Source organism: Vigna unguiculata, chromosome 7, assembly GCF_004118075.2.
Source record: "Vigna unguiculata cultivar IT97K-499-35 chromosome 7, ASM411807v1, whole genome shotgun sequence".
NCBI classification, from domain to species: Eukaryota; Viridiplantae; Streptophyta; class Magnoliopsida; order Fabales; family Fabaceae; genus Vigna; species Vigna unguiculata.
The window spans coordinates 3252315-3306079 of NC_040285.1; the positions used below are offsets into that span (position 1 = coordinate 3252315).

At 29.0% G+C, this 53765-nt stretch overlaps 3 protein-coding genes and 1 pseudogene across 3 annotated transcripts; 2 read left to right on the forward strand and 2 right to left on the reverse strand.

Moving 5' to 3' along the window:
* Window positions 1–206: 206 nt before the first annotated feature.
* On the reverse strand, window positions 207–4220 carry LOC114190580 (agamous-like MADS-box protein AGL18). The gene is made up of 8 exons (XM_028079526.1): window positions 3663–4220; window positions 2584–2665; window positions 2393–2460; window positions 2099–2198; window positions 1842–1883; window positions 1572–1613; window positions 1319–1461; window positions 207–580 (listed from the first exon to the last, which is right to left on the reverse strand). The coding sequence occupies exons 1-8, from the start codon at window positions 3842–3844 to the stop codon at window positions 493–495; spliced, it is 747 nt and encodes a 248-aa protein (XP_027935327.1). The 5' UTR covers window positions 3845–4220; the 3' UTR covers window positions 207–492.
* Window positions 4221–8941: 4721 nt separating this feature from the next.
* On the reverse strand, window positions 8942–9629 carry LOC114189917 (50S ribosomal protein L11). Its single transcript, XM_028078645.1, has one exon. The coding sequence runs from the start codon at window positions 9569–9571 to the stop codon at window positions 9122–9124; it is 450 nt and encodes a 149-aa protein (XP_027934446.1). The 5' UTR covers window positions 9572–9629; the 3' UTR covers window positions 8942–9121.
* Window positions 9630–22616: 12987 nt separating this feature from the next.
* Window positions 22617–26945, forward strand: LOC114191719 (transcription initiation factor IIB). The gene is made up of 7 exons (XM_028081078.1): window positions 22617–23096; window positions 23410–23434; window positions 25207–25336; window positions 25429–25559; window positions 25682–25770; window positions 26381–26457; window positions 26676–26945. The coding sequence occupies exons 1-7, from the start codon at window positions 22744–22746 to the stop codon at window positions 26807–26809; spliced, it is 939 nt and encodes a 312-aa protein (XP_027936879.1). The 5' UTR covers window positions 22617–22743; the 3' UTR covers window positions 26810–26945.
* Window positions 26946–40847: 13902 nt separating this feature from the next.
* LOC114192403 lies at window positions 40848–43192 on the forward strand (annotated as a pseudogene).
* The last annotated feature ends 10573 nt before the right edge of the window (window positions 43193–53765 follow it).

Consider the following 53765-nt stretch of genomic DNA (forward strand, 5'->3'; position numbering starts at 1 on the left):
AAATATAACTTTCTTATAGTAATTTGATTCTTTTATATATTTGTTTCCACAACACTTTTAGTAAACGTTTGTACAGTGAAAAAAATCCCTCCCTACAACTCTTAAGTTTAGAATTCTCAAAACAAATTCACAAGAATATGCAACAAATAATCCTAAATATTCATTATATATATATAAAGAGAGAGAGAGAGAGAGAGAGAGATGGAGACCTCAAAGACCACCTTTTTTTATCTAATGAACCATCTTAATACCTGAAAACTGTTTTGGTTGAACTAAATGACTAAAGTATTTCAACAAGGTGAGTCATTTAGCATGAAACTTGAACCTAATTCAGCAATCAAATGCTGGTGAAAGCCAAAAATTTATGAACTAAACATAAAACTTATTCAATTTAGCCTAAAACTATCTCTATATTCTAAAACTTAAAGGTGGCAGATACAGAACTGGGCAATGTTTCCCAGGTTCCAAACGTAAGCTTTCAGAACAAAAATGTCACTGTGAAGCCACTTGACTCCCTGAGTCGTTGCAAGGTTCTATTTTCCATCCTTTACTCTGACGACCATAATCTGGTGGTGACAACCTGAAACAAGAAAATTCACAACCATTAAATCCTTAGAGAACATCATAATCATTCATTAGGTGATGTCAAAAGTTATATTCAACTCAATTACAATGTTAAAACTCAACACCAACACAATTTATGGCAATAGAAGCACAACTACTATTCATAGTGAGGTAGTTAAGTTTGTTATGCTTTTTGTAGGGGCTGCAATATGAAGTTCATACATGCCTCTTAAATGGTTTGTCCCTGATATGTATCAGACACCAACATGCGTACCACACATAGACATGTCTCTTAAACGGTTTGTCCCTGATAGTATCAGACACCAACATGCGTACTACCACACATAACAGTGAAGTGTCCAACTCGTGAACTTATTGTATAAGTTTCTATTCAAATTATAGAACTAAGGAATTAATCCTATATAATTAGGAATATTTAGATTATATATGCAGTATTGAGAATGTTTTTATTTAATCTCTCATTTTGTATCAGGTGACAATATGTTTGTATTGTTATATTTTACTAACCTTATTTGTAGATGATTTTGAATACATAATTATTGATTGTCAATTTAAATAATTCATAATAATGTAATATATAGATTAGTGTTCCCACTTTTAGAGATTACACATGTCAAAGTGTCCATATCCGTGTCGTGTCTGGCGTCCGTATCAATATTAGTGCAACATATTGTAGTTTCTAAATAGGTCTCAATGAAAACATGACTGGTAAAAAGGAGTCATGATCACATACCCTAACTGCAAAGAAGTATCTGAATGGTTATTTTCCTCTGAAGCACAATTGAAAAGAGATTTTGAACTGTTCTTGGAAAATGTCCTATCCAAACAACTGAATTCAAGGAACTGTGTATTTGCTTTATTTTGTATCTCCTCAAGCTGTTTACAGTTAAAATTAAAGATGAGTAAGAAGATTGCCTGTTTGAGATTTCAAAGGTTAATTTGAGATAGTTCATAATTTTGACTCTTAAGTCAGGTTTGGTTCTCACCTGTTTGCGCAGAACTTCATTCTCCAGCACAGCTTTTTGCTCCTGCAGATACATTTGGAGAACTTGTTAAAAACCAACTTATGAAAAAAATAAAAACTGTATTTGAAATTCTCTTCCATTAGAGTATAATCCATTATTATTCTACAAAGATAAAAAAAATAATAAATTTGAAAAACTGAACATGTGAAAAAACTATTAATGCATTTTGCATCAAATCTAGTTCTGTTGTGGAATGAAAATGAGATGAAAAGTGCAAGGAGAACCATTTACCTGTATCCTGGACCTTGTAAGCTGTTCTACAAGTACTTGTTCCTGAAACAATATATTGTGAGGAATAAGATTAATCACAGTATATCCATATATTAGCAAGTCTTGACCTGAAGAACTGAATAAGTGGTTGAATTTAGCAACTGATAAACATGTCAGAAATAAAATATAATAATTAGAGAAAATCTTGTAAGGTTAAGGAAATTACAAATAAAAATAATACAGTCAATTACACCACTGTTGGTATTTGATCTCAGTACCTTCTTGTCTTTGACAGCTAATATCCCTTCACTCAGTTGCTTTTCTAGGTGCTGCAGTTCTTTGAGGCTCAATCCATCAAGCTCCTTACCCTTCATATTTCTACACAATTTGAGAATGTTATCAGAAAAAATCTGGAATCAGATTCTGATGAAAAATCAGCACACAAGAGAGAAAGAAAATACAGTGAGGTAGTTCCACTATTGGGTCATTTCATTGAGGCATTCACTAATGATTGTATCAGTTAGTTGCAATAGCATTGCTGATTAGTTATATAAAGTGTCAGTGAAACTTACGAGTATGCAGATCGAAGCTTTGTTATTTCATCCTTCAAAAGGTTTGTATCAGGCTCCATAACCGTAACCTATTGAAAAGTATGAACAATAACACTTCAAACTACATACTGAGAAAAATGAACTTAAAAGGGTTAGGAGTTTATGAAAAAAATTGTGATGCTTTAAGATATTAGAGGGAAAGTCTTAAATACATCTTTTGGGGGCACATCAATAGGTTGCTCTGCAGAATCCAATTCTGAGCCTTTCCTATACCTTGATAGGGTACGCTCCATGCTTCATAAATGAAACAAAATTCATTTAATCATAACAAAACATAAGCCTCAGATGGATCATGTAAACAGTTGCAAGAAGAGTAAGAGCATTTGAAAGTTGCTAAAAAGCCAGAATGAGCTTGGACTTGCAAATTGACATGAAGTTTGATGGAACAAGTTTTTCTATCACAATCCTGTTCTTGCTTTTAAAAAAATGGCATTTAAGTTTTAAAAGAAAACTAAAAGATATGTTTTATTGTTCCCATATTTAGTTCAGCTAAATTTTGGAGAAATAATCACTTATTTTTAGAATACTCTCAGGAAGCTCTCTAAATAAGTTAGTCTAAATATGGCTAATTGTCAATAACTGATTAAGGCAGAATTTGGACTAGAAAAGAAAGAAATAGAAAATTGTAGACCCTAATGTTATGGTTACTACCATAGATTTTTTTTTGGCATTAGGAATCTAGAATAGCACAAAATGGGATTCTTCAACTCATCAAACCAGATACATCATACATGAACACAACTCAGTTTCAGTACTTGCTTCTTCATTGATCCCATAGCCAAAAAATGCATGTAAGAGTATAATTCTATCTCTACCCCCAAAAATCTCTCTCTATCATTGCAGAGTTAGTTTTCTTTTATCCAATCTCATCACTCACATCTTCCACAAAAGATAAATTCATCAGAACCACACCTCTATCTTAAACCTTAACAAAAATCCAAATTCAAACATTTATCTGATAAAAACCCTCCACTTTTTTTTTCCTGTAACAAAACCATTGTTCTCCTCTATAAACATTTCAATGGTTATCCAATATAAAGAACATTAAACCTGTTTACTTGGTCCACAAGTATCACCACCCCAAACAACTTTCATGAAAAAAAAAAAAAAAAAAAAACTAATTATCTAGCAAGACAACCTCATATCCTTAAAACAAACAAAATCCTCAAAAGGGTTCAAAGGTTTAAAATTTGAAGAAAAGGGTTGAAAGGGGGGTGAAGCAAGCAAGTACCTTGTGTTTGAAAACTCATAAAGCTTGCCAGTGCTAGAGAATATGATGACAGCAACCTCAGCATCACATAGAACAGACAATTCTCTGGCCTTCTTGAGCAACCCGTTTCTCCTCTTGGAAAAGGTAACCTGTCTGCTGTTCAAATTCTCAATTTTCTTAATCTCAATCTTCCCCCTCCCCATGTCTTTTCCTCTTCCCTCTCTCACAAAGCTTCCACCTTTATTATCCTTCCTCACCAAACACTGAACCCACCAGCATTGAGAATAAGAGGGGAAAGATGGGCATGAAAAGAAGGACCCCAAAAGAGGTTCTTTATTTATATACAAGAAGACACACAGCACACACAAAATAAAAAAGCACAACTATTTTGTTGTTGGAGGGGATTGGGATTCTGCAGAGACCACCAAAGATGGAAAGAGTGACCAAAATTAGAGTCTTGAGAGAAAAGTGACAGATGGATTACTATGTGTGGCAATGATCCTAATACGGGATACTATTTGCTTGGGGAGTAGGTAATCGCCACTTCTAGGACGTTTTTTCTCATACAATCTTACTTTTTCTTTGGATGGTACTAGGAATTCCATCATGTTTCTCTTCATCTAAATAGATCATCTTTTTTGTTTTATCAGTAATATTTTTTTTTTCTGAAAAATAGGGGTTTGGTAAAATCTATTCTGAGATGGGGATCCAAAGATTTGATCTTTGAATGTTGTTTTGATTTAAATTTCTAATTTTGATGAACTCATGGTGAGAGAATATGACAGTATTTAGTATTTTTTTTAAGAGATTTTAAAAAAAAGGTGATTTAATTGAGTGAATTATTATTTTTTTTTAAAAAAGTATTGCTCATTTTCAAGTATTGAAACAAAATTAGAAAGGAGTGTTGGAAATGTTTAGAATAGTAGTGATTAAAACAAACTTTCCTTTATTTATTGTTAAGGTATTTATGGTTTCATCTTGAGTTATAGATTTTGTTCAACTATTAAAATATATCTAATTGCCATATTTAAATTTACTTATATTGGTAATTCAAGCAATTATGATTTCTTTTTTAAAGTTAAAAGTAGTGTAACAGATAGAAAACATGATCATATTTGACAATGACAGTGCTTTTATTGTTCTATTAGTGGTAATAAGACATCACAACTTTATTTTTTTGTCGTTGTTAATTAAGGAAATTTTCTGTTTGAAGAGTGTTTTTTCCTGGAAGAAGGATATGTGTGGTTCGTAAACATATTCTTTTAGATTTTAAAATTGATTATTAAAAACAGTATATTTCCAATACTCAGCATCTTCTTATTTAGATTATTATTTAGTATTAGTTCAATAAGTTTTTAAGGTGTTAAAGGTGAATTGAATTTTTATGGCAATTCATATATTTTTGGATATTTTGTATTTTAGATAGTATTTGTAATAATTATATCAACAAAAGGGAAGGGTTACCTACATTTTAGTTTTATAAACCCAACAAATTTTAAGTTTTACAATTAATTTATTTTTAAAAATTATGAAATTATTCTTTATCTTATTTTTATGATTACACCTAATTAATTTTTCTTGTATAGAACCTAGCTAATTACTTGTTTTTAACAGAAAAAAAAAGTGATAATCTTAGTTCAATTAGTTTAATTTCCTGTTATGATATTTTTAAGAATAATATATATATATATATATATATATATATATATATATATATATATATATAAACCATAATAAAATATCACAAAATTAAACAAAATGTAGAATTGTACATATTTATATAATGCTAATGTGTCATCCTTTTAAATCAAATTATTTATGTAGTCAATAGAGGTCATTGAGTTATAATTGATTAATATTTGATAGTTAAAATTGAGTTGACAATATTGGGATTATACCACTGTTGTATGCTAAACAATGTCTTAGGATGGATTTTTTGTTACTTATTTACATAACTTTACTGAAAAAAAATCATAATAAATAAAATATAATTTCTTACCTACATTAAGTCAAGTTTTAAAACAATAATTTTGTAAAAAGTATTGTGTTTTAAATTTTGATTTTTTTTTAAGTTGTAGAAGTTATAGTTTTTAATTCATAAATAATATATATTTTTAAACAAGATGAGTTATTTATTCATAAAATTACTTTATATATATACACTCATTTATAAAAAATTAATTTTTTTATAACTTTTAGATGCACAATTTACTTTTAAGTTAGGTTAATTATCTTTCAAAAAAATTGTGCTAAATATGTAATTTTTTGAAATAATAACTCTGTTAATAAATCTTTCAATTGCATAGTAAGTTATTATTTTATTTTAATTTATAATTTTTATAAGTAACATAAGAAAAAAGATTAGAAAACAATATATTCATAGCGAATGTAAAATTTTAGAAAATGATAAACGAGGAAACGAGAAATGGAGTCGTTCATAGTTTTCATTTGGAGTTGGGTTTTGATTCTTACTTGTTTGTACTTAACTTTGTTTTCTAAACTCATTTTCTAATAATTTACATGCATTTGAAAAACATGTTTGAAATATCATGTTTAAATATATTCTTTTTCAGCAAATATATCTGTATGTTTTTTATTTATTGAGAAATATTTGTTAAATTTACATTTTTTTATATTTTTAACGATGTTTTAGTTGTTATATTTAATCATAATTAGTTTGTTACTGAAAATAAAATATTAATTAATACGATTAAAATAAATTAAAATTAAAATAGTTATATGTTTAAGGACCTAACCAATTTAAATAATATGTTTTTCTTTAATATAAATGAAATAATTATTTATTAATTTTATTTTTCAATCAATAATTTACTTGAAACATTGTATTTATGTTAAAAAGTTATTATTGTTTACTTAAATTATAAATTATTTTCTATATATTGATTTTGATATTATAATTTTAATATATTATAAATAGGTATTTTATTTCTAAAGATAAAAGCAATATATTTCCATATTTTTTAAAACTTATAGTTATAATATATTCAAATTATATTTAACATTAAAAATATATTATTAATTTTTTTGTTTACGCAATTTAAAACTAATATAAAAAATGTTCATAACAAAATTATAACCTTAAAAATCTTAGTTGTTTTAATTAATACTTCTTGTTTTCTTAATTAATTATAGTTAATAATAGGAATTAAAAAATGTCACAAATTTAGTAACAAAACCTTGACGGAAACAAATTTAGTAACAAAACCAGGTCTTAAAGCACGTTCAAAGCTAATTATTTTATATTAGTTTTAAAGTTTGATTATGCTACAAATCTTTCTAATATATCAATTTTATTATTTTTCTTTTTAGATTTTTTTAATCATTTTTATTTTTTAAATTTTAATTTTTAACTAATGAAACTAAAATAATAAAGTTTAAAATTTGAAGAATTAAAATAACAAAAATCAAAATGATGGTCCAAAAAGATAGTAATTATTTTCATTAAATAACCCAAACACTGGATAAGACACCTATATTGATCTCAGAAATTGAAATTTGATTAGTAAGTGTACATATTTTGTATTCTTACCTCATTTTTTATTCATATGGAGAAAAAGTTTAATAAATTTATTCTCATTTTACCTTTGTCAATCAAGAACATTTTAAACGTTTTTTCTAGAGCTTTCATTTCCTTCACTTTAGTCAGCCTTCTCCATTTTCAGTGAACAAATAATACATTTTTGCATTTACCTTTACATATCCACAGTCTAATCATTCTTTTATTTTTAAAGATACGTGTGGTGTCTTTACTCTTGCTTGCACAGTGTTTGCATATTTTGTATTTTGAAGAGGCAATAACTTCATCTTGGTTCGAAGACATGATGATGCAAGAAAAAACATATAAAAATATGAATTATAGTATTTAGAATTAAATATAGTTTGGTTCATCATCATATGACACTTTTACACCAATGTCCAGTTCCTGATAAGGACTAGTATGGTTTGGTTCATCGTAGAAACTCAACTTCAAAAGTGAGCTGTGAATCAATAATAGAATTTTTCACTTGCAAGACAGAACCGCTCAGATTATTGGAACTTCAGATTGAATAAAAGAACAAAACAATATAAAAAAAAGAAGTAAAAGCTCGATCGAATGCTAAATGTTCGGAACAATAATTTGGTTTCCTAAGTTCAAATGTATGATTGCATATATAACAAGGGTCATCATCAGAACAATCCCCTGTTATCAAATAACTTCAGAAACCTGTTAAGTGTTGAAGCTAATAGAGAACTACCACATATGACATATGTTTATTTGATAACAAAATTAAAAGATAAACAACTCTTACCCCAGATTTTGAAATCGGAGTAGTTCGGAAATGGAGGCCTGCACAGTTAGGGAAGACAGACAGCAATGGATGAACGATCTGCATCTGCAAAATGCATATAGAGCTCAGAGTTTCTTCAGCTTCTTCCAGACTTTGACTTTCATGCATCTAGAATTCAGATTTTAGATATGCATAATTGCAGATTATTACAAAACTCATTCAATTTCTTTTCTTTTTCTTGCTTTTCTCTGTGTTTAAAAATAAATTCGCCAGATCATTCCCCAAATCCCTTTTATCATTTTTATCTTCTTTTTCCCTTTCCAACTGTAGCATATGAACAGAAAACTTGCCCAGTCACCATTTTATTTTCAAAATCCAGCCAAAACACACCAAATGGAACTGGTTCTTGTTCTTCAACAATCTACCATGCCTACTCTACTCAAACCAGTTACTTGACCAGTTCAACATCTAAATTAGCTAGCCTCTGGTCGCAGTTTTATAACAATGCACATGTGTATATTCTAGCAAATGAATGAGTTGCTCCAATTTCAACAGCGAACAACTCATATCATATACATAAAGGTCGGTAACTTGTAATTTCATAAATTAAAATTGTTCATCGACCAATCTAAGCAAGACTATAGAAAGGACAAGAACAACTAGAAACTCATCAGACAATCTAAAAGACTAAAACCTAAATTAATTTCTGCATCGACTATAGAGATAGATTGAGCAAGATTCAAGTACATTAAACAGATTAGAAAACTGAAAGTACCACTCATTCCTTGGTTGCCGAGAACAAACCTTCACCAAATCCTTTGAGACACAGTTGATCAATACTAAAATGATGTCCCGAAGAAGACAAAATCTGACCTTATGCAGATCCCAGACCTCATTGTCACTGATAAAATAATCAAAGGAGAGATTAACATAATCTTTTACCAAAAGATTGGATCATATAACTGATATTCCCAACAAGAGCCTCCAAAATAGCATTTTTAGCTGTCGACATGATCAATAAAATTAAAACTTCCATTAGCAATATAATTATTATAACAAAAAGCTTATGTGCAAGTGCTAGCATCTCTTTCACTATTGAACTCAAAAAGAGCACAATAACAACACCGCATAAAAACCCTAACACTAGTCCTAATCGCACAACACAATAAAGCAGTTGAAATCAATAAAGGCTCAATCGAGGTCCTTGACAATCTTAATTCCCATGCTGTTCGCGGTTCCGATGATGGACTTGGAAATGGATTCCAGCGGCATGTTCTGGAGGTACGGGTCTGATTGCTTCGCCTTCGCGATCTCGTACACGTGCCGAATCGACAGCGTGGACGCGGTCACGTGACCGGGGCGGCCGCTGCCGGATTCCACCCCGGCGGCCTTCTTCAGATACCATGACACCGACGGCGACTTCACGGTGAACTCGAACGTGTTGTCCTTATACGCCGTTATCGTCACCGCCATGGGAGTTTCAGGCTTATACTTCTGTGTGCGCGCGTTGAAGTCCTTGCAGAACGCCATCAGGTTCAGCCGGTACTGACCCAGCGCCGGCCCCACCGGAGGCGCCGGCCGAGCCCCGCCGGCTGGGACTCTGAGCCGGATCGTCGCCGCTACTACCTTCGCAGCGCTCATCGTGGTCTGTGGTGGTGGTCGGGATTTTTGGGGAAACGTGGGGGGCAGCGGCTGAAGTGAGGGTTTAAACTTTGTCATGTGGGCCGGGCCCAACTTCTATACATGGGCACGGTCCAGAAAGAAAATGTCCTAATATTTGTTGGATATTTCTTTCTAACACCTCCATACATTCTTCTTGTTTTCATGCTGTCAGAAAAAATCTAAATTATCCATGGATGTGGAAAGATTTTGAATTGTATAATCTAATAATCTATTACGAAATACATAATATTATGAATTTTATAATCATAAATATATAAATGTATTTTTAAATGTAAGAATGTATTATGAGTTAAAGAATGTAGAACATATTATGTTTTTATTTTTGTTTATTTTATATTTTATTGTTATTTTAATTTTGAATTTTTTGATATTTCAGGTTCTATTTAATAAAAAGTAAAAAAGATAAATATTTGGTTTATAATTTACAAATAAGTGAAAATCTCATAGATTTGGGAAGATTACCAACAAAATCATTGAAATACTAAATATTTAAAAATTATAGACAACACCAGTTATCCACAAAGTTGGTTATTCCAATTACAAAATATGAGATTTGAAGAATATATCAAAGATATGGAATCTTCAAAGATTAAAAAATATATATTAATGATTATTTATTACAATTTAATCAAGTACAAAATCAAGTCCAAATTTTAGGTCTAGTCCAATTATGAAAGTCTATAGATTGAGAGTTTGACAAAGGTCAAAAGGACACACTTCTTGGAGAGAAAGAAACTCGATATTTATACACTTTAAGGTAGAAGGGCATTCTCGATCCTCGGGCATTCAATTCCATCATTAATATAGTGTTCAGTATGTTTAAGACTAATTAACTCCCACATAGACATTCAATTCCATCATCCATATAATGTTCAATATGTTTAGGAATAACTAACCCCTTATTCACAAGAGCTGGGTGTAATTGTTAGATTTTTTTTAATAAATTTGAATGTATCAGTCGTTGTGGGTAATTAGTCGTTGTAGGTAATTAGTCATTGTAGGTAATTAGTCGTTGTAGGTAATTAGTCGTTGTAGGTAATTAGTTGTTGCAGGTAATTAGTCGTTGTGAGTAGTTAATGTACTACTCATTAGAGTCTAGATAGTTAATGAGTTAGTCGTTTTGAGTACAACAGTAAAATATGAGTCTATAAATTGCATTGTGAATTCTTTGAATGAACAAAAAAAAAATGTGAATCAAGTTTTTTTCCAAGTGAGGTTTGTTGTCTACAAAGTGGTATCAAGAGCCAATTAGCTCAAATGTTTTAGTGAAAAAGTGAAAAAAAGAAAGCTTTAGTTGAGTGTTTAAAAAATGAGAGAGATGGTCGGTCTTACAAACAATGTGTCTCTGGCCAAGTTGACAAAGGCGGTCAACTATGACAATTGGAGTCTTAAGATGAAGGCTTTTCTTGGTTCCCAAGAAAATTGGGAAGTGGTTTCCATGAACCAGCCAACACCACAAATTGGTCAAATACCTAGTTGAAAGGGTTGAAAGAAACGTGTGTGAAGAACAAAACAGCTTTGTACATTCTATACCAAGTTGTGGACGAGTCTGACTTTGACAAGATTGCAAGTGCCAAATCTTCAAAAGAATCGTGGGATATATTGGGTAATGCGTATAAAGGGGATGAATGGGTGAAGCAAGTGTGACTTCAAACACTTAGGGACGAATTAGAGAGTACAAAGATGAAAGAGACAAAATGAGTAGACAAGTACATAACTTGGGTTGAAACTTTGGCAAATCAACTTAGTAGAAACGAAGAGACGTTGCCCGCTAGCCAAGTTGTGGAGAAGATCTTGAAGTCGTTGACAGAAGACTTTGAGAATGTGGTGTGTGTGATTGAGGAGTCCAAGGACCTATCAATGCTTACGGTTGAAGAAGCTTGTCAGATCCCTTGAGACACATGAACAACGAAAAAAAAAAGAAGACGGAGCCATTTGATCAACTACTCCGAATGAAGGGAGAGACTCAGAACACTCAAGGCAAAGAAAGATACCGATGGGGTATAGGAAGTGGTTCTTGTGGTAAAAGTCAAGGACAAGAAGAAGAGAAAGAGCAGTCCGATAAAGAAAATTGGCACGGAAGAGGACAAGGTCCTTGGAGAGGAGGTCGGTCGAGCAACTCAAATGTTGAGTGTTTTAAGTGTGGCAAGTATGTACATTATGCAAAGGATTGTTACTCAACAAGTGTATGAGTTGTGGTATGATCGAACATTTTTCTAAAAATTGTCCATCTAAAGGAAAAGAAAAGACGATCAACCTCACAAAAGAAGTTAAAAAAGAAGCGACGTTGTTGATGGACACATAGCTCGGGGGTCGAGCACAAACAAGTGGAGAGCTTGACAAGAAAACTAAGTAGCATAAAGAATTTAGAAAAAAGGTTTAGTATAGTTGATCACTCGATAAGACAGTTTAGTAGCATGGATAGGTCGGCAAGACAATCGAGTAGGTTGCATAGGCTGGTGAGATATGCAGATAGCTTAAACGAGGTGGTGGAGCGTGTAGATATCCCATACAACATGGTAGAGCATGAAACTAGATCGATTATCTTGGTGGACGCCTGCATAACTTGATTAAGTCGATGAAGCAAGTGGAGTACTCAAATAGCTCATTAAAGCATGTGAAAAGCTCGAGTATCTTGAAATTTGAAGAAGAGCTTATAATCCAAAGGTTAAAGATTGCAAAAAGTGATTTGCAACAAGGATTTAAGAAGGAGGTTAGAGGTAATGTTCCATCATCCATCATAGACATTCAATTCCATCATCCATATAATGTTCAATATGTTTAGGAATAACTAACCCCTTATTCACAAGAGTTGGGTGTAATTGTTAGATTTTTTTAATAAATTTGAATGTATCAATCGTTGTGGGTAATTAGTCGTTGTAGGTAATTAGTTATTGCAGGTAATTAGTCGTTGTGAGTAGTTAATGTACTACTCATTGGAGTCTAGATAATTAATGAGTTAGTCGTTTTGAGTACAACAATAAAATATGAGTCTATAAATTGCATTGTGAATTCTTTGAATGAACAAAACAAAAATGTGAATCAAGTTTTTTTCCAAGTGAGGTTTATTGTCTACAAAGTGGTATCAAGAGCCAATTAGCTCAAATGTTTTAGTGAAAAAGTGAAAAAAAGAAAGCTTTAGTTGAGTGTTTAAAAAATGAGAGAGATGGTCGGTCTTACAAACAATGTGTCTCTGGCCAAGTTGACAAAGGCGGTCAACTATGACAATTGGAGTCTTAAGATGAAGGCTTTTCTTGGTTCCCAAGAAAATTGGGAAGTGGTTTCCATGAACCAGCCAACACCACAAATTGGTCAAATAACTAGTTGAAAGGGTTGAAAGAAACGTGTGTCAAGAACAAAACAGCTTTGTACATTCTATACCAAGTTGTGGACGAGTCTGACTTTGACAAGATTGCAAGTGTCAAATCTTCAAAAGAATCGTGGGATATATTGGGTAATGCGTATAAAGGGGATGAATGGGTGAAGCAAGTGTGACTTCAAACACTTAGGGACGAATTAGAGAGTACAAAGATGAAAGAGACAAAATGAGTAGACAAGTACATAACTTGGGTTGAAACTGTGGCAAATCAACTTAGTAGAAACGAAGACGTTACCCGCTAGCCAAGTTGTGGAGAAGATCTTGAAGTCGTTGACAGAAGACTTTGAGAATGTGGTGTGTGTGATTGAGGAGTCCAAGGACCTATCAATGCTTACGGTTGAAGAAGCTTGTCAGATCTCTTGAGACACATGAACAACGAAAAAAAAAAGAAGGCGGAGCCATTTGATCAACTACTCCAAATGAAGGGAGAGACTCAGAACACTCAAGGCAAAGAAAGATACCGATGGGGTGTAGGAAGTGGTTCTTGTGGTAAAAGTCAAGGACAAGAAGAAGAGAAAGAGCAGTCCGATAAAGAAAATTGGCACGGAAGAGGACAAGGTCCTTGGAGAGGAGGTCGGTCGAGCAACTCAAATGTTGAGTGTTTTAAGTGTGGCAAGTATGTACATTATGCAAAGGATTGTTACTCAACAGGTGTATGAGTTGTGGTATGATCGAACATTTTTCTAAAAATTGTCCATCTAAAGGAAAAGAAAAGACGATCAACCTCACAAAAGAAGTTAAAAAAGAAGCGACGTTGTTGATGGACACATAGCTCGGGGGTCGAGCACAAACAAGTGGAGAACTTGACAAGAAAACTAAGTAGCATAAAGAATTTAGAAAAAAGGTTTAGTATAGTTGATCACTCGATAAGACAGTTTAGTAGCATGGATAGGTCGGCAAGACAACTGAGTAGGTTGTATAGGCTGGTAAGATATGCAGATAGCTTAAACGAGGTGGTGGAGCGTGTAGATATCCCATACAACATGGTAGAGCATGAAACTAGATCGATTATCTTGGTGGACGCCTGCATAACTTGATTAAGTCGATGAAGCAAGTGGAGTACTCAAATAGCTCATTAAAGCATGTGAAAAGCTCGAGTATCTTGAAATTTGAAGAAGAGCTTATAATCAAAAGGTTAAAGATTGCAAAAAGTGATTTGCAACAAGGATTTAAAAAGGAGGTTAGAGGTAATGTTCCATCATCCATCATAGACATTCAATTCCATCATCCATATAATGTTCAATATGTTTAGGAATAACTAACCCCTTATTCACAAGAGTTAGGTGTAATTGTTAGATTTTTTTAATAAATTTGAATGTATCAATCGTTGTGGGTAATTAGTCGTTGTAGGTAATTAGTCGTTGTAGGTAATTAGTCGTTGTAGGTAATTAGTTGTTGCAGGTAATTAGTCGTTGTGAGTAGTTAATGTACTACTCATTGGAGTCTAGATAGTTAATGAGTTAGTCGTTTTGAGTACAACAGTAAAATATGAGTCTATAAATTGCATTGTGAATTCTTTGAATGAACAAAAAAAAATGTGAATCGAGTTTTTTTCCAAGTGAGGTTTGTTGTCTACAAAGTGGTATCAAGAGCCAATTAGCTCAAATGTTTTAGTGAAAAAGTGAAAAAAAGAAAGCTTTAGTTGAGTGTTTAAAAAATGAGAGAGATGGTCGGTCTTACAAACAATGTGTCTCTGGCCAAGTTGACAAAGACGGTCAACTATGACAATTAGAGTCTTAAGATGAAGGCTTTTCTTGGTTCCCAAGAAAATTGGGAAGTGGTTTCCATGAACCAGCCAACACCACAAATTGGTCAAATACCTAGTTGAAAGGGTTGAAAGAAACGTGTGTGAAGAACAAGACAGCTTTGTATATTCTATACCAAGTTGTGGACGAGTCTGACTTTGACAAGATTGCAAGTGCCAAATCTTCAAAAGAATCGTGGGATATATTGGGTAATGCGTATAAAGGGGATGAATGGGTGAAACAAGTGTGACTTCAAACACTTAGGGACGAATTAGAGAGTACAAAGATGAAAGAGACAAAATGAGTAGACAAGTACATAACTTGGGTTGAAACTGTGGCAAATCAACTTAGTAGAAACGAAGAGACGTTGCCCGCTAGCCAAGTTGTGGAGAAGATCTTGAAGTCGTTGACAGAAGACTTTGAGAATGTGGTGTGTGTGATTGAGGAGTCCAAGGACCTATCAATGCTTACGGTTGAAGAAGCTTGTCAGATCCCTTGAGACACATGAACAACGAAAAAAAAAGAAGGCGGAGCCATTTGATCAACTACTCCAAATGAAGGGAGAGACTCAGAACACTCAAGGCAAAGAAAGATACCGATGGGGTGTAGGAAGTGGTTCTTGTGGTAAAAGTCAAGGACAAGAAGAAGAGAAAGAGCAGTCCGATAAAGAAAATTGGCACGTAAGAGGACAAGGTCCTTGGAGAGGAGGTCGGTCGAGCAACTCAAATGTTGAGTGTTTTAAGTGTGGCAAGTATGTACATTATGCAAAGGATTGTTACTCAACAAGTGTATGAGTTGTGGTATGATCGAACATTTTTCTAAAAATTGTCCATCTAAAGGAAAAGAAAAGACGATCAACCTCACAAAAGAAGTTAAAAAAGAAGCGACGTTGTTGATGGACACATAGCTCGGGGGTCGAGCACAAACAAGTGGAGAACTTGACAAGAAAACTAAGTAGCATAAAGAATTTAGAAAAAAAGGTTTAGTGTAGTTGATCACTCGATAAGACAGTTTAGTAGCATGGATAGGTCTGCAAGACAACCAAGTAGGTTGCATAGGCTGGTGAGATATGCAGATAGCTTAAGCGAGGTGGTGGAGCGTGTAGATATCCCAGACAACGTGGTAGAGCATGAAACTAGATCGATTATCTTGGTGGACGCCTGCATAACTTGGTTAAGTCGATGAAGCAAGTGGAGTACTCAAATAGCTCATTAAAGCATGTGAAAAGCTCGAGTATCTTGAAATTTGAAGAAGAGCTTATAATCCAAAGGTTAAAGATTGCAAAAAGTGATTTGCAACAAGGATTTAAAAAGAAGGTTTGAGGTAATGTAATTTAACAAACAAGCTTAGATAGAAGGAAGTAGGTTTTTCATAAGTGACGCTTAGAACTTCAATGAGATCTTTCGAGTTTCTAAGAACAATTACAGGTAGAGATGGATATGTGAGCTGCATTGGAGGTGCAAGATGAGGAGTGACGACTTGCAATGGATGGACAGGTAGATGCAATTGAGCACAACAATACGTAGGAAGCGGGGAAGAACTTTGGTTTTGTTTTGCACATAATAGTCTTATATATATATATATATATATATATATATATATATATATATTAACTCACACATGTGTACAAAGACCATAAAATTATACATAGATTTATACATCAAAGATATTCAACTAACCAAATATTAGTGAAACAAACATAAATTTGTTATCACACGTGTATCAACACTTAACATACATATTGAATAATGATCTACATATCATCTTATAGTTATGACTCAAAATTCATAAAAATCTTATCATTTTCAATAACATTTTACGGTTACAATAAACATTCACTTGTAACTAGCATAAACACGGGCACTCTCGCGTTTGTGTGTACGCATTTTTTAAATATGTGTAAATATTAGTATGTGATAATATTATAATGTTATTAAGTTAATAAATAAAATAAAATTATATTTATTAAAAATAAAGAGAAATATATCAGACAGATAAAAGAATAACCATTGATAAATAAAGAAGAAAAAAAGAAGCAGATATAGATGATTTTGTAAAAAGTTTATAAAAGTAACGGTCAATTTTAAAAAATTTAAGAAATTATTATATTTAAAGGGTACATTTGGTATTTTGAATTGCGGACATAAAATAAAAAATCTCTTTATATATTATTATAGATTAAAGAGATAAAGGAGAAGAAAAAAAATAAAAATTTTAATTGAGCATAAGTTGAATTACATTTATTATTTTAACTTGAGAAAAAATTGCATCATTTGAGAAAAAAACATTTAATTTTAGAGAAAATCTAGCAAAGGGTGAAGGTTGAGTTGTAGGTTAGTTTTTACCAGAGTGAAAAAGCCTTCATTTTCGCTTGAGGGAAAATAGAACGGAAAACAAATGTTGGATCTCTATTTTATTTTCATTTGAGCGAAAATTATTCGTTTGAACAAAAATATCAAAAAATAATCTCATGCAACAAATCCAAATACTTTTTCAAAGACACATTCAAAATTACTTGCACAATTTTTTTTAAAACATCATAAACATGCATATCCCTGACATTTAATATTTCGCTTTAAAATTAACAAATTCTTTCATTTAAATTGTACAAATCTCATTTCAAGCTCAAATATCTATAATATGTAACACACATCTTTGATTTTTTTTTTTAAATACTGTGATCGTGTCACTTTCACATCATATAATTTATTTTAAGGTACTATAAAAAACATAAATAACTTTTTTTACCTGTAATTCCTTGCTTTTTGGAGAAAGTTTTAGCTCAAACAAGATAATTATTCAAAATCTAGAGATTTAGAGCAAAACATTTAAATATAACAAAAAAAAAGCATTATGAGCTTAACCAAATTGTGACGATTGTTCTTGATCCATTAAGATTGATAGCATTGGTAAGGAAGAAAAAAAAATTGAATAAAAAACAAAGTTTAAAATTTTGATTGGTCATAAATGATTATTAATTTTTCGACTACTATGAGATATAATCTAGAGTAGGAAAAAGACTTTTAGGAAAAAAATAAATTAAGCTAGAGAGAACTAGTAAATGAAGTATGAAGAAACGAGAAAGGGAATGCTAGAGTACATTTTTTTTTTCTTTTTTAATTCCATCAAAAGTGGATAGATTTATCATATTATAAAATTGAAAATTTTTGGATTTATTTTTTTACAACACATAGATTTAGTTCAATTTATTGTTTGACATTTTGAAATCATTATAAATCAAATCGAACCAAAATTAGTTATTGAAATATTGTAATTATATTATTTATTATTTCACTCATAATAGATGTGTATAAGAAAACTTAATATATCTCACTTGATTTTTGACTATAAATACAACCTATTAAAGAATTGACACTGGTAATACATACATCCAAAAAAAAAAAAATGATTGGAATGAATTAAGATTGAATAGTCGTTTTGATGTTTATGTTTTATATAAATACAACATGACTACTTTGTTAATTGTTTTTTCCTTTGTTGTTAAGTATTCAATTCTTTTGTCTATAAAAAAGAAAAAAAAAACTCTTATTCTTTTATATTATATTTTAATTCTTTTTATAGACAGAAAAAGAAAATTACTAATTTGTGTAAATTAATTTTTTAATTAATACTAAAGAGAATACATATTTAATTAAACAGCAGTAAGAAATAAAATTATTTTTTATGATTTAACGTTATATTGTAATGTCAAAAAGATAAAATTATATAAAAAATAAATAAATAGAGCTTAAATAGTTTGGTTTAGTTCAATATTTGGTTCAAATACACTTTTAATAAAAGAACCGCGCTACCTACTCCCTTCTAATCTTTATTTTTTATTTTTTGTGTTCAATACAGTAATTCTTTTAAAAGAAAACTTTAATGCTCTAATTCATAATTTGTAACAGTCATTAAAAGAAGATTAATGCTTATATATATGAATTTAATACTTCCCTTATTTTAGTAATTTAAAATATTTAATATTTTACCTAATGAATTTAATACTTTGATACTATATATTTAATATATTTAAAGTAAAGCATTTAATACAAGATGAAAAAGACAGATAACAGCAGTTTATTCATTAATAAGCATTTTAAAATATCAATTAAAAATATATAGCGCGTCCAATTAATTAAATATTTTTAATAATGTAAAATGTTTTACAGTAAAAATAATTAGAAATCATAATAAAAGTAAATAATGTTACTAATATATTTTTGAGCAATGTTACTAACACATTATGATATGTGAATCAAGAATAAATTATATTTCAGTTAGAATATATTTTTAATTATTAGTTTAAGAGACAAGTATCCATCATCAACTATTTCCTTTTGTTTATTTTTTCAATACAACAGTTTTAAATTCCGAGTAAAATTTTGCTGTTAACTTTGTCCTATATTCTTTTCATAGTTTCTTTTTTACCACTTTAAGAAAATAATTTATTTTTTTATTCTTTATCAATATAATTTTTTTTAAATAATATTAAAAAGTAATTTATCATAATATTTTTTATAATTGAGACACATAATTATTAAAAAATATATATTATAATTAAATTAAATTAAAAATCAGTTATGAAAAATACATAATACATTATTTATTTTTCTTCTATATTCATAAAAAAATATTATACAAAAAGCTCATTAGATAATAAATAATGTTTTCCTTATTAAGTCAAGAGACAATAAAGAAATTTGATAAATGAAAAATTAGAGCAAAAATAATGAGTTTGTTTTTATTTTTTTTCTTCAAAAACATAAAGAAAACGTATGAGAGTGATAAATGATTAGAATGTGTGAAAAACTAAAAAGATAATGAGAAGGAAAGTAAAAATTATCTTAATAAATATTTGGTTTAATTACTCTTTTGATTAATATTTTCGTTTAAAAATATTAAATTGGTGCTCAAGTTTTTTTAGTTTTAATTTGGTCCGATTATTGAAAAATTAATGCAATTTGGTCTTTTACAATAAATTTCGTTAAATTTTAAATTTTTTGAAATAGATCGATGACTTTTTTATTAAAATTGAAACACTTAATATGAATGATATGCTTTGTTAGACTAATTAACATAATTCTATGAATTTTTGGACAAAAACAAATACAAAAAAAAATTAAACCAAAATATTTTTATTATTTATTATATTTAATTTTATATTTTATTATCTATTAACACTAAATGTTATACTTTATAAAATAAATAAAAAAATACACAATTTAATTTTCATCAATTTTTAAAATATACTATATATAATTTAAAAAATCTAACAAATTTCAAATATATATACAATCTAATTAAAAAAATTTCAAAATTTTGGAAGTCATGACCCTCCTCTCCCTGGAAAAATCCAATCCGCTCCTGATCGAAAACTTTTCAAGTATTAGAATTATTTCTTTTTTTTACATTTTTAGTAAAAACTAAGAAATTTAAAAATATTTTTTTAAATATTATTTAAAGTTCTAAATGACATTTTTATTTTTATAAGGCTTATATAAATTTATATTATTTTAATTATTAAAATTAATAATTTTAATTTTTAATATAAAATAATAAAATTAAAGATAGTCAATTATACCTTATAGTACTAACTATTATCGGTTATCCTTTATTGAAACATGTTAAAATACTTTTTTGTCCAAATTTTCATCAAGTTTTGTCAAATAAGTCCTAATTTTGGTGTTATGTTCAAATATGTTATAATTTTCGTCAATTTTGTTCAATTGGGTCATTCTTTTTCTAACATTATTTAAATCATTAACGACCATGAACAATGACTGCCATGTGTCACTTCGTGGTTTTTTTTTATTTTTTATTTTTTTAAAATGTTTATGTGTCAACCTAGTAGCGTGCCACATGTCAAAGTCAATGTCCTATATTCAATTGGTCCTTATATTTGTTATTTTTGTTCAATTTAGTCCCAATTTTGTTTAAAATTGACCAATTTTGTCCCTATCGAACATGTGACCAAATTTATTTTTTATATCAAAGTTATAATAATGTGAATTTTAATATATTATATAAAAATATTTAATAAAAAGTGTGAATTTTAATATAAAAATTAAATTTGGTTTCAATTTGGAGAGAGACCAAATTGATTCATGTTAACAATAATTGGGACTAAATTGAACAAAAATAACAAATATAGAACCAAATTGAATATTAAAAATTAACTTTGACACGCTATTGAGTTGAGACGTGAACATTTAAAAACAAATTCAAAAAATACATAAATAAAAATTCAAAAAAACACGAAGTGATACGTGATGATCATTGTTCATGGGTCATTAGTGATTTAAACGATGTTAGAAAAAAATACTGAATTAAACAAAATTGACAACAATTGAAATCCATTTAAACACAAAATCAAGTTTAGAATTATTTGACAAAACTTGAAGAAAATTAGAACAAAAAGATAGTTTAACCAAACTTAAAATACGGGGTAAGTCTCTTTTCTCTAAATTTATTACGGTTGAAGAAAAAATATTAATGTTTCTTAATTAATATGACATCACAGTAATTAATGTTAAAAAACTCAAATAAACGTCAAATATATATTTATTGAAACTATAAATGTTTTAAGCTAATACGTATAGATTAATAAATAGAACAGTTTCTTCCTTTTAATGAAATAATAATTATTATGACGTTTTCTATTTTACTATTTTTTATTTCTACTTTGCGATAAATTGGTAAGTCTAAAATCAACGAAAGATGAAATAAAGGTATGTATTCATAAAATTATTATTATTATTATTATTATTATTATTATATATTTTATTGATGTTTGAAAACGACAAACATATACAAATAAAAATATTTTTAAAATTCCACAACTAAAATTAATATAAATCAGTATTCTTTAGTCAAGCAAACCATATCAGAGAGAACGACGCTTGTATTCCTACTTTTTAATTTTAGAAAATAAAAGTAGGACAAAATTTAATTTTAATTGATGCGTATGGACCGTCAGTATAGATAACTGTTAATAATTTGAATATTAGTATTTCCTTAAAACTAGTTCCAATTCTATAATCGTTCACTGAATTATTAATTGCTTCATTTTCTTAAGAAAGTACTCTAGATCAATAAAACACTTATCGAAAAATTATTAATTGTATTAATGCTATTATATTATTATTACTAGTAAAAATATACATACGGTCATATGTACATGTTTTTTATGATAATAAAAATAATAAAAATAATTGAAAATTCAATATCAGTATTATAATTAATAGGGTTATATATGTTTTTTTCTCTTAAATTTCAGTTAATTTTGGAATTAGTCTCTTTTCAAAATTTTTGATTAATTTAGTTATTTATCTTTAAAAATATGTGAATTTAGTTATTTTTAATTAAATTTTGTTACGTTTATATGACGTTTCAAGCATATTTCATTATAATATTTGAATTATTTATACTGTTTGACACATTTTCGTTTCAATATTAACTCAAATATTATCATAAAATGCGTCTGAAATGTCAAATAAGTTTAACAAAAATTAATAAAAAGGACTAAATTTACGTATTTTTAAGAATGAATGACTAAATTAGTATAAAATTTTAAAGATAAACTAATTCCAAAATTCACTCCTAACAAAATATATTTAACCCTAATTAATATAAACCGATACATGTTTTTATTAACTGTTATATTTAAACTTTTCATCAATTAGGGAGATTATTTTGTAAATTGAAAGTTTGTCAAAGAAAATAAAAATTTGAAAAGTAAAAGAATGTGAAAAAAAAAACGCTAAGAGAGTAGCCATGAAAATAAATTTATATTATTAGTGTTTACAAAATTATTATTATTTATTTTGTAAAGTGTAATTCCAAACCTCCTACAAATGAATCTCGTCTATAAATAGAGAAAACGCAGCGAAGTTCCTCTCGCTGCAGTTGTTGGCTCTTTCTCTTTCTCTCTCTCTTTCTCTCTCACAAACACTCTCCGCGTGCAAACAGAGTCTCCTGCATTGTATTGTAACCTTGAGAGAAGGAAGATGTCAGACGCGTTTTGCAGCGACTGCAAGAAGCAGACGGAGGTTGTTTTCGACCACTCCGCCGGCGACACCGTCTGCTCCGAGTGCGGCCTCGTCCTCGAGTCCCACTCAATCGACGAGACCTCCGAGTGGCGTACCTTCGCCAACGAGTCGGGCGACAACGACCCCAACCGTGTCGGCGGTCCCTCCAACCCTCTCCTCACCGACGGTGGTCTGTCTACCGTCATCGCCAAGCCCAACGGCTCCGGCGGCGAGTTCCTCTCCTCCTCCCTCGGCCGCTGGCAGAACCGCGGCTCCAATCCCGATCGCGCCCTCATCCTGGCTTTCAAGACCATCGCCACCATGTCCGACAGGTCACTTCCTAGGGTTCCAATCCAGATCCCCATCTTATACTATACTTTTCACTTTTGACCTCACTCAACAAATCAATTAAATGAATAAATTAATGAATCCAGAACGTGAACTGTCATATAAGTGTTTCGGGGGATTGGTATCATACGAGTCATGATCCTTGCTTCCTTATGAGGATTAATGTGGCTTTATGTTTTATTGTAGTTTTTTAAAACGATTACGTCTCGTTGGCTTTGTATATGTTTTTATCGTGAAATGTGATTTATGTAATGTTTATGATTGAGGGATTGGCTGATGCGGTTGATGATTTTGCAGGTTGGGACTGGTTGCGACCATCAAGGTATGTTGTGTTCTTGTTTCCGACAGTTTTTTTCTCTTTTTCTAATTTTTAGGTCATTAGAAGATTCTTGAAACTGCGTATATGTTTGTGTCTAATAGCCTGTTTGGATACAGAACTTGAAGTCTTTTTGAGAGCTTTTGGGAGTTTCTCTGTTATAGAAAGTTCTTTGTTTTTAGCAGAGAAGTTCTCAAAGGCACTTTTAACTTGTATCCAAATAGACCTTAATGCATATATGCAGTGCTTGTGTGTGAGGTTTGAACCACGAGTGCAGAGCTTGTTGAATTTGTATTAAACTAAATTAAGTCGGTTATTCTATGGAGTTTTATGTCCATTGTAGATGTTAATTGAACTAGGTTTTTTTGATAAGACTCGCCCTGATGTTTAGTGAAGTAAGCTAAAGAGATGACAGGGGAGTCACGAAACCGTGTATTTTTGTATCCACTTCGTGATTGTTGTGATTGGGATTGTGGTTTGGATCTTGATTGGAAAGTTAACTGAAATTTTAGTGTAGCCAAATGAGTGCCATGTGAAATTTGTGTGGAGGTTGGGGCAATCATTGCTGCACATGGAAGGTTCTGTGCTTTAGGTTGTGTGGATGTTAGTGTTGAAGGTAATTGTGGTTTGGGAGTCTTCATTTTATCTATCTGGTTTGATTACATAACAAGTTCCATTAACTTGTGAATATCCTTATACACTGTATATGATCATTGCTGTTGGTTTAATTAGGCCTTAGGCTTTCAAGCTCAAAGACAAATACAATGTTTATTGAAACTTTGTAATTGTGCTAGCTACCTAATTGTATATATTTTTGTTGAGTTACTTGGTTTTCAATTACATTTTAATGGTACAGTTAAAGTGGTGTTATTTTGGCCTTTCGTAATTGTTGTTAGTGTAGTAGAATGCTATTAGGAAGCGTCAAAAGGTTCAGTTCCTATAGCTAGTTTAGGTGCTGCCCCTTTATTAAGCTCGTTGCCTTTGGAATTTTGGAAAGACTTCTTGTCAGATGAGGCATGCTTTAATTACTAGAAACAAGAATCCAAATATGTGCGATTGGGATCAATACCTCCCCCCTCCAAAACCAAATGCATGGATCCTGTAGAGCGAAGGGCTAGTTTTGTACATAACCTAAATTTTATTTACTCTGCATTCTTCTCTTTATTTACGATGTGAGGTATGTGAATTTTTTCTCTTGCATTAGAACCTTCTTGGCTAGGGGAATTTCATGTGCACTTTTGTTAATGATGCTAATCTTATATTAAAACCAAAATTTTATTTACTCTGAATGTTAATCTCGTGTTGTTAATATATATGGCAGTTTGCTTTTTTCTCTTTGTTGTGAACACTTCTTACCTCAATGAGGTGTGTCTTTACAGCATCTTTTGGTTCAGGGCTTTATAATCCTCCTAGGCCAGGGTCACTTTGTGTGCACCTGGTTCATGATGCTTGATCTATGTTACAAAAGTTGTGGGAGCCCAAAATAAGTTTTTTCTATTGTAAAATTAGTGGGTTAGAACATAAGTGCCTTCCTGAATATGTGAGCTGTATTTTCAAAGCGATTAGTATGGCTATCTGCAAATTGACTTGGGGAAATGACTGGATTACGTTTTGGCAGTCCTCATCTCATGTCATTGTCAAGTTTCTCATAACCAAGTTTATAATCCTTGTATTGTCTCAATTTAATTTTGAAACCTTCATTTTAGTTTTTCTTGTCCATCTTCTACTCTAGTTTTCATGTAAAATTAATATATTCACTTTTTTTTATTGGTTTGAAGGATCGGGCTAATGAGATATATAAGAGGGTTGAAGATCAAAAGTCTAGTAGAGGAAGAAATCAGGATGCTTTATTGGCTGCTTGTCTCTACATTGCTTGCCGACAAGAAGACAAACCTCGTACTGTTAAGGGTACTGCTTATGATTCTTTTAACATCTGGATGCTTGCCAATTTATCTTTCTGTATGTAAATAAGCTTCCCTGAACCTATGGATTTCAACTAGAAATTTGCTCTGTTGCCAATGGGGCCACAAAGAAGGAAATTGGCCGAGCAAAAGAGTACATAGTAAAACAGCTGGGTTTGGAGAATGGTCAGTCTGTGGAGATGGGTACAATACATGCAGGGGACTTTATGGTGAGTTTTCTTTATTGACTTCACATGCATAGTTTTTTTTATTTTGCTACATGTATTTGTGGAGCTAATTCATCACAATATTTTCTATTAATGTTGCTGACTAATTTCATCTCAAACATCAGAGGCGATTCTGTTCTAATCTTGGTATGAATAATCAAGCTGTTAAAGCTGCTCAGGAAGCTGTGCAGAAATCAGAAGAATTTGATATAAGGTATATTTACTTTAGCTCATCTCAATATAGAGACTGTAATAGGTTGGTTATTCACAGCTGAAGTCTGTTTAGTCCCATTTGTTACGTTACACTTTAGTACTAAATGTCTAGTTTCAGCCAAAGGACTTTACTTATTTTTGCTCTAAGAGGAAAACACGGTGGCTAAAGTTCACCGCAGTAGAGTGTCAGTGATACTATGAAATAAGATATCAGCTTAAGGTCAGGGTATTATAAGTTGTATAGATCGATTATCTGCTATGGTATCAAACTTCCCTGTTTTCCATGGAGAACATGGTTACGGTCAGATTGTGGATTAGAAGAAACCTGCAGGTCTTACATGATGTGTGCTGCATCTGGGTAAGAAGTGGAAGCTGCGGAATTGGGGGCGTGTTTGTAAGTAGTGGGATCTCTTAGGGGGTGCTATGCAAAAATAACGCGTGTTTTTGCATGATGTGGAAACACCGATGATTGTATTGCATGTAATTTTGATTTTATCAGCCAAAATAACTGTATTGCCCTCTGCTTGTGTAGATCTCACCAACCAGTTTTAGCTTTCATCATATTCAGAGATGTATATTATGATACTAATGATCTTTCTACAATTTTTCAGGAGGAGTCCCATATCAATTGCTGCAGCAGTTATATATATCATAACTCAGCTTTCTGATGATAAGAAGCCTCTTAAAGGTTTGTGATACTCCACTCCTTAGAGGGTAACCTGGGGTTTGGAGGCATGGAGGACAAACTCATGTGAATGGGTTATTTGTTCATCTCTTCAATTTGATAGGTTTTTAATTGAAAATAGATTTGAAACGAGTATCTTCTGAATTCCCATGAATCCGACAATTGCAACATGTATGATATTTCATACACGTGTCTCATTCTGACAGCTTGTCTTAATGCAGATATATCAATTGCCACAGGCGTTGCTGAAGGAACGATTAGGAACTCCTACAAGGATCTTTACCCCCATGTTTCAAAAATAATACCAAATTGGTATGCGAAGGAGGAGGATTTAAGGAGCCTTTGCAGCCCTTGAATTGTAGAGCAAAACATTACCTTCCATATTTTAACAAGTTTAAAGTTATGTCATTAGAGAGCATTTTGTTTCCGATGTAACTGAACTGCTATTTAAAAAATCAAAGTGCCTTTTTTTATGAGTTGTCATTCATTGCCGTTAATCGCACCATTTTTTTAGACCCTCCTAATCTGAGTTCTCTTTGGGAGCGAGGCCACAATGTATGAATTTCTCGACTCTTGGTAAAACATTAAGTTTTTTTTTTTTTTTTAAATTTTTGCTGTCATCGCTGCTTTGATATGGATCATCGACTGGTTATAGTTCTGTACATTGCGTTGTGTATTTCAGTGTATGCGTGGTTAACCCTTGATTCTGCTGCATCCATGTCAATTAGACTTGAAACACTTTTTATTGCTTAATTTTGTTCCATGAAATAGTTTCATGCCCTTCCACGTTTTCTTTGCGTACGTCTCTTCATATTTTTGTCTGCATATTTGCAAAAACGTTTTCTCGAATGTATTAAAAGCCTCAAGGTTACGCTTTTAATATTAATCTGTAATGAAAACTTTTATCTTGGAATGTTTTGAATGTAGTCCACATGTACTGTAATTCTAGATTATATATTCCAAAGTTTTCATTTTGAAATATATTTTTCTGGAATGATTACGCAACGTACACTATAGAAACTTTTAATATATTTCGGAAAATATCTTTTGAAAGCATAAAAATTTTAAAGGATCAGTTTTTATCACATTATAATGAAAAAGTGCGCAAAGAAAATATGAAGGTGTGGAAAGTAATTGTATTCATTAAACTATCAAACTAGGCTGGGTTTAGGTATATAGATAAATTATTACTTGTAAGAATTTGTACACGGTAGACATTATATAACCCATTCTCCTACGAGTACAAAAAATTGTTAGATATAAAAATAGTTGGATGAAAATGAGTTAAAGTAAATGAACATAATTTGTTAGATTGGGTTAGAAAGCCTGTTCTTTTTTAAAAGTTTGAAAAAAACCCTGGAATGTTGTATAAATTGTATCTTTTTTTCTCTTCACTTAAAAGTGATTCCGCACTATCGTTCAACAATATGGGTTGATCTTGAAATTGTAGAGGTAGCTTCAAACTTCCTTTTAAGTAATGTTTGTGAGTGAGGCAGTACCGATTTGGAAGCATTGCGTGAAGGATTTGTGTAAGCATTATGAGCCTCCATGGCCATGTATTAATGATGTCTCCTCTCCGTCAATTCAAACTTCAGACATAGACCTATTCAAAGTTTAACAAATGTGAGGTGTGTTGCTCACTATGACATCACCTATGATATATTACTAATCAATATTTAAAGAGAATTTACCAGGAAAACACAAGTTCCAACCTAAAACTTTAAAACAAAAAATTTATGGATTTTCTCTGTAATGAAATGTTCAACTTTTTTAATCTACTCAATGTAATTTAAACCAATCACACTTACATTTCTAATCGGTTTATGCATGAACCCATGAACAAACACTTCAAATAGATTTACATATGGTTATAGCTACCCCTGGTGTTGTTCACCTCCGTACTTTGAAGCTTTTTAAACTCAAAGACATGTATATAAATGTAACTTATTGTATTCCTTAGTCTTTTTTTTTTCTTGGAAAGATTTCCTTATAAAGTCATATAAAAGAACTCTTGTAGATGTGTACTTCAAAGTATTAATGGTGTGTTTTGATAAAGTATTTTAATAAAACAATTTTTTTTTGAAGAATTTAGATTTCTTTATAATAAAATATTTTGTTTGGATAAAGAAATTAAAAAAGTATTTTAAATGTAAGTATTTTTTAAAGTATTTTAATTAACTAAATTACTAAAAATTCAAATATCCTAAAAATACGTGGAATTTGAAATTCTTCTCCACCACAACTTCACACTCTAAACTATCTAAACCTTAAAAATATAAATTATTTAAATATTTTAACTTGACTAATATTTTTTAAATTTAATTAAAAAATTTTATACATTAAAATAAATGTTTAATTATGTTTTAAGTCCTTGATAAATTTAAGAGCTCTCAATGTGAGTCCCTAATAAATTGTTGTGGTCTCTCCTCAAAATTTTAAAACTTTTTAATTGAATCCCTAGAGTTAAATTGCACAATCACTTCCAACCGACAGTGATGACACAAGATCTTTTCTAAATATTTACTATATTTAACGAAACTAGATTTTAAATTTAATTAATTTTACAAAACTATAAAACATGTAACCGAAAAATTATAAAAATAAAATTAAGAATTATAAAATATAAAATTACAAAAATTAACAAATTATAGAACTATAAAATTATATAATTTCATAATTACAAAATTATAAAATATACAAATATAATTTTTATTTTATAATTTTATAGTTTTACAATTTATAATTATAAAACTATAAAATAATTATAAAATAAAAATAAAAATAAATTATATTTGTATATTTTATAATTTCGTAATATAAATTATATATTTTTATATTTTTATAATTTTTTAATTGTTGTAATTTTATATTTTTTAAATTTTAACTTTATAATTTTGTTTTCATAATTTTGCAGTTACATGTTTTATATTTTTGTAATTTTGTAATTTTTGTAATTTTTTAATTTATAATTTTAATTAAATTTTAAAAAAATTTCATTAAATGCAGTTAATATTTGAAAAATATCTCATCAATCGGTCTCTTGTAACAAAATATTATGTAGCGGATAACATTTATGGAGGATAATAGTGTAAGTGTCACATCACAAAGTTAACAACCACACTTAACATAGGGTCTCAATTGAAATATGAATTTTAAGGACCAAATATAGCACAAGAATTTATTAGAGACTAAATTGAAAGTTTCCAAATGTAAAGGAACTTAAAACATAATTAAGCCTAAAATAAATATTGTTAAAATAAAATTTTATTTCATAAGAAATTCAGTTGCTTTCTCCAAACATGAAATTGAAATGTAAGGTATTTTAATTTCTTTATCCAAACAAGTTATTTAGAGAATGAAGTGAATTTAATTGTAAGCAATTTAAATACAATAGATTTCAATTTCTCAACATTGTTGAAATGCTTTATCCAAACACAAGGTAAGAGTTTTTTTAGAAGTTCATAACTTTATGCTAACAACTTGTATTGTGTAAGATATACTTTGGTTAATTTACCAAAATAAGTTAATTTCTTCTTGATATTACCAATTTGAGTTCGCTTTTTAAAAAATTACGGATATGAGTTAAGCGGGAGAATGTTAGAATTAATTGACAAATCAATTCTATTATGTGACTCATTTGAAATATTATGATCCAATTGTTATTTAATAAAATATAAGAACCTATTGATTATTATGGAAAATTGTACTAAAATAAAATAAAGTCAGCCCAACTTGATGGATGTTGGCATATAAAAGGGTATTAGCGTTCAGTATCTTTGGCCATGAGATTCTTTCACAATAAGTCATCAAGAAAAGAGTGTGAGAGAAGAGAGAAGAGAGAGGAAAGAAAGACAAAGAGATAGATTGGAAAAAAGAAATTGAAGAACAAATATTGAAGAACATATTCTCATTGGATCTCTCATGGATCAGATCAAGGTTAGTATCATGATTTGTGTATGTGAATGTGTGAGACTCATGAATCTTTAGATCCTAGAGTAGTTTTCTATAATGAATTATTATCGCATGAAAATTACAAATTAATTTACATTCTCACCCAATCTACATCCACTACTAAAAAAACTCATATTTCCTGTCAATTTTGTTTTGAATTTTTTTTTGTAGAAAATACTTACAAATTTTGTTGTGAAAAAAAGTTTGCAAGAAATTACTACCATTTTTTTTTGCAAAATATTTTGTATAAAACACTTTTCGCAACAAAATTTGTAGGAAATACATACAAATTTTATAATTTCGTAGAAAATAATTACCCACGAAGTCATGATTTGTGTATGTGAATGTGTGAGACTCATGAATCTTAAGATCCTAGAGTAGTTTTCTATAATGAATTATTATCGCATGAAAATTACAAATTAATTTACATTCTCACCCAATCTACATCCACTACTAAAAAAACTCATATTTCCTGTCAATTTTGTTTTGAATTTTTTTTTTGTAGAAAATATTTACAAATTTTGTTGTGAAAAAAAGTTTGCAAGAAATTACTACCATTTTTTTTTGCAAAATATTTTGTATAAAACACTTTTCGCAACAAAATTTGTAGGAAATACATACAAATTTTATAATTTCGTAGAAAATAATTACCCACGAAGGAATTACCTGCAAATTAAGATTCTCGAAAAAATGACAGAAAAAAGTCTTTTCTTGCAAATGTTTTTAACAAATTTGCAAGAAAAATCCCATGTAATATGAGAATTTCTAGTAGTGATCATACATTACACGAACCTATCTGTTGGGCATAATCCCTTTTGATATTCCCAAAAATTAGATTGAAAAATAATTACAAAGACTTAGAGTTGAATGAGAATGCTATAGAAAAAGAAGTAATTGTGAGGATAAAAAGAAGAGATTGGTCACTCATTTCTTTTTTGAATTTTTAAAATTATAGCAACCATTAAAAAGCCTACTATAATATGAAAATGTTGAAGTAAAAATATTGTTTAGTGATAACTTCTAATAATATTTCACATATAATTAAAAGTTAAGTATATTTGACCCAACCAACCAAATTATTTTAATTTAGTAGTTTGATGAAACCAGACATACCTCATAAGCACACCCGTAAAACATCATTGAAAAATACAAATATCATAAAATAAGCAAAATTTACTTAAAAAATATTGTACAACCTCTTTGTTTTAAGATTAAATCACATATTATACATTGCCTATACATTAATGTTGTATTTATTTAGACGAGACGTTATATTCAAGAAAAAGGAAGAAATGATTTGCGGGTGATGTGCACGTTCGTTTTGACGAAGACATATTTGAGAGCTAGAGAAGGAAAGGATTAGCAGGATGCAAAAATTTTTGAATCTCTCTTCAACTGAGGGGATTTAGGGGTGATAGTGGTGAAAATACAATTATACCCTCGTTACGTATCACACTTTATTCGCGTGCATGATATGTGAATGCATCTTTTGTTTCTTTAGTAGCTTTCAAAGGTGTGAGATTCCTGATGAAGACACACTTAAGAGTGACTTTGAGGTGAGTTATTGCCCTGGGTGTGTGTGTGGTGCATGGTTCATGGTTAATAATCCTCAACAGAATGATATGTGGTGAGGTTACATCGTCACAAAGCCATGACTTTTACTTTTGGTTGGAGATCAAAGAAGGAGGAGCATTCCAAAGAAGGGAATAGATTCTCATGCAAGTTGGAACCAATTCCATGGTCAATGCAAAGGAGTTGAAATTGATCCATTGAGGTTGGAATCGATTCCATAAACATTGACAGATCTTAGTACACTTGGATGGGGCCTACTCCCAAATTTTTAATATATATTTAGAATATATTATATTGATAAAAATTAAATTAGATAAATTTTTATTTCTTTTAAAAGTATAACATTTAATGTTAATAAATAATAAAATATAAAATTAAATATAATAAAAAATAAAAAATAAAAAATTTATTGAGTTTTTTTTTCTATTTTCTTTCATATCTTTTAAGTTTCTTACATATTGTATTCATTTTCTACTCTTGCATGTTTTCTTTTGTTCCTGACAAAAAAAAGAAGAAAGAAAGTTACACTTAAATTCATTATTTCTGCTATAGTTTCTCATTTGTTCTCTTCCATTCTTTAAGATAAAAAAGTAACTTTCTTTTGTCCCTTGATAGTGAAATATTACTTTAATATTTAATATTTTTCCCTCTCATGAGTTTTTTGTACATTTCTTTTTGTATGAATATAGAAGGAAAGTTATGTGGTATATGTTTTATCATAATTATTTTTTAATTATGAATTGATTATCATAGATTTTTTTTAGTAATTACATCTCTCAATTTTCAATTAGATCTTGATAAATTACTTTTTAGTCTTAACTTTCTTTTTAAAAAATAGGTACATTGATGAAGAATAATATAATAGATTCATTTTGTTTAAAGTGATAAAAGGAAATATATGTGTGAAGATGAAAATAATACAAATTTATTTCTTCACATATTTGCAAGCATAATACTGAGTATGCAATTGTTGAATTAGAGGAACACTTTCTTAAAATTCAAAGAATTACATATGGAAAGTTTCATATTAATTCCTTAGAACTTAGTCCAAGAAAAAGTTCTCAAAAATGGAAATATTCAACGAGTGAAATAGATGAAATTAGAAAAGTTTATTTAAAATGAATTTCATATTAAATACAACTTCAACACTATTATTTTTCTAATGAACATACACAAAGATTTCAATACTAAATTATAGGAAAAAAAATATGTTTTTAGTTCCTGAAGTTTTACCTAAAATTGAAAATAGTCCCTGGACGAAACTTATATACTGTTACACTTTTAAGAGTATTGGTTTTGGTCCTTATTTTCCTAACAACGTCAAAGTTTATCTTACATGACAAACGGTGCACCACGTGTTATTATTTTTATAAGGTATAATTACTGATTTGGTATCCCAATATTTTGGTTAAGTTCAATCTGGTCCCCATATTTTTGGTTTGTTCAATTTAGTACCCCAATTATTTAAAAGGATTCAATTGGGTCATCTTCGTTAAGTTGGAGTTAACACCATATCCATACAAGACACATGTCAAGCCGTAAAATTTTTAATTTTTAAAAAATTTTATTTAAAATTTTTTATTTTTTTCAAAAAATTGAAAAACTGCCACATGTCTGTTTACTGTCGTGCCACGTGGCAGCTTACAATCATGACACGTGGTAGTGCTAATAGTTGTTTTCAATTTAGTCCTCTATTTAAATTTTTGGTTCAATGTAGTATCCAAATTCTTTGAAATGATCCAATTTTATCCTTTCCAATTTGAGACCAAATTAGTAACTAATTTTAATTATAACTTATATATACATGTTAAAATAATTGTTTTGAATTTATACATCAAATCACTACACCTAAATATTCAAATTATTTTATTTTTTATAAGTGTAAAAAATTTTAGGTGTAAAAAATGTAAAAAATAAATAATTTAATATTTAGATGAAATGATTTGATGTATATATTAAAAAAAATTATTGTAACATGTATATATAAGTTGTAATTAAGTTTATTTACTAATTCGGTTTCAAATTGGAAAAGACAAAATTAGATCGTTTTAAAGAATTGGGGTATTAAATTAAACCAAAGATTTAAATAGAAGATTAAATTGAAAACAACTATTACCACTACCACGTGTCATGGTTGTAAACTGACACATGACAGTCTATAAATTTTTACAAAAAAAATTAAAAAATTAAAAAAAATTTAAAAAAAATTTAAAAAAATTAAAAAAAAATTAAAAATTAAAAATTTCACGGCTTGACACATGTCCTGTACAGACACAATGTTAACTTTAACTTAACGGATAGAACCAAATTGAATCCTTTTAGATAATTGGAATACTAAATTCAATAAACCAAAAATATGAGAACCAAAGTGAACTTAACTAAGAAATTGGGATATCAAATAAGTAATTATATTTTGGGTTAAGTATGTTTTTAGTCCGTGAACTTTTACCCAAAATTGGAATTCGTCCTTGGTCGAAACTTTGATAAATTTTGGTTCCTAAACTTTAAAAATGAATGAATATAGTCCTTTTAATCCAATTTTGTTAACTTTTTTTTAGGTTTCAAATACATTTCTCAGTAAATATTGAGCTGAGAATGTGTCAAACGGTATAAACAACTTCAATATTTACCGAAAAATGCGTTCGAAACCTAAAAAAAAAAAGTTAACAAAATTGGGTTAAAAGGATTATATTCATTCATTTTTAAAGTTTAGGGACCAAAATTTATCAAAGTTTCGACCAATGACGAATTCTAATTTTGGACCAAAGTTCAGGAACTAAAAACATACTTGACCCTTATATTTTTTATAAAATAAAATATTAACATTCATCTAACCCACACTTTTCAAAATTAATTTATAAAATAAATCCAAAATATGAAATTGCAAATAATAAATATGTGTACAGAAAAAGGAATGCACCCAGAGTAATTTCTTCTTTTTCTTATTATTATTATTATTATTATATTTTTATTTTTATTTTTATTATATTATATAATATTATTATTAATAGATATTTTAATACTAAATTATATATTTTTATTATATTAATAATAAGATTAAATATATAAAATTTTAATATATTATTTTTAACCCTTTCAAAATATTTTACCCAAATTCGTGACTGTCGGCATGAGTGATACCAACGCTAATAGAGTCGATATCTGGGGCGGACACAAGATGCAATTCCTTCCACAGATTTTTGGTCCAAGCAAAGATAACAAAATGCAATTGCTTCCATAATTTTAAGATGCAAAGACAACGCTACTTAAACTTCTGCTTTTGTTTTCTTTTAGTGTTTTTTTATTATTAATATAGATTTTTCTTGTAATAATTTTTATTTATTTATAATAACATGAGAATAATTTTTATACATTGTCGAATTCCAATGGTAAATATCATAAAAAACAGAAGTTTTATTATAAACTCATTTTTAAACTCTCAACAAAGAGTTTACTACATTTCCATCATCTAAATCAATTATTTTAATTTAAGATTCGATTTAGTTTATTCAAATACGTTATTTAATAAAAAGCAATAAAATTTGTATCAAAGTGGATTATTAAAAGAAAAATAATATTTTTAATTATAAAATTAATTTTAATTTTTAGTTCTATGATTCAATCCAAACTCAACTCATTATTGATTTAGTTGGCTTAAAATTTGATGTATATCTAACCCCGTCCAAACTATTTTAATTGAGTAGATAACATATTTGATGAACCCCTTCTACTTATAAACACCCCTAACTCATAAATTTATTGAAAAATAATAAAAAATCATAAAATAAATACGACTTACTTGAAAAATATTGTACAATTTTTTTAATTTTAACATTAAATCTAAACAGTAACATAATGAGTTAAAAAAATTAATAGATGACATTTCTTAATTTTTTTAATAAGTCTCACAATCTTTGTAAATACTATTATTAACTTTTGGGTTAAACATAATCAGATATGTGTGTTTTGAAAGTGGTCAATCATTATGCAGCTATGTCCGAACCTTTTTTTTTTCTTTCTGTCTTCTTTTATCACTTTTGAAATGTTTTTATTTTTATGGGTTCAAATTTAATTATTATTTTTTAAAATTTAACCACTTTTAATTACAAAACTACCTATAAAATAAATAAAATTTATTTACAATAAATTTATAATAGAATTATTTTAATTTTATAATGATAATAATAATAATTTTATTATTTTTAATTATTAATTAAAAAAAGTGAACACATTCACGTGCTTTTACTAGCATGTAGTAATATATTTAATTATTTATTTTATAGTCATATATATGGTTTAAACCTAAACCTATAATATCTACTGAGTTGAGCTAATTAAATAATTTGGGTAACCTATAATTTTATATAAATAATATGTAAGTATAGTATTTTATATTTTATATCTAGTATATTTATTCAATTAATTAGTTATTTTTTATTGCATTTGGATAAGATGTAAATGATATATACTTTGTTTGACCTAACATACTATCACCTAAAATAAGAATTATAAAACTTTGGTAAGAGGAGAATTTTAACAGGTTTTAATAATATTTAAGTTTTTATTTATGTAAAAATTAAAAATTATAACATGAATAAAATAAATTTTATGATATAAAACCCAATGATTATAATAAACATGCTGAGTCTCTGCTGTATGATATTAAAACTAATTTATAGAATAAATATATTTTTGTTTTATCATTACATAACAAAATTATAATTTAAATTGATAATACTTAAATATAGGTTTCAGTTACTAAATTATATTTAAATTACTAATTTAAAATATATACAAATAATTTATAATTTATTTAATTAATAATATTAGATTTAAAATGAATTTACATAGTTAATTGTGTTTTTATTATTATATTAAAAAATTAAAGTGATTCAAATTTGATGTATTAATGTATCAGTCTTTTGCCCTATAACCATTTCACAAAACAATAAACAAATTTAAAAGAATGTTACGTTTATTTCTTCCAAGATCGGGTTCACACTTTCTCTAATTTTAAAATAAGCATTTTTTATAATTTTTTACGACGTTTTATCAAAGCAACAGTTACATTTATTTTAGTTATCAAAAGACGCTTAATAACTTTTACTTTTATTTTATTTAAAAAATAATATATTAAACAATAAGTACTAAAATTCAAACTTCAATGTTTAAAACATGAAATTTAAAAATATTAAAAAAAAGTGTAAGACCCTAGAAAATGGCGTTTTAAAAGTGATAGTGGTTTAAAAAATAGTGAGACTCGATTATTTTAATATTAAAAGATTTTAGTATAAATAGAATTGTTATAAACGAGTTTCATTATTTTAAAACACACCATCTCTCTAGAAACCACTTTTCTAGAGTTCTCTGACTTCTCTCTAGAGGTTTTGTCTCTCTGGTCGTCTGATTGAAGAACCGAGACCGTAGGATTGATCCTCTCGGCGAGCTCTTCAAATTGGACCGATCAGTTTCTCCGTTCGCGTAAGTTGAGTTTTCGCTCTTTATTTTAGTCTTCTTCTCTTTTCTGTTGCATGCAGGCCCTCTTTCGCTTGCATGCGACGTTTTAATCATTAGTATGAGTCTCTGCTGATCAGTGATCATAACGGTATGTCCTGATCATTCTTGTGATGTTTCTATGTGTAGATAGAGCATCCTGTGGAGTTAGAGGTGTTGACGTTTTTAAGGCGTTGACGTTTATAAAGTTGTCTAAACAGGATAACAGGTAAGGGAAGCTAACTGTTTTACTTGAATTTCATCTAGAAATCATTCTGATGACTTTGAATTGCATGATTGATTGTTGTATGAGTGCTTGAATTGTGTAATTGAGTGTATGCTTGGATTGTGCTAGATTTCTTTACTGTTGCATGTGAGAACATATTGGGAATCTGGTATTTTCGCCTAAGCGAGCAGCTCTCGCCTGAGCGAAAACACCAGAAACCCATCCCCTGTTTCTGCGCGAGATCTCGCCTAGGCGAGCCAGTCTCGCTTGAGCGAGAGTCACTCTCGTCTAAGCGAGACAACTTAGCCTGAGCGAGAATTTGCCCAGAGTTTGGGTTGTTCGCTGTTTTGAGCCTCGCTCAGGCGAGAATGACTCGCCTAAGTGAGAGAGCCTTTTTGCCTAGGCGAGACCTTCTAGCTTGGGCGAGAAACCCTGCAGTTGAGTGTTATTTCTTTGTTTCTAATGGATGAAGCTATGTTTGAATGTTAAAATATGAACTTAGTTATGATATGCATGAATTGTTATGACTGGTAATATGTGCGGTGAAATTGCATGAAGTTGGAATATGAGAAGAAGTGGTTGAACTAGGATTTCAAGGGAAATTCTAAGAGGAATGTTTTAGTGTATGTAAGGACATAAGGACTCAGTTTTGGTTGGTATCCTGACGCTCCTAGTAACCATTAAGACTCATGTAGAGTATGATGGATTACGTCGGGGGGAGTAGCAGGAGGTCCTGGTCTATGGACCCGATCCGCCATAGAGGTGATGGGACTTACCCTGGGAGTGGTTGGGTGATAACCCCTTGTGTCCAAACTCTGCAGAGTTTGGGAACCATCGCAGGTGCAAGCCACCAAGAGATCCGATGTCGCTTACATAATCCGGATATTGAGTCTAGAGTCATGTAAATGTGTTGTGGTGGTCTATATGATTCTGGTGATAATGAGAAAGATTGCGTGGTTTCTGTTTATAATTGAACTGCATGATTCCTTAATCAGATTAGCTTACCCTTGCTTTTTGTGTTCCTGTCTTGTGTTGTATGTTTCCTTTTGCGATGATCACCTATTCGGTGGGAGCAGATGTGGTTGCAGTGTCAAAGGCACTTCTGGAGGATGAAGAGCCATCGTGTTAGTGTTGAAGAGGAGGTTTCCAGTGGGAGCTTTAGCAGTGGTCAGTAGTACCGAGTTTATTAGTTTAGTTTAAGTGTATAAGTGATATATTTTTATAGTCATACCTTTTGTAAGACTGTATTAATATATTGGGTACACTGGATTATCTGTTTTGGAACTATGATGAAACTCCCTATTTTTATTAATTTTAAGATGCTGAAATTGGGATGTTACAAAAAGCAATTATATGTTCTCTTAATTATAAATCTTTTAATAAAACGAACACAAAACTATATTTAAAAAAAATGTTATTTTAATAAAATTAACAAATATTTATAATATGTATGATTAAACTTATTACATTTAAACACGACTTTAAGTGTAAAAATAAATAAAATAAGAATGATGTGTTTTATTTTATCAACAAGACTAGGATGGTTATTTTTATCATAAAATTAAAAAGTATATATTATTAAAAGATACAAAAGTATTATGACTTAAATTGTTAATATTTATAAAATAAATTTTAACTATTAATTATAATAAATCAATTTAATATATAAAAGTAATAGTTAAAATATCGGTTAATCAATTAAAATTTACATAATTAAAATATATATTAACATAAAAATATAATAAAAAACAACATTTCAAACATAAATAAAGAAAAACTAGCAGACTAATATATTAAGATTTTGAATCCATCTAATAGAGATATCAAAATGGGTTTCAATTTTTGAGTCAATTCGGCTCCATGAGTTTCAGTCAAGTTGAGTTGAGAAAAATTCAATTTTTTTTTCAAAAGTGAGTTGAATTGAACCCGATTCACTTAATCCACGGATTAAATAGGTTTGAAACAGGTTGAAGATGGGTTGACCCATTTAATTCACTAATATTTTAAAATTATTATGACAAAAATGTATAATTTTTTTATTTATATTTTGTTGAAAAACATGACAAAAACTATGTGATATTAGTCATGCTTGTTTGGATTATATAGATATTTTTTGAAAACAATTCATCATTGGTGATGAGTATGATGAAGACATTAGTTCTTGATTTTAATATAATTTTTATCTCGATAATTGTTTTAAAAATTATTTAAATATTTAAATACTTAACAATAAATAAATAAATTATTATTATTATTTTTATATAGATTGATAAGTGAAGTTGAACTCATTAATTTTTAACCTAGTTTGTTGAACTCATTCGTTTTTAATCTAGCTTGTGAAGCTAACAACGGATTAGCTCGATATGAAATGTCTATCATCTAATTACAGAAGAAGTAAAACTATATGATTTGAATGCATAGTTGAAAACAAAACATCTTATTCATTGCGTTGAAAAAATCAGCAAAACGGGACCGTTTTAATAACTCAGTGTATTGGAGTAGAGACACGTACTGAATCTTCTGCTGCCGACATAAATTTGTCTGTTCCTATCCTTTGGATACTCTTTACATCTTCACTCAAAACGTGGTTGTTGATACAAGTATATTTCGTGGTTGTTGATACAAGTATATTTTGTTACTTTTGTCCGTCTTCAAATTCATCTTTATAATGTCTACCTTTAAATGATAAACTTATATTTTAAATATTGTTGTGTCACTGCTTACAACATTAATATTAGGTCCAGTGAAAATTAGGATTAATTTTTTTTTTATAAAAATTGTGTAAATTTAGGTTTTTTAATAAAATTTTGTTAATTTAATTTGACGTTTTATATGTGTGTCTGAATTAATATTAAAGTAAAAATGAATTAAATAATATAAACAATTCAAATGTTATCGTCAAAAGTGTTTGAAACGTTAAATAAATTTAAAAAAATATAGTTAAAAGGGTTAAATACATATATTTTTAAAGTTGAAAGATTAAATTGATCTAAAATTAAAATTTTGAAGAAGAAGTGATTTTAATTTTTACTTAAAAAGAGCTGACGCACAACAACATATTTAATCCTGCTTAAAAGAATGGTTTTTAATACTGGGTTCTATAAATGTGTGGACATGCAGCCTTAGTAACAGTTTCTCTAAGTTCTCGATCATGGCTTCGAATGGAGAAAATCTTGCTCAGAAAAACCAAGTGGTGGTGGTTCTGATACCTTTCCCTGCACAAGGCCATCTGAATCAGCTTCTGCATCTCTCAAACCTTATCTCATCACACAACATACCAGTTCACTATGTTTCCACTGTCACTCACATTCGCCAAGCCACACTTCGGCGTCACCAATCCATTTTACATTCATTTCCATGCCTTTGAAGTTCCAGCCTTTGTTTCCCCTGCTCCCGATCCAGAAAACGATTTCCCATTTCATCTATTTCCTTCCTTTGAGGCCTCTATGCATCTTCGAGACCCTGTGAGGAAACTGCTTCAATCCCTCTCTACCCAAGCCAAAAGGGTTATAGTTATCCATGACTCTGCCATGGCTTCAGTGGCGCAAGATGCCACAAACATGCCTAATGTTGAGAATTACACTTTTCACAGCACATGCGCCTTTAGCATCTACATTCACCATTGGGACAGAATGGGAAGACCTCCGGTTGAAGTCATGCACGCCCTTAAAATTCTTTCGGCTTTTTTTGTAAAAAGGGGTCACTTTGACCAAGAATTTGTAAAAAAGAATCGTTTGAATTTTTTTTTGCAAAATAAGGTCAAGCCGTCGTGGTGGAGGACGACATTAAAGGTGAAGCCGTCCTCCACCGTGCCGGTTTCTTTTTTTTATTTCCAAAAAGCGAAACCGTGCTCTCAGAAGCCGATTTCTATATATTTTAAAAGTGAAGTCGTCATTGGGCCTGACGACTTCACTTATATATTTAATTATATATTATTTAGTTTTTTTTAAATATTTGTTTAAGTAAAAATATGAAAAATAGTTTTAAAAAAATTCTAAAATACTTAATCGTTAAACCTTAATACAAAATTAAGAAGATAAAATGATACAAATTAAAAAAATATTAAAAAATCCTTCCATAATTATATTTGAATATTTAATTTGTTAATGTTTATTTTATTTGTGGTTTAGTTAGTCTACTAACTATCAAGTATCATTTAATAAAATACTAAATTTGTAAAATCAAATGAAGAAATAGAGAACGTTTTGACCAAATCAGAAGAAACTAGCGAAAAAATCGCCATTGAAGATGTCACTTTATTTCTCTACTGTAAACAAATATTTAAAAAAAACTAAATAATATATAATTAAAATATATATATATATATATATATATATATATATATATATATATATATATATATATATATATATATATAAAGCTGAATGTGTAAAAAAAAAAAAAACCAAAAAGTGAAGTCGTCATGCCCAAGGACGACTTCACTTTCAAAATATATAGAAACCGGCTTCTGAGAGCACGGTTTTGTTTTTTTGAAAGAAAAAAAAAGAAACCGGCATGGTGAAAGACGACTTCACCTTTAATGTCGTCCTCCACCACGACTACTTGATCCTATTTTGCAAAAATAAATTCAAGTGATCCATTTTTACGAATTCTTTGTCAAAGTGACCTTTTTAAAAAAACCCAATTCCTTCTCTGGAAGGATGCTTCCCAACCCAATTCTTCGATTTCCTTATTGCACAAAGAAATCTCCTCAAATTCAGTGACGGAACCATCTACAACACAAGCAGAGAGATTGATGGTGATTACATTGAGTTGATGGAGGGTATCACTGGTAAGAAGATTTGGGCACTGGGACCGTTCAACCCTTTAGCCGTTGAGAAGAAAGATTCAAAAGGAAGGCACTTATGCATGGAGTGGCTTGATAAACAAGAGCCAAATTCAGTGATATATGTGTCTTTTGGGACAACAACAACTTTCAAAGTGGAACAGATCCAAGAGGTTGCAACTGGGTTGGAACAAAGCAAGCAGAAGTTCATCTGGGTGCTGAGAGATGCTGATAAAGGAGACATCTTTGATGAAAAAGAAGCAAAAAGACATGATCTTCCAAATGGGTTCGAGGAGAGAGTGAAAGGAATGGGGGTGGTTGTGAGGGATTGGGCACCCCAATTGGAAATTCTGAGCCACCCTTCAACAGGGGGGTTTATGAGTCACTGTGGATGGAACTCGTGCTTGGAGAGCATAACCATGGGAGTGCCAATAGCAACATGGCCCATGCACTCTGACCAACCAAGAAACGCAGCTTTGATAACAGAAGTTCTGAAGATTGGTTTGGTTGTGAAGGATTGGTCACAGAGGAATTCGGTGGTGAGTGCTTCAGATGTTGAGAATGGTGTGAGAAGGTTGATGCAAACAAGGGAAGGTGATGAGATGAGAGAGAGAGCAGCGATGCTTAAAAATGCGATCCGTAAGTCCACGGAAGAAGGTGGAGTTTCTCGCATGGAAATGGATTCTTTCATTGCTCACATCACTAAATAATCTCATCAGTTTCTATTTGTGTGATTTGTTCCAGTTTTATAGAAACAATACTGTTTTTGTTCGTGGGTTTGAAAGTTGCTTCGTAGTTATGGATGAAAAGGGTCATTTTCTGCTGACCACGCCTCCAATCCACTACAATGACCACGTATTTAACACTAACAAAATAATATCTTAATTTTAAATATAAAATAATTAAAATAATCATTCAAAATTAAAGAGTAAAAATGTTATTCTTTTAATTGACTTTGGAATGTTATAATAATAATAATAAAAAGTGTATATACAATTTTTTGAAATTATTCCAATATAAATTATATATATATATATATATATTATATATAAGCCAATTTAATTAAAAAATTAGTTTGATACGATAAGCTTGATTAATTATGTACATGAGCCTCTAATTATATGTTATAATCGTTTAAGATCGTTTCAAAATAAATTATTTTAGAGATTTTTATCATGTTAAACACTATCAAGTTAAATAATACTACCTTCCTTTATTTGATAAAAGAGTACAATCAGACAAAAGAGTTCAACATTTTCAAAGAACACTTAATTATACACTATTCTTTCTGTACCAAAGAACAACACAAGAACGATAATGACATATTATTATGATCATTGATCAACAAAAATATTTATATTATATTGATGATTAAAACGTCACATGTAACCAAAGCAGGGTCACGTGCAAAGATCCACAAGAAAACAAACAAAAGTTCAACTTACTCGTTTGAAGGTACTGATATGATAGAAAAGAGTTCGTCAAGAGGATCATCCTAGTGATCTTCGATCTTCAAATAGATGAACAGAATATGAGAACTTCTAGACAGAAATCAAAGAGCTAAAAGATGGTTTATAAATAGATAACGTATTTTAAAATAATAAAACTCATTTTTAACCAAACTATTTATACTAAAACATTCTAATCTTAAAATAATTGAGTCTGAACATTTTTAAACCACTATCAATTCTATAACGTACACTAATCATCATCTAAATTTGCTTAAGATGCTTTTATTTATTTGTTTCATATACTATTTTTGTTATCAATGCTATATGATTTAAAGTATACGATTTTTTATATCCAATGGTCAAACGTTAAACTAATAATTTTATATCTCTTATAAAATATAACTAATAATAGAGAGAAGAAGTAAAAGAAGAATATAGAATAGGAAAATGGGGAGTCTATTTATAGATACATGATGTAATCCATAAATGAAAAAAATCAACCAACTAATTAATATTTACATGAAAAAATAATGAATCATATGAGTATCAATCATATCAATCATATGAGTATCAATCCAATCATATCAATCATATGAGCAACATCAATCATATCAATCATATGAGTATCAATCATGTGAGTAGATTTATCAAATCAATGAACAATCATTAATTCATAACAATGTCAATATTATTTTATCATTTATCATTATTTGTTACACATATATGTTAACTAATCAATTTATAGTGATGGCATTGATGTTATTTATTACATGTTTTAATTGGTTGCATGCAAATTTGGAAATATTAAATCTTTGAGTTGTTATATTTTATGTAAGATATTATGAGTTCATATAAATAAATATTACATTATTTCTATGTCAGTTTGCATCATTTATATCTATATGTATAAAAAGAGAATTTTCTTATTGATGTTTATATTTGTTTTCTAATAGTATCCCTTAAATAAAAGTTTTTTATAAAATTAAAATAATTGTTATGAATTAATGATTGTTCATTGATTTAATACATTTACTCATATGATTGATACTTATATGATTACTTCTTATGTAAATATTTGTATTAACTAAGTTGAATTGTTTACTTTATGGAGTACATGTATCTATAAATAGGACTCTTCCTATCAATAATAATACACAGATGAATTGCTCCCTATCTTCTATTATCTATTATTCTCTCTTTGTTATTCGCTTTATTTCATAACACGTTATCAGCACGATGCTCCAACCAATTGAGGACTAGTGGAAGCTTTTTCTCTCTAATGACAATGCTTTGCGTGGCTCAATCCAGACTTTTTCTAATCCTTTCTCCATTTATAATTTTACCTTATATTCTTTTTCTTGTGATAAGAATTGTTTGACTTTATCAAATTTCATCTTCGTCTTATTATTTTTATTTTTATTATAATGGTGATTATTATTATTATTTTGATGATGATGATTATTAATATTATTATTTTATGTGCTAGTTCTAAACACGTGAAACTTTGCAAAATTTGAATTTGTGATCCTTTATATTGCAAGGAAGAATTTATTATATTGGATTTTAAATGTTGAAATACATTTAGATGCAATGGATATTGGAATACCATTAAATAAAGAAATAAAGCATCTAAGCAACTAATTTGGTCATGCGACAAAAATATTGTGAAAAGAGATTTCACAAATATTATGAATTTATTTCATGCCCATGTATGGCTGACTGGACAAATCAATAAAGCTTTTGATAAAAAATCATGAGATCCGCCTAATCTGTTTCATTCCCAGAAGTGAATGCAGCACTAAATATTATGAATTTATTTAAGGCTTTTCTATGGCTTAACAAAACAATGAACTTTTGATAGAAAATCATGAAACTTGTCCAAATTGGTTCTGCTCCATTTCCAGAAGTGAATGCAACAACATTTGATTTATATTTTCATGATCGTAATCGTGATATTGATTAGGGACATGGTTATAAAGAAAATTTTAAAGACACATTTTTTCACTAAAAGTGGCACAATAATGTGAAAAAGGGAAAAGGAAAATGTGAAAATATTGACACAAAGATGAAAGTATATATTATCATTACGGTGGTAAAGGCCATTTGAGTTGTACTTATTGTACACCAAAACATCTTACAAATAATGAGAAGAACATTGAAACACACTTTGCTTATGAAGATAGTGATTCTGATTATGGCCATATGGATGTTACTCATCTTGATACTATTATTTTCTTTGCTAAAGCAAATGCAAGCATTGATCACTTTATTGATTATGAGAGTGTTAAAAAAAATCTCATATTGATATTTACGTTTATATGAAAAATGAATGTTTGCACTAGTACTAAAGGATATGTGTCTTATTGATAATGCAACAACTTATACAATTCTCAAGAGTAATAAAAGTATGGTAGGCTTGTTAGTTCCAAAGACACGTTTGAAGCGTGATAGGCCTATTGATTTCAAAGATAAAAACTTTTGAATGAGAAAGGGAGCTAAAATGCAAAATGACCTAATCGAAAAGGTTGAAATCCCAAAAGATTCATTTGACATAATTAATGGTTCGGTTCCAAAAGAACCTTAGGTACCTGAAATTGTTGAAAATGATGAGATCTCAATAAATTATGTCATGAATCATATAATATAGAACCAAAATGAAGTTAACATTGACGAAACTTTTACTTATAACATAGCGATGAATGCTATGAATGACAACGATGATCAATAAGCAATGATCATTGAAGATTGTCGACAAAGAAAAGGTTGGCCAAAATGAAAATATGCAAAGAAGCATAATTATATTTGCTTGCTAAACAAAATGTTTTTGGACGTATAGTTCGCACACCTGAAGTTGTTAAACCTGTTGGACACATGGATTTTTGTGCAAAAATCAAATTAAGAATGATGAAATTGTTAAATACAAAGCACAATTGGTTGCTCAAAGTTGTTCACAAAACCTTGTATTGATTTGTGAAAAAAAAACATATTCACTAGTATTAGATGCAACAACATTGCAATATTTGATTATCCTAGTTGCACAACAAGGTTTGCATTTACATCTAATGGATGATGTTACAACCTATTCGTACGGTTCTTTTGAGAATCATATTTATATGAAAATCCCTGAAGGATTTTATTTGCCCAACAAGACAAATTCTAAAGAGAGTTATTCAATAAAATTGAACATGCTCTTTTATTGATTAAAGCAATCAGGACGTGTGTGGCATCATCGTCTTATTGAGTACTTATTAAAAGAAGGATATAGAAATGATTCTATTTGTTCTTGTATTTATATGAAAAGATCCAAAAATAAATTTGCCATAATTATTGTTTATGTAGATGACATAAACATCATTGGAACTCCCAATGAGCTCACAAAAGCAATTGATTACTCAAAGAAATAATTTGAGATGAATGATCTTTGAATGGCAAAGTCTTATTTGAAATTAGAAATTAAATATTTAAATGAAGTTGTTTTTTATACATCAAGAGACTTATATAATTAAGGTGCGTAAAATGTTCTAAATGGACAAGTCACATCCATTATGCACTTTAATAGTTGTGAGGTCGTTGGATGTTGATAAATGTTTTTCTTAGACCTCAAGAAAATGATGAAGATCTTCTTGGTCCAGAATATCTTAGTGTCATAGAAACATAATGTATCTTACTAATTGTACTCGATCTAATATTGCATTTGCTGTAAATTTGTTAAGCAAGATATAGTTCTTCAACTACAAAAAAAAAATGGTTTGGAGTAAAACATATACTTCGTTACTTTAAGGGTACTACGAATATGAGCTTATTCCATCCAAATGATTCAGATTCAGACCAATGGATTATGTATATGCATGTTATTTTACATATTCTCACAATGTCACAATGGTTGATCACAAACAAGATGTTTGTTCACATGTGGTAGCACAATGGTTTCATGAAGGTATATCAAACAAACCATAGTAGCAACATCGTCTAATCATACAAAATTGTGAGGAAAGTTGTGAATATGTTTGGTTAAGGTCTATAATTCAACAAGTAAAAGAAACTTGTGACTATCCCCAACAAAGATGAAATCAACAACCATATATGACAATAGTGTATTGTTCAATTGAAAGGATGATATAGATATCCAAAAATTCATTCATGTGAAAATATGGCAGGTCTATTTATGAAGTTTTTGCCAAGAAGAACTTTTGAGCAAATGATTCACAAGTTCGGACTTCGTCACCTTAATGATGTAAGTTTACATGAGGGGAAGAAATAGAATATGTGATGAACAATATTGTATTAAAGAATACAAAATGTTGTACTTTTTTTCCTTCACTAGGTTTTTTTTTTATCCCAAAGGATTTTTCCTAGTAAGGTTTTAACGAGGCACATTCTTTTTTTAGAAATGAACACTCACAGGGAGTGTTATAAATTAATGATTATCCATTGATTTGATACATTTACACATTACTTTTTATGTAAATATTTGTATTAACTAAATTGAATTGTTTCCTTTATGGAGTACATGCTGTATCTATAAATAAGACTCTTTCTATCAATAATAATACACAGATGAGTTGCTTCATATTCTCTATTCACTATTGTTTCTTCTCTTTTATCTATTATTCTCTTTATGTTATTCGCTTTATTTCATAACAATAATTATTTTATCTATTTTATTTTATTTCTTTAAATTTAATTGTTTTGTTTTATTTGACATCTTTTTAATTTTAATCATTTTATTATTTTTTATTATCATAAGAAAAATAACACACATACGTATATATACTTTTACTAATTTATTTAATGAATGAGAATTTTTTTACTATATGTCATTCAGAGAGTAATAATTTTTTTTTATTTAAATCCATTAGACGAATTTAAATTATACTTCACCAATCAAATTGCTTTATTTTAAACTGATATTTTAGTACTTGAGATATATAATTTGTATATAACTACAAATTAGAAATTATATATATATATATATATATTATTGAAATTTTAAAATATTTTAGTTATGTAAACTCTTTGTTCGGTACTATAGAAATATTTTTTAAGATTGTATATGTATCTATATAATTCTTTTGGAATTTTACATTATAGAGAATAAAGATGAAAAAAATTATACACATCAAAAGCATTCTCTTGCCTTTTTACCCAAACATTCCTTTTTAATGAAGAACTCATCTATTAGTTCTTAAACTACTTTCTAAAAATACACAAATAGTAAACTCAACTTTCTCTGTTGTTTTTGTTAAAACAAGAATGCAATAATTATCGCAAACTAAGGTCAGACATATAACGAAAACTAATACCATCTACGAAAAGGAACAAAACAGAAAACAAAATAATTTTAAATTAAAAATAAATAAATAGTTTGGGTCACACATAAGTTATCATTTAATCAATTATAATATATATAATTTTATAATAACATGATCTCACAAATGAATAATTTGTATACAATTCCAACGGTAAACATCATAAGAGAAGTTTTATTATAAACTGAATTTTAAACGCTCAACAAAGAGTTTACTACATTTTTCATCATCTAAATCAATTCGTTTAATTTAAGATTAGATTTAGTTTATTCAAATACGTTATTTAATCAAAGCAATAAAATTTATATCAAAGGGGATTATTAAAAGAAATATAATATTTTTAAATTATAAATTTTTTTAATTTTTAGTATTATGATCCAACTCAACTCATTATTGATTTAGTTGGCTTAAAATTTGATGTATATCTAACCCCGTCCAAACTATTTTAATTGAGTATGATAACAGATTTGATGGAAACCCATTCTACTTATCAACACCCCTAATTCATAATTTTATTGAAAAATAATAAAAAATCAAAATAAATGCGAATTACTTGAAAAATATTGTACAACTTTTTTAATTTTAACGTTAAATCTAAACAGTAACAGAATAAGTTAAAAAAATTAATATATAACATTTCTTAGGCTTTTTAATAAGTCTCACAATCTTTAATGTTTTGCACATATATTCTTTATAAATGCTATTATTAGCTTTTGGATTAAACATAATCTTTGCTCACTATTCACTATATGAAAAATCTTTGTGTTTTGAAAGTGGTCAATCATTGTGCAGCCATGTCCGAAACTATTCTTTTTGTATTTTCTTTATTTCATCAAACTAACTTGCCAACAATACTTCGCATGAGTCATGCTTATTTCTTTGTTATCACCTAGAATAAGAATCTACAAACGTATTTAGTCTAATATTAAATCTATTATTTTATATCAATGTTACTTTAAACATTATTTTATCATAATATATATATATATATATATATATATTATATTATATTATATGTATATATATATATACATATATATATATATATATATATATATATGTATATACATATATATATATATATATATATATATATATATATATATGGGTTAAAATATTTTCGTCCTTCAACTCTTAGTGAAAATTTGAATTTGTCCTTTTTAGAAACATTGAATCAATTTAGTCTCTTAATTCTCTAAATGCGCGGATTTAGTCTTTCTCTTAATTGTTATTAATTTATGGATAATACATTTCGGATTTCTGATGAATATTCGTGATAGGTTGGATTGTTCAATGAACGGTCTGCGATGAACTTAACGATTCAATCACTCGTTGAGAAGTCCTTGATTTCTGCTGGTAAGGATATAAAATTGATATCCCATTAGTCAATTTTATGAGATGATGCTAAATTATACTCAAATGCGTTTTAGAATAACCTACCAAAAAGATAGTTGTATCCCTCACACGCATTTTAAGGATGAGAGGTGATATTCATGTATAAATTTTTCACCTACTTTCCCCATGACCGAATGACAAGGTACGCTTCTACATTCTACTCTTTGGGTATTGGAATTGCTTAATAAATTTAGGGTTCATTGCTTTTTTATGATTGATCTTTTTTATTCATAATTTAACACAACAAACTTGTTTATATTAATAATCATTAGGCACTGTCGGCCACACAATGTTGTCTTGCACCTATCCAATGTCGTTTGTCTGGCATATTTATATGTGTCTAGTATCACAACTTGAATGACCAATGTCATGTTCACTTGTTGTCATTGAGCCGACTAGTCGTTCGTTGACATATAATTTCATATGATCAACAGTTGTAAATCGGTATATCATTCACTCGGCGTTGCTGGCGACTGATCACTTGTCGACACATATTTTCATAATTTTCGGAGTAATTGTCACGTCCAATGGAAACTAATCATTCGTTGTATCAATCTTCACTTGAACAATTTTACAAGTTTGTACCTATTTGGGACTAGTTGAGCTACAGGGAAGTTGTGTACCAATCAACTTCATGCAAATTACTTTGAATGTGTATCAATATTTAATTGGTTGACTAACTGATACGGTACTATAATCAAGAAATAAATAAATTAATTCATAGCTATGTATTTATATTCAGCATAAAATGTATACGTTTAAATATTTCATTTCTTAGTATATTTAATTAATTATTGAACTATTCATTTTACGGCTATATTTAACATTTATTCTAATATATATAAAGTTGGATACCAATTGTATCCACGTTTGTTGAGAGTGACTCAAGATCTTCTTACTTTGGTTGCGGATTGTCTCGCGTTGGACTCCAAATTTGCTTAGTCATCTAATAATTTAGTTTGACAAAATCAATTTGTGTCTTGTTATAAAGTAAGTTGTTTGTCTTTTACGAGTTTGTTTCAATCTTACTTTGTAGACTCTTTAGTGGCTTTGTTCAATATACAGTGGTCCTAGGAATTTTGTTTACAAAAGATTTGAAAATATGGTCTACGAGAAGAAAACATAGAAAAAGAAAAATTAAGTGAATGGGAATAACTTAAAGTATTTGGATTTTTTTTTTTCACGAGAGATAATATAGATTTCAGATACTTTTAAACTTTCATATTAGAGTTAATATTTATACAAGTTTTTCATAATGTATTAATGTCGAATTTGTTTTATTTTTTCTATTTTAAATGTATTTGGAGAAGAGATTAAAGGATTTGAAAAGACAATTACTTAGAATTCAAGTATATTTGCAAATAAAATACTTCCAAAACATATTTATAATTAAAACGAGAAAAAAAAACTCACATTTAAAAATAAAATTTTTAAAAATTCAAATGTTTGCAATAAAAAAGTAATCACTTCGGAAACATAAGCAGCAGAAAAGCAAATAAAAGTACATAAAATGTTTAACGTGGTTTGACATCTTAACATACAAATAAAAATGTATTATTATTTAATATGTTTAAAAAAATGGCAAACTTTCGTATAATAACGTTATCATTTACTGACTATACAAATCTATTTTCTAGAAGATTATCACCAACATCCTCTCCTAACAGTTTCGGTTTCTCGGGTTCAAAATAGTACAATTTTTTTTAAGTTTGTCTTTTCACATAATCACAAATAAAATTTTTTATATTATATGAGATTTTTTTTGTAAATTTGTTAAAAAAATTTGCAAAAAAAGATTTTTTTGTTATTTTCTCTAAGAGTCTTAATTGACACGTAATTTCTTTGTGGATAATTATTTCTTACAAAATTATAAAATTCATAAGTATTTTCTACCAAATTTGTTGTAAAAAATAGGTTTAATTAATCGTATAGTACCCAGTTTGGGGCTAGTGTGTCAAATAGGTACCCGGTTTTAAAAAAGTGTCAATTGCGTCCCAACTTTTGAAAATTGCTTCAATTAGGTCCCTTTGACTAACGCCGTTAGTCAACGTGTCACGTGTCAATCTGTGGTTTTTTTGATTTTTTTTTAAATTTTAAATTTTTAATTTTTTTTAAATTTAAAAAAAAAAAATTTAAAATGCCACGTGTCAAGTCCCTGTGTGTGCCACATGGCATTGTCAGTGCCACGTGGCATTGTAATGCCACGTGTCAGTGCCACTATCATATGCCATTGTGATGATTTCGATTTAGTCCCCATTGATGTTTTTTCGTTTCAATTTAGTACCTACTTATGTGTATTTGATTCAATTTTGACCTAATAATTTTTAATAATTAAAATATTTTTTAATAAAATTAAAAGTAATTAAGTATAAAAGTTTTTAAAAAATTAAGTATTTGATATTTATATTAAAATTTAGTGGTAAAAGTCATTTTATTAAGTCATTTTTAATAAAAAAAATAGTATAACATTCATACCAATAGAAATTTTGATTTAAAATTAGTAAGAGACAATATTGTTCTATTTTGAAAAAAAAAATTAACAAAACATGAGTACTTAATAAAAAATAATTAATAAAGTAATATGTTAAAAAGTCATTTTTAATAAAAAAATATTAGTATAACATTTATACAAATAATAAATTTGGTCTGAAATTGAGAGAAACATTATAAATATTAGTACTTAATTTTTTAAAAATATTTATACTTAATTATTTTTAATCTTATAAAAAATGGATTACAAAAATACTTTAATTATTAAAAAAAAAAATTGGGACAAAATTGAATCAGATACACATATTTAGGTATTAAATTGAAACAAAAAGACATATGTGGGAACTAAATCGAAATCAACACAATGACATCTAATAATGACACTGACACGTGACATTACAATGCCACGTGACACTGACAATGCCACGTGTCACACACAGGGACTTGACACGTGGCATTTTATTTTATTTTTTTAAAAATTTAAAATTTAAAAAAAAAAATTAAATTTAAAAAAAAAATCAAAAAAATCACAGATTGACACGTGGCACGTTGACTAACGGCGTTAGTCAACTCTGTCTGAAAGGAACCTAATTGAAGCAATTTTCAAAAGTTGGGATGCAATTGACATTTTTTTAAAA

Excerpts from the sequence above, each read along its gene's own strand:
- LOC114190580 (XM_028079526.1), bottom strand. The coding sequence starts at position 3,844 with ATGGGGAGGGGGAAGATTGAGATTAAGAAAATTGAGAATTTGAACAGC. Across the intron at positions 2,461-2,583 it reads TTGATGTGCCCCCAAAAGAT|GTTACGGTTATGGAGCCTGA; the intron begins GTATTTAAGACT and ends ACTTTTCAATAG. Across the intron at positions 1,614-1,841 it reads TTACAAGGTCCAGGATACAG|GAGCAAAAAGCTGTGCTGGA; the intron begins GTAAATGGTTCT and ends ATGTATCTGCAG.
- LOC114189917 (XM_028078645.1), bottom strand. The coding sequence starts at position 9,571 with ATGAGCGCTGCGAAGGTAGTAGCGGCGACGATCCGGCTCAGAGTCCCA.
- LOC114191719 (XM_028081078.1), top strand. The coding sequence starts at position 22,744 with ATGTCAGACGCGTTTTGCAGCGACTGCAAGAAGCAGACGGAGGTTGTT. Across the intron at positions 23,097-23,409 it reads ATCGCCACCATGTCCGACAG|GTTGGGACTGGTTGCGACCA; the intron begins GTCACTTCCTAG and ends ATGATTTTGCAG. Across the intron at positions 25,771-26,380 it reads TCAGAAGAATTTGATATAAG|GAGGAGTCCCATATCAATTG; the intron begins GTATATTTACTT and ends ACAATTTTTCAG.